Genomic DNA, 72,089 nt, shown 5'->3' with positions numbered 1-72,089 from the left:
TGGATCTGAACAAGTAGACCCACTCCTAACTCTCTATAAAAGGATCAAGTCACATTCACCCAAGGTAAGTTCTACTATTCACAGTTTTCCATCCTTGTGTTTTAGAGAGAAAACTAACTTTACCGTCGGAGGGTCCTTGGCCGGGTTACACCGATCACCCTTAAAAATCCTTTCTTTCTTTTCAGGTCATTAAGTCATCACTGTAGTCCAAAGCGTTTTAGCCTATTGATTTTCAAGCATCATTAGTTGACGCCATTTGTGGGAAAAGAGTGAGGTAGCAAGCAAAGTTCCAAAGTGCTAACCACCTAGCTTTCCAAGATAAAAAGGTTGCATGGCTCGGACTAGGTCAATGGCCACCAGTCCAGAATACTAGGAGAGTGGAAATGCCCCTTGTCACCCAAACCATGCACCAGTACCACCACTACCACTGACCATCCAGCAACAGTTGCAATTCATGGCGGCTGCAACGGCGGACTTGACACAACAAAACCAAGAGTTAACTAGGGGAGTTAACAGACACTGTCAACAGCAGTGCGGCAAGGAGCACATGCAAAATTCAAAGAATGAAGGGGCCGAGAACGGTGCTAAGGGAGGAGATCAGTCCAGAGGTACCATCACTTGTAGGGTACCGCAATTGGAGAGAGATGGTCATATGAAAAGAACTATGGAAGAGATGAAGGACTCTATGAGAAGGGCAAATCAAGTGGATGACCTTGTCCACAGGACCAACTCTCCCTTCATCGCGTCCATCACAAGTCACCCCCTGCTCTCCAAATTCAAAATGCCTACCATGGACTCATATGATGGAACGCGGGATCCTTGTGATCATATTGCCCATTCAAGATGATCATGCATCTCTAAGATGTTCCAGACGAAATCATGTGCAAAGCCCTGTTTGCCACATTCAAGACAATCGTGCATCTCTATGTTTACTGAACATAGAGTGTGCGTACTTTCATTAGTCACTGTAATAGGGAAGCCCTGTTGGTGGATGAGATGGATAACAAGATCCTCTTGGCAGCCTTCTACAATGGGGTTAATTCAAATTTTTTCATCCATAAGTTGTATGACCAAGAGTTGCAGATTATGGCTGAGTTGATACATTCAGCCTAAAGTTTCATGAACACAGAAGATGCAATTATTGCTAAGAAAAAGAAGAAGGTTGAACGAGTGGAAAATGGTTATGTACACCATCCAGAGCAGGGCCCTCGTCCAAAGAAGGCCAAGACATAGGAGATAAGGGTTTGAGATGGCAGGAAGGCAGGGTCATCCTCATGACAGTACTCCAACTACACTCCCCTAAATACCCCACTTGACCAAGTACTAGTGTAGATTAAAGATGACCCATCCTTAAAATGGCCTGAGAATATGAAATGAGATCCTAGCAAGAGAAACAAAAGCAAATATTTTCGTTTCCACTGAGATCACGGACAAGTGTTATGACTTGAAACAGCAAATTAAAGTTTTCATTACGCAAGGAAAGTTGAAAAATTTCCATGGACAAAACCATAAGGACGAAAGGCATCCAATGAAAGGCAAAGCAAAAAAACCAATGTGTCAACTGCTTGGAGAAATAAGGGTCATTGTAGGGGGCATATCAACTGGAAGCTCATCCAAAGCCAAAAAGACCTACTTGCGTGTAGTCTAGAAGGTTCAACTAACTGAACGACCACCAAGGACGATCAGAGAAGACGTGCCTGCCATTATTTTCACGGACGAAGATGCAAGACGACTACATCATCGTCATGATGAGGCAATTGTCATCACTTTGGCAATTGCAAATTATACAACTAGAAGGGTGTTAATAGACAATGGGAGTTTAGCAGACATCCTCTACTATCCAGCCTTCCAGCAAATGAGAATTAACAAGGAGTTATTTCATCCAGTGAGTGTGTCGTTGATTGGATTCAAAGGAATGAAGGTTCTACCAGTAAGCACTATCTCCTTGCTAGTGGTGGTTGGCTCTTACCTAGGGCAAATCAATAAGGAAGTAAACTTTCTTGTTGTGGACTGTTTGTCCTCGTGTAATGCCATCATAGGACGATTGACTTTGAATAGTGGGAGGGCCACAACGTCCATCTATCATTTGTCTGTCAAATTCCCAGCGGAGTTTGGCGTTGGGGAAGTACAAGGAGACCAACTAGCCATTAGCAAGTGTTACTTGGCAATGTTGGCAATGGACGAGCAGATGTAGCTGATGAACATTGAAGAAAAAAGAACAGTGGTTGAGCCAATTAAAGTTTTGGAAGATGTTCCATTGGACAAGTCCAACCTGGAGAAGTTTACCAAGATTGGGACAAGCATGAAAGAGAAGACGAAGCAAGACCTTATCTAATTCCTCAAGAAGAGCACGAATGTTTATGCATGAAGCCACGAAGACATGCCTAGGATTAACCTTAGTGTGATTACTCATCATCTAAATGTGTCCCTATCATATAAGCTCATCCATCAGAAAAGGAGAGTGTTCACCCCAGAATGAGAAAATACTATCAAAGAAGAAGTCCAGAAGTTGGTGACATCAGAGTTCGTCTGCAAGGTCTACTACCCTGATTGGCTAGCTAATGTATTAATGGTCAAAACAGCTAATGGCAAATGGAGGATGTGTATGGACTTTACATATTTGAATAAGACATGCCCTAAGGATAGTTATCCTCTTCCACATATTGACTAACTGGAGGACTCAACAGTTGGACATCAACTGCTAAGTTTCGTGGATGTATTTTCAAGGTACAACCAGATTAAGATGGACAAGGTAGACTAGGAGAAAACATCCTTCATCATAAGCCAAGGTTTGTTTTGTTACAAAGTAATGTCATTTGGTTTGAAATGCAAGAGCTACCTATCAAAGACTAATCAGCCACATCTTTCACCCACAAATTGGGTGAAATATTGAAGTATATGTGGACGACATGCTAGTCAAAAACGCGAGGGAGACGCAACACCTGGACGACCTCTAGGAGACTTTTGACACGCTTATATGATACAAGATGAAGCTGAATCCAAGCAAATGTGCCTTTGGAGTTGCATCAGGAAAGTTCCTTGGTCTTATGGTTTCACAAAGGGAAATTGAAGCAAATCCTGATAAAATCCAAGCGATTTTGAACATGGAGCCCCAAAAAATGTCAAAGACGTCCAAAAGCCTCACTGGACGAGTAGTAGCCCTTCGTCTCAAAGGCTACTAACAAGTGCTTACCATTTTTCAGAGTGTTAAGTAGAGAATATGAATGGATGGACAAGTGCCAAAAAGCATTTGAAGACCTTAAGGCTTATCTCACTTCAACTCTATTGCTGAGCCTATCAAAACCAGGTGAAGAGTTATATCTTTACCTAGTGGTGTCCTTTTATGCGGTGAATTCAAGCTTAATTAGGGAAGAAGGAAAGGTACAGAAGCTCGTTTACTACACCAGCAAAGTTTCAAGAGAAGCTGAAGGATGGTACCTGCCAATGGAAAAGTTAGCCTTCTCATTGGTAACAGCAGCAAGAAAGCTCAGGCCTTATTTCTAGGCTCATGTCGTCAACGTCCTGATAGATCACCCACTGAAAAAGGCTATGACTAAGCTGGAAGCTGCTAGAAGATTGATCTAGTGGGCAGTAGAACTTAGTGAATTTGACATGAGATACTGGTCAAAGGAAGCAATAAAAGCCCAAGCCCTTGTAGACTTTATTATTGAATGTACTCCTACCCCTGATCAGCAGAGTGGAGACTAAGGGGCAAAGCAGTGGGTCATTCAAGTGGATGGTTTGTCTACACAGTATGCAGGAGGAGCTAAAATAGTATTTATAATTACTAGAGGGGGATCATCTAGAGTATGTCGTCCGTCTACACTAGAGGACCAACAATAAAGCTGAATATGAAGTCCTACTCTAGGGATGGAGTTAGCTAAATCACTTAGAGCAAATTTAGTTCTTGTCTAGGGAGACTTGTAGCTGGTGATAGGCCAAGTGAACGGAACGTGTGAAGCCAAGGAAGAACGAATGAAGAAGTATTTGGGTAAAGTTAAGCAGTGCATCAAAGGCTTCATAACAACTTAGTTTCAACAAATACCAAGGGAGGAAAATGTGAAAGATAATGTCCTAACCAAGGCAGCATCTACAGATGAGATAGTGGGTGATCAAATTAAAGTCTAGTACATCCGGAGTATAGATGTTCCAGAAGTGAATCAAATAGACAAATTAGCCAATTGGACCATTCCCATCATGTCTTATCTCAAAGGCGAACTCCTCCCCAGGGATAAAGAAGAAGCAAGGAAGCTTAGGGTAAGAGTAGCAAGGTTTGTCCTTATGGATGAGGTGTTATATAAAAGGGGTTTCTTTCAACCCTATTTAAGGTGTTTGACTCCGGATGAATCTCATTATGTCTTGAGAGACGTCCACGAAGGAGCTTGTGGAAACCATTCAAGGCCCAGATCCCTTGTCCATAAGATAGCCTGTGTAGGATACTACTAGCCGTCCATGCAGGTAGATGATAAAGCTTATGTTAAAGCATGTGACAAGTGTCAATGCTACAGCAATATACCTAGACGACCATCAGAATACCTCATTCCAATGGTGGCTTCTTGGCCATTTGCCCAGTGGGGACTTGACATCCTCAGTCCATTTCTCATTGGGACAAGGCAAATGAAGTTCTTGGTGGTAGGGATTGATTATTTTACTGAATGGGTGGAAGTAGAGCCATTGGCAAAGATCACTGAGCAGAACGTCAGAAGCTTCATCTGGAAGAACATTATTTGCCATTTTGGAATCCCTAGGTTGCTCGTCTCAGACAATGGATGCTAGTTTAACAACACACCCTTTAGAGAGTTCTGCGAACAGTTGGGAATCAAGAATCACTACTCCTCACCCTTCCATACATAAGCTAATGGATAAGCATAAGTTGCAAACCGATCCTTACTGAAGATCATCAAGACTTGGCTTGAGGGGGAAAAAGGGATATAGCCAGATAAATTACCCAGCATCCTTTAGGCTTATAGGATGACAATAAGGACTCCTACTGGAGAGACCCCTTTTAAACTAGCATATGGAAGTGATGTAGTGATACCTGTGAAGGTTGGTTTGAATAGCTCAGGGATGAGGAAAATGAAAAACAACTCCATCTAAACCTTGATCTCATTGATGAGGTAAGGATGGATGCGGAATACAGAGTGGCACGCTACAAGAACCTGATGACTAAGCACCACGATGCATTGGTCAAACTAAGACAATTCAACATTGGGAACTTTGTCCTAAAAAAAGGTGTCCCTAGCTACTAAGGACCTTGCTCATGGAAAATTGGGACCTAATTGGAAAGGACGATGCAGAGTTATCAATAGACAAGGGTTGTATTATTTGGAAGCTTTGGATGGACGAAGGCTAGAGCATCCGTGGAATGTGGAGCACTTGAGGAAGTACTACCAATGATGATCTATCAAGAAGGTCAGCATGGACAAGTATAGAGACTACTGGTTCTTTCCAACAGTCTATTTATGTTATTTTTCAACACTTTATGTTTTCTAGCAATATTCTATGTTTTTAGCATTTGAATTCCCAAAAAAGCACTAGCTACCAGCATGTGCTATGGATGATGTTATGAGCAAAGTCCTTTTGTATATAAAGCAATTTGAATTCCCTAAAAAGAACCAAGTACTAACATGAATGATGTCTATGGACGATGTCTCTCGATTGTCCATGGATGATGTTATGTACTAAGTTCTTTATTGTATATGGATGATGTTATGTACAAAGCTCTCTACTGTCCATGGACAATGTTATGTACAAAGTTCTCTCTTGTATATAAAGCAGTTTGGATTTTCTAACTTAAGTGTTGATGATTCTCTATGAAATTAAAGTCCATAAAAAAAAGTTAAAAATGTCTAAAATCTCTGGATGCAGAGACGTATCGTCAAGAGCCACCCTTAGATGAGGAAAAGACAAATTATCATAAAACCTTAAGGTAAAAACATAAGTGCAAAGGGAAGGAACAAACTGCCTAGTACATATGTCCAATAACAAAGGATGAAGAAAGGCATGCATGCAATATACAAAGAATTTCTATGGACGACATATGTCTGAGCCACCGAGTAATCCAAACTATGGACAAAAAGAAAAACTTAACCAATTAAAAATTCCAAAAATAAGTTTAAGATAAGGACAAGGAAAATATTTTGCCATTCCAATGTAAAGTCCTAACTATGGAAGAAAAATACTTGGGAATTAAAATTGGCAACAGAAACAAGAATGAACATTCAAATATGGATGGAAATATATTTATAAATAAACAAATGGTAGACAACCATCATCCAAAAACCCTTTAAAGTGATAAGCCTAGAAAAGGCAATTGTATGAGATCTCGTCCTCAAACATGGACAAGGTAATGTACCTAAAGAAATTCAAATGGTCCAAAACAACAGACCCCCCCCCCCCCCAAAAAAAGGGAAAATAAAGAAAGGAAGAAAATAAAGAAAAATAAATTTTGCTTGAAATTTAATTTACTAAGATAAACTATAGGGGCATTGCCTCCAGACTTTGGACCGTCCTTAGCAAGTGTGGTATAATAATAATAATAATAATAATAATAATAATAATAATAATAATAATGGAGTTAAACAAGTATAATAAAAGAAGTAAGATGAACAATAGAAAATAACGTACCCTATGGACGAAGACGACCCATCTCACCAGTATAGGGAGGGAATGGGTCCCTACCTACCTCAACAGGGTCCCCTGCCCAAAACCCTGAGATGAAGAAGAACTCTGTCTTCCATCTTCTATCAGACGAGGGAAGGGATCTAATCAACCTACAACTAGAGCCTCTGGCTAAAAACTAATCTAAAGATTGACTAATCTCGGAGGGCTTATAACAATATAGGAACTCATCCACAATACGAGGACTTATTTCGGAGATTTAAGTTTTTTCTCATCTATTCTTGAAGGAATGCCTTTGGTACAACTATACAGAACGTCTTCCTCCTCACTTGAGGACGCTTGAACATTGGTGGACAGACCAGCAAAAGACCCTAAAGCCGTCCTCCGTCTTAACTCTTCTTGGAGAACCTTTAAAGGAACCCTAGGAACCCTAGATAAGTATTGCTCGTCTAAAGAACTACTTTCGCTGCTACTACTCTCACCACTGCTACCACTACTGTTACTTTATTCATGATATTCGTCTATCTCTCTCTCATCCCTATCACTAGACAAGGACATTATTATCTCAGAAATTTTGAAAAAAACTCTAAAAAAAACCTTCAAACAAGGAAAAGAGGATACCTGGCTCTAAACGAGGATGACTAAGGACGAAAGGAAACTTCTAGACGAAGTTCTAGATAACTGATGTTAGAGAAGAAAATATGAGACATGTGAGAGAGTAGGAGAGGTATTGCCCTATTTATAGTCAGTAGGGTGGGACACTGAAACGACGCGAACCAATTAGAATGCGCCACGTGGCAATTTTTTTATGAACGAAACGACGTGACAGGTAAGCCTTCAGGATTACGCCCCATGTCAACATCTTAAACGTTTGATTTCAGATTACCTTGACATGCCACTTGGAGAACCCTTCAGCCAATGAAAAACCACCACGTGTCAAGCCGACAGTAACATGGATGACACAAGGACAAGGGGGCAACTGATGGGGGTCAAATTAAATTTAGTTCGTCCAAAGTGGTCGTCCATGACCAGACCATGTTCAGAAGGTTTCGTAAGGAAAAAAACCCAAGAGAAGCATCGCGTGCATGAATAGGATCCATCCATGGGTAACGAGACCATCCAATTTCAGGATAGTTGTCCATGACTTAAGGGCATGGACGACCAGACGACACTTAGTGAATTTTAAAAGAACCTTTAAGGATTCAATATAACCAGACCACGATTCACTATTTCTAAAACGTGGAGAGGATTCCTTGTAATCCACTCCACGTTCTCCATTTTCTTCATTAACTCCACATATCCCCCAATGATGGTAGTAGATTTGAACAAGTAGACCCACTCTTAACTCTCTATAAAAGGATCAAGTCATATTCACCCAAGGTAAGTTCTACTATTCACAGTTTCCCATTCTTGTGTTCTAGAGAGAAAACTAAATTAACTGTCGGAGGGTCCTTGACCGGGTTACATCGGTCACCCTTGACAGTCCTTTCATTCTTTTCAGGTCATTATGCCATCACCGTAGTCTAGAGCCTTTTAGCCTACTAATTTTCGAGCATCATCATATTTAATATTAGAATGATAAATATATTAATATATAGAGAGGGTGCATGTGGTGTGGTTTGTATAGTTTTCTTATTGTAAAACTATAAACTACACTGCACCATGCGGTGCAGTATGCCACTTTGCGGTTGATTTTGGTGTGGTTTTTACGGTTTTGTGAACACCCCTAGGTGAGGCTTAGGCATATTATGCATTTCACAAGGTTTGTGGCTTAGTAGGTTTGGGTAAGTGATTTTAGGAATGAGAGAGTTTTGGTGAAAACAATCGTGTTGCAAATTTTCATTTTGAGTTGGGGAAAAACAGCATCGTTTGGAGAAGTTGATTTGGCAAAAAAAAAAAAAAAAAATACTACTTAGCATGCTAGTGTGTCACTTAACAACCCAAATTAACAGAGGGTGGAGTTTTGCTAACAGAACCAAACTTCAGGGTGTAAAATTCAATTTCTCAAACTTTAGGGTGTAAAATCTAGGCAACTCTAAACTTCAAGGGTGTAATTTGTAATTTACCCTAAAATGAAATATAAAAAAAATAATAATAACAACCTACCCAAATGTACCCTATTCTCGCATAGTCTCATCTTTAATTCCTTTTACAATACTAAACTACCACCAAAATAAACTATTTCTTCTTCCCACTAGTCAATTGGTACTAAACTCCTAATAATTTAATAAACCATGATCTTTGATTTGGTTCAACAATGTCAGCTTCTGTTCAACCAGAGAAGTTTGTAGAACATGACTTGGCAATAGCGAGAAATGAAGGTGGGAATGAATGGAGAGAGAGGAAAGAAAGAAGTAATTGTGAGAATTGTATAAGGAAGTTGAGTTAGATTAATTTACTAAGTTGACCTTATTTTCAAAATACAAAATGTGTTACATATAATTTGAATTAAAAAAAAAAAAAAGTAAAAGAAAGAGGAAGCGGAATGGAAACCAATTATATAGTAGTAATAATTGATAGATTAATTGATTGAGGAGAAAACTGTTGTCTTATGATTACATTTATGGGTTCCTTACTTCTTTGACTTCAAATCTTAAAAGAGATTGCCAATATTGAAAAACAAATGGATAGAAGCAAATATATGCGAATCTCCAAATATCGTGGCCAACAGTGCATGCAATAAAGTGGGGGGACTTCATCTGTAATTTTGAATCATCAAGACTATTGTGCACTTCTAGTCTGTTGATGTTAGCACCATCATTATACAATATACTAACCCTGAGATTATTCGTTCAATAAAAAAAAACTGTAGGATTTTTCATCAAAGAAGAGAAGTGAGGATAAGGATAGTGGCCACTAAATGAGAAAAATAATGAATAAAAATTGTGAAATAGGGGAGAAAAGAATGAAGGAAGAAGGAGAAGTTTTTGTCAAATGACTTAGGGCCCGTTTGGTAATGTTGTTTTAGTAACGTTGTTTAAGTTTTTTGGAAATACATGTAGGTGAAAAAGTGCTATGAAAGTATGTGTTGTGTTGTTTAAACAACGAAAACTTTTGTTTAAATACTCCTAATCTCATGAAATTTTTTTTTGTATGAAAAGATTGCAAATGCGTAATATTAGTAGACAAACGTGTAAATCTCAAATTGTAATAATTGGAAAATTATAACAGAAAACCCAAAAAAAAGAGCCTCATGCACACGCAGAGCGCATGTAATAATGAGGCTAGTATAGATTATAAGGATGTTCTTGCAACTCTTAATTTAATTTATCATTGATCAAAGTTAGAAATATATTTATGACCAAAAATTACATGGTTACATAAAAATGCCTGCTAGCATAAATTGCGCAAGCAAATCTTCCAATCAATTATCAATAAAAACAGTTTATTTTGCTAACACTACAGTAACTCTATTCAATTGGGATGGGAGAAAGCATAGCAGACACAAAATGTCCACGAATCTATAATTTGGGATTACAAAATGTCCACGTTTTGTTTTTTATCTTTCAAATTAGAATCACACTTATACACAGCATAAACAAAAAGTATTACCCATATTGCACTTTTATCTTTTTCTTTTTGGATCTTTTATTTATGAAGTATGTATTGAGTTATAAAGTATTCAATTTGAATAATTACTTGAATTTGTAGTATTCACTACAAAAAAAAAAAAGCTGCTTATAGCAGTGTTTTTTTTAGTGGCATTTTTAGAAAATGCCACTATAGATACCCTATAGTGGCATTTTCTAAAAACATTGCTATAGGCATATCTATAGCAGTATTCAAGGGGCTTTATAGTGGCGTTTTAAAACACTGGGCCTATAACAGCATTTCCAAGGGCCTATAATGGCATTAGTAAAATGCTATTATAGGTCCTTTAAAAAAACTATACCCAAAAAAAAAAAAAATTTAAAAAGACTTATAGCAACGTTTCATTTATATGCCACTATAGGTCCTTTTTAAAAATAAAATAAAAAAACCTACAATTTTTTTTAAAGTTCCCATATATATATAAGGGACCTATAGTGGTGTTTCTAAAACACTGTTGTAGCCAAACCCCAAAGAAGGGCCTATAATGGCGTTTGTAAAACGCTGCTATAGCCCAATCCCAAAAAGAAATTGAAGGACCTCTAGCAGCATTTAATAAACGTCACTATAGACCCTTTGTCTTACAAGGGCCTATAGTGGTGTTTGTGAAATGCTACTATAGCCCAACCCCCCCCCCCCCCAAAATGAGGGACTTATAGCAGCATTTCATAAATGCCACTATAGGTCCTTTAAAAAAAAAACCAACCGAATTTTTTTAAATTTCCCTTGTATATATATATATATAGATGAGAGACCTATAGCAGTGTTTAACAAACGCCACTATAGGTCCTTTGTTTTACGCCTATAGTGGCGTTCGTTAAGTGTTGCTATAGCCCAATCCCAAAAGATAAAAAATTAAGAGTCTATAGCAGCGTTTAATAAACGCCACTATAGGGCCTTTGTCTTACAAGGGATGTAGTGGTGTTAGTGAAATGCTGCTATAGCTCTACACAAAAACCTATAGTAGCGTTTTAAAAACACCACCATAGGTCAAAGCAGGAAAAAAAAAAGTGATAGTCATCATAAACACACGCAAAGTCCCAAAAAAAAAAGTGATGTTAAAAGAATGACTTGACAAGTCATTCATAACCACACTCAAAGTCCAAAAATAGAAGAGTAAATGTGTGGTCTTCTTCTTCTTTCTTTCTTTTTTCCCTTAAATCTATAGCCACACATTGCCACCTACCCCAAATCAAATTCAAAATTTCAAACTCTTTTTACTCAGTTCAAAGTTTCAAACTCCTTTTATCCCAATGTTTTCATTCTAAGTTTCAAACTGTTGGAATGCTCTCTCTCGGTCTCGCCTCTCTATCAGTTTCTTGTTATTCTTTCTTTCTTTGCTTCTTCGATTTCATTTTGTTCTTCATTTTTTTTCATCTTGTGTTTTAAATAGAGATGAAGGTAGTGGACTTTTTTTTTTTTTTTTTTCTAGAAAGGCAGTGGCTCAAGGTCTCAGGCATCAAACACAGGGAGAAAAAAAGCCAAAAATTTATACTGGTATTAATAACAATGTGTGGAATTTCATTGTTTTTTATTGTTTAGGCATGTATCTCTATGTATTGGTATGTGAAACCCTTTCATTTCTTAATTCTTTTAATGTGTTTTACTGTTTGTTTCTGTTGATTCTATCATCTGAGTATCTGGTTCTTTGTAATTGTTGATTTAACTTATATTTTGTCCATGTTTCTCTTAATTGCTTATTATGGGTGTGGGATTTTGAAGGTTTTTTTTTTTCCTTTTACTATTTTTAAATACTTGTGCTTTTGTTTTCCTTGACTAGACTATGCGTTGGATTTGGGTTGGTTTCGCTGAAGATATGTTTGTGTTCTTGTATTTTGGAGCTGTGTTTGTATTGTGGGCATGTTGTGTTTTATTTTGAATTTTTTGGACTTGTGTTTGTATTTTGATTTTTTTTTTCTATTTTTAATCTTTCAAATTAAAAAAAAAAAATTGATTACCAAAAATTGGCTATAGTGGTGTTTTGAAACGTTTGTTTGTTTGTTTGTTTTTTTTTTTTTTTTTTAAGTGTAAGGGTCTATAGCAGCGTTTTAAAATGCCACTATAGGTCATATCCTATAGTGACATTTCAAAATGCTGTTATAGCCTAATTAAAACTGGCCAATAGCAGCATTTTACAAACGCCACAATAGATCTATAGTCGCAGTACAATAGTGGATTTTTTGACCTATAATGGCATTTCACAAATGCCACTATAGGTCCAGTTTTTTGTAGTGATTATTTTAAATTATTATAAATGAATGCTGAAAAAAAAAAAATTTAACTCATGATCTTTTTTTTCCCAATGACAAATTTCAAGCCCCGCCACTGCTTTTCCAATACGAGTCTTCTAGGTTTTAGATGATTTGTCTTTTCTTCAATTTCTATAGGATTTGGGTTTTTTTTTTTTTTTGTTTCATTATAATTTCAATGATGAGTAAGTCTCCTTATTACTTGGTCTAAATTGTTTCATCTTTTGCTGTGAGGAATGCTAAATACTTTCTTTTCTTATTTCATGGAAGAAGATCAGATGGTTTGCAAAAGCCATTTGTTTAATTTTGTTAGTAATTGACATTTAACACAATTAACTAATACTATTATTTTCAATTACCAGTGCTTGCAAACATCTCCATCGATCAAATTCAACATGGATGTTGAAGTTCATGATGAGCATAATGACCTAAGAGAGCATTCAAAATCATACCGCTAAGACTTCCTTCAATCAGAAACAATCTCAATTCAACCTTTTTCTTTATTATATTTTTAACACATAGATATAATAAGTTATTCTTCTTTTTAAAATAATCATAACATAAATTATTCTTAATTTGATAAAGATATATAAATAAAAGAATGTAATATTTTATTTGTTATTTGATTATATTTTTATGCATTCAATGATCATTTGTCTAAATTTCTATAATACTTAATTAAATTTTTATGCATTCAATGATCGTTTGTCTAAATTTTTTATTATACCTAAGAAGTTTTTGATTATTGGATACTAACAATAGAAAATGGGGTATTTGTACTCTGAATGTTTACGTTAAACAAGTAAAGTTACAAGACTTCTATCTATTTATTTTAGGGGAAATTACTAATTATACTCCACCCAAACTTGAAAGATGGAGAAAATAAATACAAAAAGTAAAAAGGGGATGAGGGGTCAGATTGAGTTCTAATCTAATTGGTCCCTTCATATTATTCTTATCATTTTGGTCAAAAATTTTTGTCTATTTTAGTACTTGATGATACCATGATACGTTAGTTGTTATACATGGCATATCTCTGTTCGTATTTATTTTCTCTCTTTTTCTTCTTGCTGTGTTTCCTTACCCCCTTATAAGTTAGTTATAAGTTATATAATTAACTCCTCTGCATCTCTCTCATGATCATTCACCAAAGACCTTCATTATTTCAAATAGCATGTCTATTTATATATGGCTTCTTTCATTATCTCTCTCTCTTTGTTAAGAATCGGCGTTTTTTATTGGGAAATTGGTTATGTTTGCTTGTGGGTGTAAAGTCAGTTTTTAATGAAATTGTTGAAGAGATATACAGTTTGTTACCCCGATAATGATTCAGAATTGGTGGTCTTTGATGTCTCATGAATTGGCAATTTTCTTAGAATTGTTTCTGTTTTTGATTCTGCAAAATTCAGTTTTCCATGTTGCTGCCTTTTCCAAGTATCTCATTCATAGCACACATATATTATATCAAATCTAGTCTGACAATGTTTTGTTTGCTAGACAATTCAGGGTGGGATTGGGAATAAATGTCTCTTCTGCTTTTGGCCTATTGGCTACTACCGTTGCCGAGGAATAGAAAAGGTTGCACAAGCAATAAGTCTTAAGTATGGGTGCAAAGAAGTGGTTACTTACAGAAGGACAAGTGACCATATGAAAACATGCATATGTGCACCTTGTTCATGCCCCAATTCGCATTGCAAATTGAAAGCTTTGTCCAAGCAGTTATATCTTCAGTTCAGTAACATTATGCAATACGCTTTATATATAGATGTATCCAACTTCTCTGATTCCATAAATGTTAATGACAAATTTATTTTCATCCAAGAACACAATGACTATGTTCTATATTCTCTTAATAATAGTGTTGACCTTCGCATGAATGAAGTGACAATAAATTGTGTTGGGCCTAGCTCTACTATATATAGTAGGGTTTCCTATGGTCTTGCGGCAAAAACTCAAGGAAGCTCTCTTCGGTTAGAATCTTTCACTACGAACAGTCAACATCAAGTTGATAGTCCTCCTCCATCTGAATTTCTTCTAATTCCATCTGATGTTGGGTTCTTTAGTTGCAAAAGGAATGTTATTTAGTTACTTCACTCTTTAACAAATTATTGATATTTTTGGTGTGTGTTCCACACTTTTTTAAGTCATTGAGTAGTTCTCAATATCTTCTCTTTTTCTTTAAAAAAATGTCAAATACAGAATACCTCTACAAATGTTTTGGCAATCATCTTCTGACTTTCCATTATACTTTTTATTAGAAAATTGTTTGGTATGTAGGGAAATGGTATGTTTTATCCTTTTTACATGTCTTCCGAAAGAGTTTGATTATGTATTCATCAAATTGATAAATTAACCAAAATCCAGGAGTTGATTAGGACCTCCATCTCAATGGAAAAATACAATAAAACAACTTGTAAGTAATGCATCTGTAATTGGTTGCCTCAGTGCAATTATATAATCCAATTTATCGAATATTGTAACTTTTAATTGCATAAAAATTTGGCAAAGTGATAGGTGTGCCAAGAGCAAAAAAGTCCATTATTCATCTGTTCAAGAATTGTTTTGTAGCTATGTGCAATATAGTTTGGCTGCCCTTGGGGTTTTAGAGTAGATCGTCTGCATGCCACCATCCCTATTTAGTCGATTAAGTTGTGTATTGCCCACCCACTAACCTTGATGATAGACAGCTAGAGTCTCAAAAGATTAGTTCTACCTTTTTGCAGCAGTTGTTTTGCTTTATCTAGGAAAAAAGGAATTAAACTGATCTATAATGAACAAGAGGTGATTCTCGAAGCATTACCTAGGCAAGTCTATGTCAAATTCCAGGGACATTAGGTTGCTAGGGAGCATATGAATAATGAGAAAGCATCCTGGCAATTGCAAAATGGAGTCAGCTGCATTAGGGTTTTTGGAAGTTTAATTATGACACAGCAATAGACAAGCATGAACCTTTTGAGTTTTAGGTAACTAATGAGTCTGATCATTGTGAAGCATAATACGGCTTGAGCAGAATTCAAAAACTCTAATTTGACATCTCCTTGCTCTTGTAAATGTTTTATTTTTATAGCATGTTTTGTGAACTTGATTCTCATTTATGTCATGGAATGAGACAGGAACATGGTTGGGTTTCTTCTTCCAATTTGTTGATCCAATTGATTTGTTACTTAGTTTTAAGTCTCCTGTTGATATTGCATCTCTTAAAATTTGATTTTTTAGTCTCCATGTCTCAATGGTCACAGGTTTAAGGTAAAGCAATATCTCTTTAAGATATTGATTTATTCTTAAACTTACTTAGTCTTTAGAGTTGAGGTAACTGTGCACCTGTTGCACAGTAGTAGGAGTGATTTTTGTGATGTTTGTTCACTTTGCTATATATTGGAGTATTAATATAGTGATAAGTTTGGATGGCTGCCTTGGTGTGCTTTCTAGCTATTTCTTTTCTCTGTTTCATTTTTTCTTTTTGGTTATACTTTTCAATTATATTGCAGCATAATTGTTTATTTTTATTTAAATATATTTTTTATCAAAGTTCTTTTCTGCTCACTCAGTAAGTTATTCTTAAAAGGCTTTTGTGATTTTGAGCACATTTGCATGATGTGTCTCATGTAGTTGCTCAAGATGATAACAGCCATAACCCATAACTTTTTCTACATGGTCAAAACTTTTTGGTTGGTAGGATGCAAAGTTCTTTCAGTGTCCTCTATCAAATACTTTTTTTTTTTTGGGAATCTGTAGCCACTACAGTTTCTTCCACCAAGTGCCCATCTCCATATGCCTTTTGGTCTTAGTGTTAGTCATGATCAATAGGGGGCATTGAAGACCAATGCGTTGTTGGCACATTTATTAATTGCATTATTTCAGCTCATTTCGCAGGTTACTTATAGTCGGTCACTTATTACAAGACTACAAAAATTTATACTTTTCCACCTTTTATGTGAAGCAACAGCCTATTCAATGCTGTTTAAAAATGGCTTTAGAATTTCTATAGCCGAATATCTAAGACCGCAATCTTTTCAAAATGATAAGATATTACTAGTGCAATCCAAAATACAGTAATAATCTTTTCATTATTTTTTTTTTGGGTACAAATTTCACCAAAATGCAAAAAAAAAATAAAAATAAAAATAATAATAATAATAATATATAAAAAAGAAGAAAATAAAAAAAAAATCATCTATTAAGAAACATAAAACTAACTGGAACATATCAGGGTGTGTTGAGTGTTATGTGTTTGTGGGTGAAATAATTTTTTCGTATAAACACTCATCACACCCTTAGATATATTTGTAATTGAAAAATGTAATAATTAAACCCAAATTATAATGAATGAAAATTATTTACATTTATAAAAAATAAAATAAAATAAAAAGAGCCTTTGAGCACACACGCATATACTCAAAGGTTAGTATTCTGTAATTATCATCCGCTTTGGCAATTTTGTTAATGTTATCATCAATGTTTCAATGATTGGAAGATGATGCTATAATTTAGTATTAACCTCTAGGGAAATAAAAAGATCCTTTGAGCAAATCTTATATATTTACATACAGTAAAAATGCATAGAAATTGTAACTATAAAACTATTTAAAAATTGCATGTGAAAATACTTATGGAAGCTATTATGAAGAAGTCGATGGATGAATGTAGAAACATGAAATATTTACATTAGGTAAAATTGTAAAATAATTCACTACATTAAAAAAGTGGAATATGTCATCTTATTAAAATTATGTATGCTATTGTGAAGAAGTTGGTGGAGTAATGTTTTGTGTTCCCCATTATAATTGTATTCTAGTAGTATTTGCCATGAACCTATGAGCAGAAATACAAAATGTGTTACTTTAGTGTTATTAAAAGACACTATAAAATGTACAAAACATAATGAAATGAAAGATAAGTTTTTGATGGATGCTTTGATGTTATTCATAGAAAGGACATTGCTGAGACATTTAATTCGGATTAACTCATGCACGAGCCCACACATTAAAAAATAACCATAAACATAAACCTCAATATTATTGAAGTTCACAATGTGATATTAACCTTAAAAATATATGTTTCTCAAAAAAAAAAAAAAAAAAAAACATAAAAAACATAAAAATATATGTTTATGTTAAATATTTGGACTTTTTAGGAAAAAACAAAATATTATTTTATTTTACAAAACGCCTTTGAATGTGAACGAAAGCAATTTGATATATCACTTTACATAAAATTTGCCAAAAAAATTTGTTTTAAATAGTATAAATGAAATTAATTATAAGTGCACTTTATGGATTTCGGAAGGATTGAAATTTTTGTTCATATTTATATGATATATAGAAATGCCTTCAACTAGTAAATGAGAAGAAATAAAGTTTTTCTCATAACAAAAAATTCAATTAATAGAGGAAAATGGATTATTTTGATTTTTTTAAGTATTGCAGTAATAGAACAACGTTTAATATTGTTCCCGTATTATGTGGGAACTTTGCCGACTCCACAGTAATGGTATATTACAACCTGGTACTTACCCTATATATTGCCTTTATCTGTTTAATCAAACTCCTTATAACAATCTTTACCGACAAATTTTTTTATCCCTTACTCAAGTATATTTTTTAAAAATTTAACAAATAAATGACATCTGAAAATTAAATATGCGCATGTTGCAGTTGTCATCTCCAATGTTATGTTACTTAATGTTATTGTCTATGTAAAGGTTTTTGAATTCCAAAAAAGGGGTTTACCACATGCACACATGCTTATAATTCTCGATGAAGAGGATAAATTGCATACTCCAGAGGACTACGATCGGGTTGTTAAAGCAGAAATACTGTGTAAAGAAGAACAACTTCAGTTATCTAAAGCGATATTGAAGCATATGATACATGGTCCTTGTAGAATATAAAATCAAAGATCACCATGTATGAAATATAAAATCAAAGATCATCATGTATGAAAAATGGGCAATGTAAAAAACGATGCCCAAAGCCTTTCTCGCTAGAAACCTACCAAGGCAATGACTCATATCCTGTTTACAAATGATTTGATACTAATAATCCCGTGCCGTTGAATGATCATTGTAGGATTATGGTAGATAACAATTGGATTGTTCCATATAATCCTTGGTTACTATTGAAATATAATTGCCATATTAATGTTGAAATATGTTGCAGTATCAAGAGTATAAAATACTTATATAAATATGTGTATAAAGGCCCAGATCGTGTCTCTATGTAAGTTAGACCAGGCCCAAATTATGATGAGGTCCAACAGTACATTGATGCAAGATGGGTATGTGCTCCAGAGGCATGTTGGAAGATATTTGCTTTTCCTATGTATCGAATGTACCCTGCAACAATTTTTTTTTAATTTTCTTCTATAATTAATTAATTCTCATTTATTTTTTATAACCTTAATTTGGTAGGTGCTAGTATATAAATGTGTGTACGTGCACAGGCACATTCACGACAATAGAAAAAATCATAAACATAAACATAAACATAAACATTATATGTGTGTATAATATTTGAATAATACTTTATGAAGTAAACTATGATATTTATCCAGAAAAAGAGCAACTTCATGTTAAAAATCGGGCTTCTAAGAAAGGACAAAAATATTAGTAAATTAAAAAAAAAAGGGTTTTTTAGTGTATGTTTAGATAGTGCTGAAAAGCACTTTTCAGCTGCGTCCCATGTTTTTCAGTGGGTCTCATGCACTGTTTACGGAACCCGCAAGTACCTTTTTCCTTTAAAACAACTTCAAAACTGGGTCCCACAGCACTATTCACACATTTAAAAATTATTTTGCTACAATGTTTTCAGTTTTCAGCAATAAGCGGTATCTAAACACACCCTTAATGTGAATGAAAACAATTTGAAATTTATTTTTTAAAAATAGTATACATGAACTTAATTATTAGTGCACTCTATGAATTTTGGAAGCATGAATATTTTATATCATATTTCTATGATATATAGAAAAATCTTCAAAATATGTTATAATAAAATTTAAGATTCCCATGGAATTTAATTAATAAATGTTATGAAAAAAAAAAAATCAATGTTTAGATTGATTATGATTTAAGAGTAAATTTAGAAATATGGACGCAGTGGCATCTATGTATACTTGGCTATAGAGATACAAAGACAAGGAGGCATAGAAGGATTGGTTTGTCTCTCTAAGAATTATCATTTATAATTATAAAATAATATAAACAATTACAATGGTGAATAAAAACTTTCACCAACACCCCTGTTTAACAAAAATTGTTAATTTATGTTCAACAAAAATTGTTATTTAGTAAAATTCATCAAACATAATTTCGCCCATAGGCCTTTTAGCCTATAGGTTTGGCTCTTCTCCTCTTTTTTCTTCCTTTGAGGTTGAGGCACTAGTGTCTTCCTTCATTGCCTCCTTTATTTCTCCAAGAGGTTGTGAGGAATTGCCTTCTTTTCCTTTTAAAGAATTATCTTTTGACTTAAATGTCCATCATTTAAATTAGACAAAATCATATTTGAGGATTTAAAATCTAAAACCTCAATATTAAGAACTACGAATTGGCTTGATTCCTATCGAGGGTACGTAGACTTCCTAAATAAATTATTAGGTGCAGCCACAAATAAATAAAAACACATATCCACTCAAACATGAAAACAAATAAAGTTATGTACAAAGGCAGCGTGGTTGGAATCAAAGGGTATTTCCTTGACATAAGGGATTGTAATTGAGAGATACATTATCTTGAATGAGCACTACTCACATTAATAAAACCTATACGCCAAATGGTCTACCCTTTTCCTTATTTTTCTCTTTACAATACCCTTTTCTTTCTTTTGTTTATCCTGTCAACAATTTACTTTAGTAATTAACCAAAAAGAACAACATACGGATCTAAATACAAAAAATAACACAAATAGATGTGATAGGTAAAAGTAATAAATAAATATTGTATATATATAAGAAGAAATCTGTAAATAATTAAAAACTCATAGACCAAATGCGTGAAGGGTAAATGATTCAAGTCAAGTCTTGTGTTTGACACAATCTCCTTAAAGCAGATTTCGCCTCTCACACAATCTGTGGTGCTTTAAGACTCACGAACGTCTGCCTCCCAAGATAAAATGATCTACAGCACGAAGAAGAAGCACACAAGGTTCATGCTCTGTGAACTACTCTATGCACACAAAACAATTCTCTCAAGAAGAGTTTTTCCACACAAAAAAAAAAAATTGTATTTTATTGATGAGGGACTACGCAAATATTCATTATTGAACACACATTGTTTCAAAAAATAATTGCTATATACGGACATACTAACTCAAAAAAAAATATATATATATTATTATTAATTGAATAAGTTGGCATAGTCCACACATGACTAAAGCCCAACTCAATATCTAACCCAAAACTTATATTCTCTATGTTTTCCTATGTGGAACTCAAGTTTTCTCACCACTTCAAAATCTTTTTTTTTTTTTTTGAGAAATAATTACAACATGCTGCTAACCCCGCAGCTCGAACCCTTTTCCCCTAGACCCCTAAGCACTTTGTATATGGAGAGGTGCCAAGCACTTTGTACACATTAGAAGTCAATTTCTTATTTATTCCATAATATTTTTCTAACACTTTTATAGGTAATGGCACACTAGTTTTATAGTTAGTCTTTGTTTTACTAGTTTTTGGACTCACGTGATTTTTTTTTTTAAATGTGTCAACCCTAAATTCTAGGTGAGATACATTTGTTTTGATGTGTATTTTTTTAGTTTCTCAAACATGAAAATAAATAAACTCATGTACAAAAGCGACATGGTTGGAATCAAATGGTCTTCCCTTGAAACAAGGAATTGTAATTAAGAGATACATTATCTTGAATGAGCACTACTCACGTCAATAAAACCTATACGCCGAAAGGCCTATGGGTGAAAGTTTGATGAATTTATTTAACAACTCCTAATATTTTAGGAGATTTACTTTTTAGGAACTCTCTCTTTATCATATCAAGTCATTGTTCCCCTAATATATATGTTTGTTTTACTGTGTGGACTCTCTTTGAAAATTCTACTTGGGGAATTCAACCTTAATTCTGGAAGACACTGATTATTATCTACTAGACTTTTTATTTTTGAGTTTAGTGTCATAATTTTCCATTCATTATTTTCTTTTATATAACTCAATACGAAATCCACATTAACCATTGATTGAAAAAAAATAACACTATTCCACATTTTCACCAAAATCGTAAAGGTGTGTGATTGAGTTCTTGAAAAAAAAAAATGAATACACCAAACCAAATCTACATGTACCTAAATATAAACACAATCACATTGATGGTTATGATTCATCTTCTACATTTGACTCTAGAATCATCAGTGTAGAAGAAAAAAGTACACTTAAAAACAAAATCAACTAATAAAATGAAATATTATCAAAACACACAACAACAAATAAAGAAAGGCAAAAAAGAAAAAGAAGATAACAACCTGTTCATAAAAATTAATTAAAAAAAAAAAACAAAAACAAAACCATTATTATTAACACAATAATTATGAAACGCTTTTGTGATTTTGAGCACATTTGTACGATGTGTGCTCAAGATGATAATAGCCATAACACATAACTTTTTCTAAATGGTCAGAACTTTTGGTTGGTTAGATGCAAAGTTCTTTTATTGTTCTCTATCAATCAAGATTAGCTATTAGTGTAATAAAAAAACAAATGGGCTTTGTCCCACATCGGGTGCGTGAGTCTGTGTATATTTATCACTAGCTCTGTATAACTAACTATCAAATGCAGTTTTGGTTGTGGCATATTAATGTAATAAAAGTAAAGATTAGCTATTAGAGTATGCAACACCTGTAGCCAAAGTAACTTCTTCATCCTCTTCTTGAAGCAAATATTTTAATTTTGTTCGGAATCTGTAGCCACTACAACCCATCTTCATGTGTCTTGAACTCTCCACTATATTATTGTTCCATCCCATAGACTGTGAAGCACTACCGTGACTATAGAGCCACCGTATTGGAGTCCGACGCAGCATGCGGAAGGTGACACTGCTGCCCGCGCTTCAGTGCCACATTGCTTTTTTTTTCGTTTCTCGCTACGCGCTAACTCGAGCTGATTCGCGCCAATTCGTACCAAAACGGGTCTTATCGGCCAAAACTACCGAAATAGACCGATTCAAGCCAAAACAGACCGATTCAGGCTATACTGGCGCCGATATGGCCGATTCAGGCCGAAATTCAAATTAAACGTTAAAAAAAAGGGTGTGAAACGCACCGTTTCAACTCAAGCTTTAAATGAAAAACCTTAAAATCTCTACCCTTTTGTTTTTCAATCTTTGCTCTCCGTCTCCTTCTCGGCTCTGTGCTCTCCACCTCCCCTCTCTGCTCTCCGTCTCCCCTCTCTCTCACAAACCCATACTCACTCCCTAAGACAATTTCAAAGTCTCACTCACAACCTCTCCCTAAGACACAATCACTATCTCTCAGTCTTAAATCTCCAGATTCTCCCCTATCTCCATCACTCAGTTTCAAGTTTCAACTCTCAAGCTCACCGACCCAACTCTCAACTCAAGTATCAAAGCTTTCATTCTCAGTTTCTCACCCTCCATTATACTCTCACATGCTCTATTACTCATTGTGATTTGATTTTTTTAATTTTTTTTAAAATTTATTTATATAAGCTGCCTGTAATGTTGTGGGTTGTGACTTGGGTTTGATTGTTTATTTAGTTATTATATATTTGTCAAATAATTTATAGGTTAAATTGAAATTATTTAATTTGCAATGGATGAAGTCACTAGCACAAAAACTTCACCTTCATTAGATGAAGAAGTGCCAAATGTTAATGCTCCTCTTTGGCAATATGTGACTAAAATTAAATTGGAAAAACCACTTGGTTTTACTTCTAAATCAGGTGAAAAAACACATTTTAAGTGCAACTATTGTGGTAGAATTTTTTTGGGATCCTATTATATGGTTAAGGCTTATTTATTAAAAATTATTAATAAATGTATTAGAGCATGCGATAAAGTGACACCGAGGCATAGATTGGAAATGCAGAGAATGCATGATCAGGTTGAGATTAATAAGTTAGAGAGAGAACATAGAAGTCAAATTCCCTTACCCCCACCTCTCCCAGGCCGTGGGCTTATTCCCTCATCCCGGAGACAAGAAGGGAGTGGTAGTATAGATCCGGTTGATAGTAAAAGGAGGAAGGTGACTGCGAATTCTCCTTTGGAGAGAGCATTCTAGATTAATGACAGACACGAATTGGATAGTAGAATTGCTAAGATGTTTTATACCAGTGGGCTTCCATTTCTCTTTGCAAGGAACCCAAATTATCGTAGTTCATATGCATATGCTGCTACCCATAACATTCCGGGTTATGTTCCTCCTAGATTCAATGCCTTGAGAACAACACTTTTGTAAAAAGAAAGAGCTAATGTTGAAAGACTTTTGAAACCAATTAAGGACTCTTGGCTTGCAAATGGTGTAAGTATAGTTTCTAATGGATGGTCGAATCCACAAAAGAGGCCTCTTATTAATATTATGGCTGCATCAGATAGGGTCCAGTGTTTATAAAGACAATTGATGGGTCAAGTGAGTTTAAAGACAAACATTTTATTTTTGGGGTGTTGAAGGATGCTATTAAAGAGATTGAACATGAAAAAGTTGTCTAAGTTATCACTTATAATGCTAGTGTGATGAAGTCTGTTGGAGCTCTTAATGAAGGTGAGTATCCCAAAATATTTTGAACACCATGTGTTGTCCACGCTCTCAATCTAGCTTTGAAGAATATTTGTGCAGCAAAAAACACTAAAAAGAATGAAGTTACATATTAGGAGTGTAGTTAGATTACACGTATTGCTGATGATGCATCCTTCATACGTGTTTTATCATGAACCATTCAATGAGGTTGGCAATGTTTAATGAATTTTGTCCATTAAAACTTCTTCAATTTGCTGATACTAGATTTGCTTCGGTTATTGTAATGCTGAAAAGGTTGAAGTTGATAAAAAGATGTCTTCAAGCCATGGTTATTAATGACTAATGGGCTTCTTATAGGGAGGATGATGTTGGAAAAGCTCAAAATGTGAAAGATATGATTCCAAGTGATCGTTGGCGGGATGTTGTTGATTATATCCTTGAATTCACAGCACCTATTTATGATATGCTACGAGTAGCTGACATAGATAGGCATTGTTTTCATCTTGTGTATGAAATGTGGGATTCAATGATAGAGAAGGTAAAGGCAGCAATATATCCGCATGAAGGCTTGGAAGATGATGAGTATAGCTCATTTTTTTAATGTGGTGTATGATATACTCATTGATCGATGGACTAAAAATTGTACACCACTACATTGCTTGGCTCATTCCTTAAATCCTAAGTAAGTAACTTTATTTTCTATTTTCCTTAGTTCCCCCTTCTAGTAAAACACATGTTTCATCATCTATATTTGGTTTTTTTAATCTTTAACTAGGTATTACTCCATTGAATGGCTTTAGGAGAATCCAAAGCATATTGCTCCACATCAGGATCATGAAATTTTTATGGAAATAAGCAAGTTTTTGGAGTGATACTTTGAAGATGAGAGTGAATTAAGGGTGGTGAAAATTGAGTTTGCTGCATTTTCAGGAGGGAGGTTTCCTTCACTAGATGCCTTGACAGATAGGTGGGCCTTACAACCTTTGGTCTAGTGGCAATACCATGGCTCCTCATTTCCAAATCTTCAAACCCTTGCCATTAAACTTCTTGGACAACCTTGTTCATCATCATGTGCTGAGAGGAATTGGAGCACATACAAATTCATTCATTCCTTCAAAAGAAACAAAATGGCTCCTGCACATGCTGAGGATTTGGTATATGTGCATTCTAATCTTCGACTCTTGTCAAGGCGCAATGAGGAGTACGTAAATGCAACAACAAAGATGTGGGATATAGCAGGAGACTCTTGAAATGACAGTGACATACATGGAGGAGATGGAATTCTTGAGAATGCTACCCTTGCACTTGATGAGCCAGAGTTGGAGGTTATGATTATTGGGAATGCTAGCACTAGTGTTACTACTAATGAAAGTGAAGTTCGAAGTGAAGCTATTGATCTTGATGATGATGATGATGATGATGATGAGGGTTGTATTTAATTGTCTTGTTGATTATCTTTTATTTTGTTTTAGTTTCAAACTTGTTGGTTGTATTCTAATTTCCAAACATTATGGAATGTTTTTGTTTCAAACTTGTGGGTTGTATCTAATTTATGAACATCATATTTTAGTTATTATCTATGTAAGGTTGAAATTTATCAACCATTTTGTTAGCTTTATTCCATGCCAATTTGCTTGTAATTCAGTACTTAGAAACCCTGTATTTAGGTGGGATTCATGTAAGAGTAGTGTGTGAGAGAGTGTGAAGAAATGCTCAAGACTGTGCAGTGAGGTAGGGACTCGCAGCTGGATCTCGCGGGTGGCTCGCGACTTGGAAGCCGCCAGATGATGCACACGAGTAAAGCATGCAAAGAAGATGAACAGTCACGCCAGCTGGAGCACTATAGGACAAAAAGTCCAGTCTGGCCATTATGTTTGCTCGAGGCTTGAACTAGTGACTCAGTCAAGTCGCGAGGCCAAGTCGCCAGCCAGCTCTGTTTGGAAAAACCTGACTCTTCACATTCCATTCTCACTCCAGTATAAATACCCCTTATACCCACGAAATGTAGAGAGCTTCCAGAGAGAATTTTGAGAGAGAAACTCTAGAAAAAAATAAGATTGACTCATCCACAATCTTCACATAAAGACTCTTCAAATTCCTCTACTCTCTTCCTCTCCATTGTTACATCCTTGAAAGGTACATTACCAAAACTTTTTCTCACCATACCCATATCTGTGAGGAGGTTGTTTGGTGCTTTTGGAAGCAGTTAAGAAGGGACCAATTTCACATTGATTGATGCTATGGACTACAGCGGAATCCGGTAAGCTAAAGAAGAAATAGGTTCAACGCAACCTCGTTGGAGTAGGAGCTTGGAGGGCCTAGGTACACTGGGTAGATTAGGCTTGGAGGGTCTACTATTGTCCATGTATCCCAACTACATTCTTTAGTGGATTATTGACTGCTTGGAGGGTGGCGAAGAGGTTTTATGCCGAGGGCTTCGGTTTCCTCTTTGATAACATATCGCTGTGTTGTCCTTGTGTTTGCATCTCTCTTCCCTTAATCTTTGTCATTTAATTTCTGCTGTGGATGTGATTTTATTTGGTTTAGATTATGTTATCAATTCTGTTTTAGCTTATTTACATTTTCCGCACGTACATTGTTTGTTTATAAGTTTGAATTGGTAATTTGTAATTTGGAGGTCTAAACGTTCAAGGTGTTTTACACACTTTTTGAACTTTCAATCTACTATTGTTCTTAAATTTGGTATATGTTTATATAACATGAAAAAGTATGCTTAGCAATATATAGAATATATAAATAAAAATATTTTTAATAATTTTTTAATTGCCGCACCCGCACTTTCAAAAATTGTTAAGTCCTGCACCTGCACCCATACCCGCACCCACACTGGAATCCGAAAACGCACCCTGTGCTTCATAGCCCATAAATACTGCAACATAATAAGTACTCTTTATAGTGAATCTCCCGCATAGGAGAATATTTCGAATCATTCAACATCCCAAGGCAAAAATAGTGTCTACAATTTGTCCATTCTCCATCTTCGGGTCAATTAAAGAAGTAATTTTTGTAGCATGTGCCATGTTTACAACAATTGTATACTTGACGTGCAATATCACATCAAGCACATAGGCTTGGTTTATAGTAGCTTTTTTGGCATTTTACATATGAGAAATTACATACATATCTCATGGACTTATGGTCTTAGTTTTAATCATTGTCTATAGGGTGCATTGAACACCAATGCATTGTTGGCACGTTTATTGCAGCTCATTTGGCACGTTACTTGTAGTTGGTTACAAGACTACAAAAATTTATACTTTTCCGCCTTATATGTGAAGCAACAGCCTACTGAATGCTATTTAAAAATGGCTCTAGAATTTCTATAGTTGAATTTTTGTCAAAACTTCTTAAAACTAATTCTTTATGTGTGTGTATATATATATATATGTGTATATGTGTGTGTGTGTAAACCTTATTAATTAAGGAATAGAAATAACATCATAGACAAAAGCTTGTTCAAGAAAACAAGGATTTTCTTCAATCCAAACAAAAAAATCATCAATACTAAAAGCATGTTTTGCTAAGAAATGAGCAAGCCTATTGCATTGTCCACAGCCATGGAAGAACTCAACACGTGGTACCACATGCAAGGATGAAACTATGCCATATAAGATAGGAGCCACCATGATGGGTGAAGGGCTGCGCTCCACCAAAGAATTAGAGATAATCAAACAATCGCCCTCTAGAAAAAACTCATGTATACCCATATCTTTGGCAAACTGCACCCCAGCCTCCTATGCTTTCATCTGCGAAGACTATAACATATCAACTAAAATGATTTGACTTGATCAAGGAAGTGAAGATTTCTAGTTGATATGTTTTGAAAGTTAAGACATATTGAGCTGGATTGCTGTAAGATTTATTATTCTCCTAATGACAGTCAAATAAATAATAAATCTCACGACTTTTATTTACATAAACTCTTAATCCTGAGAGAATAACAGACCTAATCATGAGGTGTAGGTTGCTTTGATATATTAAGAGTAAGATCTAAAGTCACAATCAAAACCTCAGTATGTTGAGCAACCACATTTAGTGTTGATGGAACATATATTTTCAAAATGAAATTCTTAATCTCTTAACAAAGATATAAAATACTCTCTTAAGATAAATTTAATGGGTATGATTATTCAGAGTATTAGGCCTAACCACTTTAGTAAGGAGTTACTAAATTATATATTTATGAAATTGGATTTCATAAATATGTGATGAATAACTTAAAGGATTAAATCGGGTACTAAAGGATTAAAATGTAGTAATCTTCAAATTGGCAGTCAACATTTATGACTTTGTATTACTACGAATATTTTATGAAGGCGTTGCATCTACAATAAAGTCTTGAGATATAATTTATAAATAAGGCCTAGGGTGCAATTATATTTATATAGTGGTATTAAATATAATTAATGGTAATTTTGGACTTGTCAAGAGTTGATAGAAAAGCCCAAAACCCTTTGGAGCTAGAATCTTATTGGTCCCCTTTTTGGTCCCACTCCAAGCCACATACTTTAGCCCAATTGGAATGACCCAAAAGGCTAGCCCGATTAGATAATCAGTTAGAGATAAAGGGAGAAACATACAGAATTTTAACAGAGACATTTTTAATTGTGAAATAGTGTGTATATGTGAGAATAAGCCACTCTCTTATTCTCCCTTGAATTGATTGAGAGACCACACTTCTTGGGCGTTAGTGGAATTGGAGTGAAGATTAAAAGTGTTTTCAAGTAATTTTAATCGTTGGTTTTGAATTTCACCGCATCAAGGTATGCTCTTTTGTTCTTAAATTCTGAAATTTACATAATACATATTATCAATTGTGAATAAAGCAAATCCGTTAATTTTCTGCTGCGTATGTTTTGTATGAGATACAAACCATGTTTTTTTCAACACTATAGTGTGTATATTTGATTTTTATCCTTGCATTCTTCTCTTATTGTACTCTAACTTCTATTCAGGGCCAACCCTAGACTTAGGCAAGAACTAAAATGGGGCCCTTTTATATTTATGCATTAATTAAATTAATATTTATTAAAGATTTTTATATTATAATATATTTCATTTAGAATCTATTTTTCTTGCCTTTTAAGATGCAAATTGACAAATTAAAATTTTGTATTCAAGTTCTTCTAACATCTTATTTTCAATCGATAGTATAGCTAATTCACTTAATCTTTCTTGAGATATTGTCGATCTTAGATATAATTTTATTAATATTAATTTTGAAAAAAAAAATCTGTAGAAACAACTGTAGCAAGTATTGTTAGTAAAAGAGCCCAAAATCATAATGCTAAACCAAGCTGAATACTAGGTCACTTATCCTAAGACTAGATGCTCCTTGTAATCTATCCTCGCCTTTTTATAGACTAACGTTTAGCTTGCCTCAATAGATTGTCATTTTGGCTGGATATTTTGCATATTTTGTTGAAAATATTTTGATTTCACATCCAAGTTCTATTGAAAATTTGCCTATTATGGTTAGCACTCAGCACATTGACCAAAAACTGCAGCTGTTGATGTAATTGCAATTGATAGAGCACTAGCATGATGCTCTTCTAAAAAAAATTTAGCATTGGACATATCAAAAAGTTACTTCATTTATTTTAACACATTATTTTACCATAGACCCTATATCACATCTTCTATTTTAAGATTATAACACATTAAAATAATTCAAAACAAACCTCATTTATATTAAAAAATAACAAAACAAATATATTTTATCATGTGGCCCCATCTGAGAGAGAGAGAGAGAGAGAGAGAGAGAGAGAGAGAGAGAGAGAGTGTGTGTGTGTGTGTGTGTGTGTTGGAGAGTAAATTAATATATATATATAAAAGCAGAGACCTCATGCGAGAAAGCATGAGGTTCTGCCAAGTGGCGCTATCTATAGCTCTTTTATTTAAGGACAAAGTTTAACTACAAAATTGGTTGTAGCCTTAGGCTACAAACTTATTCAATAAAATATATATTACAACATATTTTGAAAATCTAACCGTTGAATTGCATGTTCTTTACGCTCTTAATATACATGTTAAATTTTGTGTCAATCGGATATTATTTACTATATGATCAACAAGCTTATATTTTGTGCATAATTTTAAATTACAAAAACTTGCAATTTAAAAAATCTATTGATGACATAACTATTGATCTCTAATTTTCTTGAATTTTGCAAGTATGGAGGATATAAGAGGAAGATGTAATCCAATGGTGGATTTGTCAAAATTTACCTTCAATAAAAAGATATTAAGTAGGTTTGTAACCGAAGGCTACAACTAATTTTGTATCTAAACTTTGTCCTTTATTTAATCCATCCATCTTTTTTTTTTTTGGTTTTTTTTTTCGTTTCTTTTTTCTTTTTTTTTCAAGTTTTTACACCTCATCTGTTATTACTCCTCCTCACTCCTCACTCCTCTGACGTTTAAACTTTCAAGTAAACCATTAATTCAGCCCTGCGTCTAACCCTTCATTTGCCTACCCCCTTGCAATTATCCAAGTCACATTTTAGGCTTTACCATACTTCCAGCCCTGAGTCTTAACAAAAATCTCAACAATTTCTATCATTTTTTCATCTCTCTTGCCTCTCCTCTTCACTCTGCAACATCACCACCATATCTTCATCACCATCGCCAAACAAATCTACAACTTCACCATCATCCCTTGAGCTAAACTGAAAAAATTTCACAGCAGAAATTGAAAACCCAAAACCCACCATTTAGCCAAACTGAAACCCTAAACCACCTACCACCGCCACCAAACAGCCCAAATCTCCACCATTGTCACCCACTCTGCCGCCGATCTGCAACTCAAACCTAGACCCGCAACACCACCACCCAAAGCCGATGCTTTAACCTGAGGAGGTGGACGGTGATCTAAAAAAGGGTGGGGATCTCTATGTTTTGTGGTTCAAAAGGTAAAGTTTATGGCCAAGAAAGAAGTATTAAATCTTTGTTTTGGAAAATTTTCTTTCATTACCTTCTCGCATGTTTATGCTCTATAATTTTTTGGGATTTCAATTTGGCTAATATGGTGGGTTTGTGAAATCTTTTCAATTATTCTTCTCAATAAGATGATAAGGCATTTACTGAAATCTATGTTAGCAATGTGCAGTTCTTCATTGTTGATTTTTTTTTTTTTTTTTTTTAAAAACCTGGTGCTTCTTCCTCTATGGTGTCAGTGGTGATACTGGGGAGAGAAGAAGAAGAAGAAGGTCATGTTGGAACTTTAAAACTGGAAAGAAAATGAAATAATAATAAAAATAATGAGAAAAACTGTGGTTGACGTTCCTTTTTTAGAAGGCTTTTAGATACATTAGTTGCACGTGTTACTCATCTCCCATTATAGACTTACAGTGAGCCTCTCATCACATTTGAATATGGCAAATGTGAGTTCCTCCTAAGTTCTAAGATTAAGATCTTAACATGACATGTATGTACAAACATTCTGCAGACTTTAGTATTCTGTACACCATGTACTAAATAGACAAGAAACAAGAAAAAAGAATTGTACTATTTTAGGGATCTAACCAATCCTTATATGTAGATTCAAAAGTCACAACACTTTGTATTCAATTTTTTATGAATGTTGTGCTCCACTTTAAAATCCTAGCAGTGACTTGCTTTAATGGCCCAATTCATTTGGATGTGGTGGTGATTTGTTTGTTGTGAAAGTTTCGGAGTTATGTGGTTGAGAAAGAGAGGAATTAAGAGATTCAAGGTATAACTTTTTACAATCACTTCTCTTCCTTTCTTTTTTACATTTCTCCTTTTTTAATTTTCTTTTTTTCTAAAATCTTTGGCTTCATGTTTTTATAACTCAAAATCTTGATGGATTGTGCTTCAAATGGGTACTCTTAAGGCAAATCTCTAGACTTTGTGAAGTTTAAACATGATGAGTAAAGGTTTTAAATTTTATTCTTTTCCCCCTTTTGAAATTTTATTCTAGAAAAGTGATTGCATTCTTGGGTAAATAAGAGGGAACACGAATACAATGCTTTAACAAAAATTAACTAAATTGATTTATTATAAAAAAAAAATTTGTATAAATCAATAGAGGGTTAGGTTTTAATTATGTTGTTATCAATCTAACTTTAGAGTTTTCAATTTCAATGTGTTGGGTGTTTTGTTGGAGTTACAGACCAATAAAAAAAAAAAAAAAAAAGAGTTTTACAAAATCCCATGATAAAGGCAATCGCAAAGGATCCAATCATATCCAATGGCTCAGTATCCAATCATATCCAATGGTTTTCTCTCCATAATTTACACCTTTACCAAAATCGCAGTTGTATCATCAGAATTGGAATGTTCCTTTGAGGCCAGTTTTATTTTACCCCGTTGTTTCCTTTGGGGTGTTATTTTTAATGTTTTCTAACTAGAAGAAACTTTTCTTTTTTAATTAATAATAATTTATAATTTTAAGGCATGCAAAATTAATGAAGTTTTCTATGTATGATGAAGGATTGAAGATTTGAAAGCTTTAAGGGATCATCCAAATTTATATTTTGTAATTACTTTTTAACCATTGTGGTTTGTGACTTTCAAATGACTGCATATTGCAAATGGTCATGTGATATTAGTTTGGGATACTTACAAAAAATAAGAGTGTTTTCAAATGTAAACTTGGCAAATTTGGCACTAACTGCACTCACTAGAATTTTTAGTTTTAATTTTGAGCTTTAATAGGATTTGATTAAACATTGACATTGAAATAGGAGTGTTTTTTTAAATTTTAAATTTATTTTTTATTTCTCATTATTTCAATTTAATAATTATAACAGATATATGTATGCAATTTATAATTGTTACTTTTTATAATGAACTCATTACTAATAAAATTTTATAACAATTATGCTATAATACATGTATAACATTCTCCAAAATCATCTTACATAAAAAAATTATAACATTATCCGTGCATCGCACGGGTAATTTACTAGTTGAATAAAAAAATAAGAGAGGGAAAGAGAGATGTGGGGGTGTGATGTGGGAGAGAGAAAATTGAATTAAAAATATCAAAATATGTTTAGCACATATAACAATTTCTGCATGACCATTCCAAACATAGCATTGTACTGTTCATCAATGCTAAATTTTTTAGTATTTAAAATATTCGTTGTAAGAGGTTTTTAGATGTTTAGTGCAAGGAAGTTGATTCTGTACCGTACCGGCCGGTACGGTCGAAATTTACCGTACCGGTGCTTAGGCCGGAACAGAAACACGGTTGTTTCGTTCCGCTCCAAATACCGGGTCATACTGGGATGTACCTGCCGTTCCGAGAAAAATACCGGATATCAGCCAATAAAGTGTAAAAACAAGAAAAAAAAAAAAAAAAAAAAGATACCCAGATCCTTATTGTCGCTTCTACTTTTCTAGTAGCGACACCACTTCGCCCACCATCATCCATCTCCTTTTTGTCTTTGGTTCTTCTTGTTCTTCATCTTTCATACAGAGTTGCTCCACTTCTTACTGACTAATGTTTCTCTGAAACTTGCTTTGCCATTTGCTTTTACATTTCATCAAAGGAGAAACATTTTTTTGGTTAAGAGGAAATAGATAACAGCAACTAAGGAGACAAAATGGCTAAATTCGCAGCTCAAAGCCTACAATAGGTAACCCCATTAACATCAGAACATAACAACTCCTTAACAAAATTAGGGGCTGAATCAAAGACACAAAAATCTTCCTCCATTGTACTGCCATTCCTTGCAAGCACATCAGCACTACGGTTTGCTTCCCGAAACACATGGCTCACCCTGGCATGAGGAATCTGGCTTAGCAGCAACTTGCAATCCACCAGGAGAGTTGTAAAAGCTACATTAGTTTGAGAGGAAGAGTTGATCAAGTCCACAACAACTTTTGCATCCAATTCAATTTCCAGGTTTTGGATGCCAAGATGGATAGCAAGAAGCAGCCTGTCCCTAAGAGCCCAACACTCTGCTAACATGCTAGTACCAGTTCCTAAGGACCTTGAGAAACTAGTAACCCAACTACCAGCACTATCTCTAATGAGCCCTCCACCCCCAGCCCTCCCCGGGTTCCCCATTAAAGCCCTATCTGTATTTAGCTTGAACCATCCAATAGGTGGCTTGATCCACCTAACATTCACAACCACTCTACTCCGCTGCATTTTCATTTTCCCCACACAATAGAAATATTCCAACGCCTGATTTAAGCATTGTTTCTGTAGGTTGGGGTTAAGGGCAACATTATCAAAAACCACCCGGTTCCTATGCTTCTAGAGACACCATAAGGCAAAAGGAAAGATATAAGACCAAGGAATTTGAGAATGGTGATTAACCTTACTAGTACAGTTAACCTTAAGCCAGTCCAACAGATCATTATTAAAAGAACCAATCATAGCTGCCGGGGCACGGATTTTATGCCAGAAATCACTAGCAAACACATACTCCCTCAATAAGTGATTGACTGACTCAGGATGATTCTTGCACAGAGGGCATCTTCTATCACAATCAATCCCTCTTGAAGCTAGCACGTCCCTCACAGGCACGCTGTTATGCAGAGTAAGCCACAAAAAATTAACAATCTTCGGAAGCATATCCAACTTCCAAATCCATTGCCCACGAAAAGAAGCAATCTGCTCCTGAGCAAGGTTAGCAAGGTCATAAGCTGACTTTGTGGAGAAGTTACCATCCTTCGAGAACTTCCAGATTATTATATCTTCAGCATTCCCAACTTGCTGACAAGGGATGGCTCGGATCTTGTCTCTGATAGCTTGAGGAAGAACAAAGGAGATAGCTTCCCAATTCCACCCTTGTCCTCCCATGTACATAAAATCAGCAACCACCATATCACTCTCCAGCAGTGTTAGTGGGCCTTGCACCAGCTCCCTTAAGGATTGTCCCTTAATCCAACAGTCAGTCCAAATTCTAATTCTCTCACCATTGCCTACACCCCAACAAATACCTTCTTCAAAGGCTTGAAAGCCCAATTTCACTGCTGCCCAATTAGGAGATGTAGGCAACTTATATGGATCTCTCGACCTTCTCCTATCTACTGAACAATACTTTCCCAAAATCACCTTAGACCATAAAGCCTCCTTTTCTTGGTTCAATCTCCAGTTCAGTTTAGCTAAAAGGGCAATATTCCTTGCCCTTGCTGCTTGGATTCCCAACCCACCATTCCCCTTATCTGTGATAATCTTGCTCCAACCTACCAAATGAAGCTTCCCTTTTTCACTGGTGCTGCCCCAGAGAAAATCCCTATTAATTTTATCCAGTTTATCACATAAGTGGACCGGAAGAGCCCTTCCCTGCATCACATGATTTGGAATCGTAGCCATTACTGATCTTACCAGAACAGCTCTGCCAGCAGAGGACAAGAACTGGGTTTTCCACCCAGCCAGCTTGTTCATCACTCTCTCAACAATGAAGTTTAGCTGATTTTGTGGTGCTCCTCTATGCTTAATTGGAAATCTAAGATAATTGCCAAAAGTGTGGAGGTGTGCCTGACACTACCCACGTGAACTTGGATAGTTTAAGTTTCAAATAGATTTTTATATTTTTTTTTAATATTAAAAGGACACAAGTTTCAAAGACATTTGAAAATTCAAATTTGTATTACTTTTGTTAAGGATACAACAGATTTGTCATCTACCATTACAAACTTATTATTACTAGTATTATTAATATAATTATCACCATGTAATCTATTAAGTATTATCTATGTATTTTCTTTTATTTAATAGTAATGAGCTGACACTTTAATCAGAAGGTTCAAAATTAAAGCATATATGTAAATTATCATTTTAAATATTTGCAACAAATTATATAGATTTTGAATAATGAAAAAAAAAAAATATATATATATATATATAAATTAGCAGTAAACTCGAAATGTTTCGGTACACCGGTATTAATCGGTACCGAAATATTTCGTTTTTTGTACAAAACCGAAACAGCCTCTAGTACGGTATTGATTCCCTTGATTTGGTGTGCCAAATATCAAATTTTTGGCATTTGGCACACATCATACTAATACTCTTAGAGCATTAGCATCCAAAATTCTTGATATAATTATTATAGAATTTGGGTTAAAATCCTGGCAGCAGAAACTATTTTTGTTGTATTTAGGCTCACTTTTTTTAGATAATATGCATATTTGGATTATATTATTTTACAAAGAAACTATTTTTGTCGTATTTTCAATGAGCTTATTGGGCCCACTCTTTTTAGATAATATGCATATTTTGGACTATATTATTTTACAAATCAATCCTTATTAGGAAAGAAAATTAGGGTATAATTTGTAATCCATTTAAAGTATGAGAATTGTTATGTTTACAACATTTTCATAACACTTTTATAACAAATTATAGATAGTAAATTTATATTATCTTATTGGTTATAATTTGAATTCACTACTTAAATTATTTTTTTGTCTACTTATAACAAACAGTAACAACATGCCACTTAAAATTTATTGTAAAAATATTATTAATATTGCATTTCTCTTTAAAATGTAGGGTTTAAAATGACAATTTTCAGGTCGTTTTTCAGCTTGTTGGTAAATCCACAATAGCACATTGGCAATTCTTGATGAGATTATAGAATCTGAGTTCAAATCCCGGCATCGAAAAAAACATTTTTGTTGTATTTTTTTTTCGTGGGTCTATTGGCCTTCTCGTCTTGGAACCCAATCAATATGAGTAGCCCACTTAATTTTTTTTTTTTTTAATTGTTGCATAAATAAAAGAACCTGCTTTCTTCTTTTTGTAATTTTTTTTTAGTGGGTTTATTGGGTCTTCTCGTCTTAGAAAACCCAATACGAGTAGACCAAAATTTTTTTTTTTTTTAAAATAATAATTTTTTTGCATAAATAAAGGAACCATAGGTGAGAGCAGACGCCAAAATGTTAAGCACATTACATGTCTGCACACTCAAAACACACAGAGACACAACTTTTTTTTTTTTTTTTTTTTTGCCAATTAGGTAGAGGAGAGCTCATTGACCACATGCGAAATATATTAATTTTAATAATCCTCATAGAACCAAAAGTGTTGTAGTTCAAGTTATAGTTGTGTTCTCTTTTGAGAAACTAGCAAATATGGATTTTGTCCAATGATATTTGTAACATTAATTGCTGTCTTTCTTATTTTAAAAGAAATTAATGGAATTGCATTAATTAACCTTGATTGAATATTTTAAAATAAAATAATAGAAAATAATGGAAGATAAGTAATCTTATTTAACAATAATATAGAGAGAAATTAATAAAATCATTTTATGATAATATTACCATTAGATCCTTAATTTAAAATAAAGAGTTATATATTTAGAAATTTTAGTAAAAAATTTATTAAATCTAATTATATTCTTTCCAATTCCTCCAAATTTTTGGAAGAATGAAAATTTGAGGTTTTGAGAAATATAGAAAAATGAGTATTCTTCTCTAACCATTTCATTCCCTTCCACTTAAACTCTCAAATAATGAAATGAATTTCTCATTATCTCCATTAAAACTCCCAAACAAGAGAAGGAAAAAATATACTAAAATTGTTATTTTTTCATTCATTTCCCTCCTTCCAAACGAGGGCTAACATATGACATATAATAACTTGATTACATATAAGACGTTATTATATTACATATAAGACCTTATTATAGGTTGATTGTAAAAATTTTGAAGAATAGCCACTCGAACAATGCTTTGGTTTTGTAGTTAGATGATGTAAAATAGCAAATTGGAAGTTTTATAACTCCCAATACAAATGCTCATAGTGATTAATTGAGAGAGAGTTGTTATACACTGAGCCCTCGTCTTGAAGATTTCTTGTGGGGGGTGGGGATTTACATCTGATAAGCATATTCAGGCATTAAAATCTAATAGTAACATTGAAGATAACTCAAACTAGGGCGTGAGTGAGAACATTGCCCAAACTTAAATTTCCAAACCATTACGTAGATAGGATTGAAAAATAACTAAACAGTGAATAAAAAATTTTCCCCTATTAAGAATGGAATAAATTGAGACAACAATTTTTTTTTAAAATGGAAGAATAGAACCAAACAATATAACAACTCCTATTTTTGACCTCCGCGAGATGTCAATTGGACTTCCAGGTCCTCCAAACTATCCAACATGTCCACAAAACAATAGCTGACAAGGTCGGCAGTGAAAATAAGGCCAAAAACTCTCTTTGAAACTAAAATTATACCAAACCTTGAAAAGTCCCAACAAATGATGCAAGTCTGGATCAAAAGTTCCTATCTTGATGAGCAGATGAGATTGGACCTTAACATTTCATATAATTGCTCCATAATACCACAGACATATTTAACTATTATAGCCGGTTATTAAATCATATAAAAATAAAAATAAAAACCAAGTGCAGAGTAACACAAATGAAACCAAAGGCATCATATTAAACACACTGAGAAAAACCTTTTCTTTTTTTTGGCAAAAGAGAAAAACCCTTCATCTATGTGAGGCATAAGTTGCAGAAACAAATATGTTTGAGCTACCAAAAGGAGCAACCATGTAGAATCGGATTGAAGGTAAACATAGCAGTAGCATTTGATTTATAATAGATCAAGACCATGTTTTATAGTCCATAATTCAGCCATCATGCTAGTAGATATTCCTAGATGAATAGAATATCTTAAAATTCATTGCCCATTTTTCCCAACTGTTTTTAGTCTTTAGTTTCTGTTTGGCTCCAAATTAAAAAGTCAACTTATTTTACTATTCAGTTTATTTTTACTACTATTCATAGGCCTCACCGCACTTTTTGGTACTATTCATAAATCTCACTATACTGTTTCAGCTAACTTTTACCTTTATCTACGGTACTTTCAGAAAAAAGTTTCAGTCTCTCTCTAATGGATTTTCTTTAGTAGCCTTATAAGTTAGCCTAAGCAGCCAAAATGTCTACAAATGCCTATTGTTGAAAATGAAGATGGGTTTTTCACCTAAATGGAAGTGTACTGTTTTCGGCCAGGCAATTGGACCGTGCTTTTGGCGATTAAATAAGGCCCTTTAGGAATGTCTTAGACCCGAATTGTTTTAAACATGGGAAGCTTAAGCTTAGGGCCGGAATAATAATAAGGCCCTTTGCCATAGCAACAAAAGAGGCCCATTGTGTCCAAATTTTGATTGAGCCTGCTAGACAGTCTACAAATGTTTTCCCTTGATTACATTTTTTTTTTTTTTGAGATAAAGATAGAAGTACATATTATTAAAAGAAGGAAAAACGTATTACAGAGCTATTATCTTTTGCCCTTGTGATCCCATACAACCACAGCCCAATTCTATAATATCTCCCTAACCCCACGTGATGGACAACAAAAAAAACTAAAGGTAACCCGTAGCTACATTTCTATAGAAAATACAGTGGCTCCTCTGTTGCCGCTCAGGTGGTGGTTTGAGAAGCTACAAGACGCTGATAGTCCTCCAATAATCCAGTGGCATGATCCATGATTAACCTTGGCTGCATCTGAACCTTCTCAAAGTAGTATTTATTCCGAGCATTCAAGATTGCCCATGACGTCGTGGCCCACTGTTCAAGCTCCTTCGTCGTTAGCTTGTCCTTCAGCGTTTGAAATAAATGGAAAAAATCCTGCACCTGGTTGCTACATTTCTGCACCCTTCCTTTCGATATTGCCCACACATTTCGTGCCATAGGACATTCCCATAGCAAGTGAGAGTTTGTTTCAGGCTGTTGACAACAGATGTCGCATCTCGAGTCCACCTTCACCCTTCTGTTCTGCAGATTTTCCTTAGTGGGTAGAATGTTTGAACACGCTCTCCAGATAAAATTCCTGACCTTCGGTGGTAACTTTAGAGCCCAAATTGCGTTCCACACCTTACCATCCCTTGATTACATTCAGTGGCGGAGCCAGAGGGGGCGAGGGGGGCACCTGCCCCCCTGACTCCACCTCAAATTTCCTTCTATATGCAATTGTAATATTAAGAGACTGACCATCTGACATAGGAAAAAGAAAGGAAAAAATGACTACCAATCACTTGAAACTTAGTGATTCTGACACAAAAAAAAGAAGGTAAAAAAAAAAAAAAAAGTTTTCTCAAACATCAAATCATATCCCATTTTCACCTATTTTATTGTTCTTGTAAGATTTTGTCTTGTCCCACGTTTGACACCTATTTCACAATTTTTTTTCTTTTTTAATTTCCATCATTATTTTTACTATTAATAAGTATTTTATTTTTAAATAATGCTAGAGATATTGCAAATTTTACTATTTATATCTTACAAATTGGCGTGTCACCAATCACAAAAAATAATCACAAACATATATTCATTATATTGTTTAAATAACACTAATTACATTTTTACTACATCAGTCTGTAAACTTTTTGTTGTAGATTTTATAGTAACTATGAATTTGTTATTTTTGTTTATTTATTTTAATGATATGAAATATATTTATTTTCTTATAATTTTTTTTATTTATTTTGTTATTATTATCGATCAATATTTGTTAGATTTATTTCACTTTAAATGTTGTCTTTTAATTTTGCCCCCTCTGAACCAAAATCCTGGCTCCGTCACTGATTACATTTGAACCCCCGAATCCATGACTTTTTTTTTATTTTTTTTTGAGAGAGAAAATTTCAATTTATGATGTCATAATGGCTATTTATTATCATATTGAGACACCAATAGGTTTCACGAACTTAACTTTAAGTTTAACTTCAACCCCAGGACTTTGGGCTATATATCAACCTGCAATTGCCAACCAAAAGAATCGATAACATACCCAAACCCAAACCCAAACCCAATCTGAAATCCATATCAATTCAATCAAAGAATTACCCAATCTTAAATTATATTTAACAGCCCTAAAAAAAATTAATAAAAAGAAGAGCAATGAGAGAGCAAACCCATAAATAAATAATTCTACCCAAAAAAAAACCTATAGATCAAAGGAAACGTACCACTTGGAGTGTGCGAGTAGGAAGATGATTAACACACAATCGAAAGGATTAATGATTATAAGGGGCGTTATTGCCATAATTGAAGGATATAACAATAGATAAAGAGTAATGCAACAGATAAACTATTTTACAACATTTTTACAAACTAATATTGTGGCTGTGGCCAACTTCTTATTGGTTCTCATCTAGACCTATTATTATTATCACTTTTTCATTCACTAATAATTGTTCACCTCATCAGCAATTTGTAAATTATTTTATAAAATAGTTTGTATTTCTAGCATTACTCATAAATAAATAGGATCATGTTTGTTAAGGAATTAAGAACATTCTAAGAATCATTAATTATTGACATATTGTAAACAACTAATTGAAAAAATTGTCATGGAAAAATTAAGTTGTGCCATGTGGCATCATTTATCCAAATCATTCTCAATTAATACAATCATCTTAACTCATGTCTATCAAAGGATGCCTCAAACTTAACAAATGGCAAAATCTCAGCATTTTCTTCTGTAACTATATATATTTACTAAGCGATTATCAAAAAAAAAAAAAATATATATATATATATATACACACACACACTAAGCAAAATATGTTCATCAATATATAGTGCTAAGCAATAACACGTGCAATGTACGAGATACTTGATTAGCAAAATATTAATTTCATTTGTTCGAATTTGGTAGGACATTTAGGAGTTTTAAATCTCTTTATTTTTTTAATTTGTAATTGGAATAAAAACAGCATAAACAATTACTATTTCAAATAGATCTATTCCATGATATTTCACTAATTCACTTTGAAGATTGAACTCTAAAGATCAATATCATCTCTATAATAATAGCACTTTTTAATGATTTAACTCTGATCAATATCATATCCATAATAATAACACCCACAGCTTAATTTAAGAAAGAATATTGTTGTTTTAGAGTATAGGAATTTGCAAGATACAATGAAAAAAGAAAAAAAGAAAACGAAATCTAGGAATATGAAATCTTCAACAACACATTTATATTGATTTATAACTTTAAAAAACTGTAAAAGTCACCTTCCAAGTCAATGCTACAATATGAAAGCAACGTGTAATGTACTCGTCTTGCATCAACAAAACAAATACTTTTACTATCATCCCTGTTATTTCAAGAATAATAGATTTGATAGAAAGCCCCCAAAAAAAAGTGTTTTGTTTAGTAAAAAAAAGACAATTAAAAGAAGGAAAAATAGAATAACATGATTAGCACTAATTCTAGGTACATTTTCATCACATAAAACGCATTTCTATTCTTTGGAATACAATTTGACTAAGCCAAATCATATTTCAAATGAAAACTTTCCAAATGTTTCATTATGCTAATATATGTACAGTTATCAATAAATAAAAAATAATAATCTGCCAAACGTAAAATATATAATTATTATCCATTCCAATAGCATCTTTTAGAGCCCCATAGAATTAAGTCTCTACCTTAAACTAATAAAATTTGGGCTCCCTTATGAGCTACCAATTTAAAATGACAAAATACCAAGTCTCCTATTACAGGGCATTGAGCTAGCTAGATCTTCCATGGATGCATCCATGATATGAGAAAGGGACTTCATTAACATGATAATAAGTTCCATACCAATAAATACAGAAATGTACAAATAAATAAAAATAAAAAAGAAAGATAGAAAGAAAACTCCGTGTAAAGATCTAGATGCATGGTAGTTAGCTTAACCCTAATTTAGTACCAAGGGTGACAACATCAGTCAAGTTAACATGTCGAACCATTGTACAAGTTAGCAACATTCAAAATGAAATGGGTTCATTTCTATCAATTGATAGTTCTGAAACAAACTCACCCTAGATATTTGAAAATTAATAAAATTAATATGATAAACATAAATTGATTATCCGTCTATCTACTAAACAGGATGTATTGAACTCATAGTTCATTAAACACTTTTTATGAATGTCAACTAAGTATCATAAGTAAATTTCTCCAACTAATGACAACAGATATATAAAGCCTGTGATAGATAGACCGTATCCATTTAGCCTTGAATAATGTCTGCAGTTCTTTGATTCGGTCATATAGGCAGTCTGGGTGCAGATGACAAATCATTGATCATAAGGAAAATCAGATGAGTGCAGCAACTTGCACGGGTGAGCCATTGAAGGGATATCTTGTTGAAGTTCTTTTAGGCCTTCAGCAAAGTGGCTATGAGTTCCCATCAGAACTGACAACATCAAGCCTATCATCTTGGTTAGTTTTCTACTATGAATCCTAGTATCCTACTCATTCATAAAACAATTCTAGTTGTGGTCGGTGACTTTTTAATTTTTATTGTTCTTATCATTTTTTTTTTCTTCCCCTAGGAACATTCTATGAATCATTTCCAAGTCATATTTAATGCCGGAACTGATACTTCATCAACCTCCATAGAGTGGGCTACGTCAGAACTCAGAAATGATGAAATAAAAGAAATCTAAGGGAAGAATATTCAAATCAAAGAAACTCTAATGTTACACCCTCCTCTTCCTTTGATACTTCCAATAGAATGCAGAGAGCCATGTGAAATTAATGGATATGAGATACACCTAAAAACCGAAGTCACTGTAAATGCAAAATTGATGAAGAGATCCTGCATGTTGGCATGATGCTATATTGCTGTGAGTTTTATTTTAGAAAGTTTTGTCTGCAGCTCAATTGAATTCGATGGGACTCACTTTGAATTTATCCCTTTTGGGGCAGGAAGGAGGATGTGCCAAGGAGTAACATTTGGACTAACCAATATTGAACTTCTTCTTGCTCAACTACTATACCATTTTGATTGGGAGCTTCCAGGCAGAATGACACCCAAAGACCAGATATGACTGACGACTTTGGTTAGGTTGTCCAAAGGAAAAAAAGCTTGAATTTGGCAGCTGAGTCTTATAAGTTATAATCCTTCACTCACTGACTAAATATAATAGGAGATCTTAGAATAATGGAGATTCGAAATCAGAAAATCCTTTCAGATGGTCCTGAAATTTTTCTTGACTATGTCAATCAATGTACAAATAGTGTTAGATTACTTCATGAAGTAATTTCATGAATTAACATATTTTAATCGCTGGCAATCCACTAGTCTCTCTTCTTTTTCATGTAATCAAGCATTGTAAAATTGAAATCTAACACTAACAGCTGAACCAGTTTTTTAATATGATATCTTCATATGCTTGGTAATTCACAAAGACAACCTTTGTTTTAGTTCCCATAAAGAAATCTAACATTTCAGTCAGGCCGCAAAGTTTCATTTTTGATTTATTCAATCAGATGCTTTATGGAAACTTACTATTCACTCAACATCAGATCAAGTCTGTGTAGTCCTACTTATTCAGAACTCCTTCAGATCCTTTCTTCAACTTGAGGAATTTTACACTAAGGCAAGTTTTCATTTCCTTTGTGTGCGATGAAAGACAAAAAGGCATGAAAAAATTGTGCCTCATACCAAACAATATTACACATCATCTGAGTTTTGAATGTACCATATTTAACATGTGGTAGCAAGAACATAGTCTACATTTTGTGCTTATCTGCTCATGCATCTCAAGCCTCTACTATTATATTTGAGCATATTCCCAGCTTAGCTGTAATTATCAATTATTTTTGCATTCCCTCAGCCATGGGACTTTTATTTATTGAATCTTGCACTTTATATATATATATAGGCACTTATACACAATGAAAATGAAAGCTACTGGCTGATTTGAATGAGAGATTTGAATATAGGTTTCCTGTTATGTTGATGGACACAAGGTCTTGATTATATATGATATCCCACGTCTAAATTAGCATGTACATAATTGAGACAAGTACTGAATTTATGTAATGTACTATGCACGAATCAGAGCAAAGTGAAAATTCGAGCAGTCTAGTAGTTCAAGCACAGAAGAGAATGAAAATCTGGTGTAGTAATGTAAAACCTTAATTACATTCAATTGCATAAATTCTGGTAAAAAAAAATGCATAGGTTTGCAACCAAAGCCCATTGCTGCAGTGCATTTTTCTATCGTATAAGAATAAGCATATTACTATGAATCAACAACATCAAGGCTGCTATTTTGGTTTGTATCGTACTATAAATCCTACTCATTCAAAGAACAATATATTCTAGTTGTGGCCAGTGACATTTTGTTATTATCATTTTTTTTTTTTCCTTTTCTTAAGAACAATCTATGAATCTTTCTAGGTTATATTTGCTGCTGGAATTGATACTTTATCAACCACAGTAGAGTGGGCTATGTCAGAAATGATGAGACAACCTAAAGTGCTGGAGAAGGCACAAGCAGAGATTAGACAAGCCTTTAGGGGAAAGAAAAAAATCCATGAGAAAGATATTCAGAATCTGAGTTACTTGAAGTCAGTAATCAAAGAAACTCTAAGGTTACAGTTATACCCTCCTCTTCCTTTGATACTCCTAAGAGAATGCAGAGAGTCATGTGAAATTGATGGATATGAGATACGCCTCAAAACCAGAAGTTATTTTTAATGCATGGGCAATTGGAATAGATTCTGCATGTTGGCACTATGCTTAGAGTTTTATACCAGAGAGGTTTGCCTGTAGTTCAATTGAATTCAATGGGAATCACCTTGAATACATCCCTTTTGGGGCAGGAAGAAGGATATGTCCAGGAGTAGCATTTGGTCTAGCCAATATTGAACATCCTCTCGCTCAACTACCATACCATTTTGATTGGGAGCTTCCAGGGAGAACGAGACCAGAAGACCTGGATATGACTGAAAAGTTTGGTTTCAGTTGTCTGAAGGTAAAAAAGCTCGTATTTGGTTGCTAAGTCTTATACTCCTTCGCTCAACGACCAAATATAATAGAATATCTCAGAATAATGGAGATTCAAAATCAGAAATCCTTTCAGATGGTCCCGGAATTCTCACTTGATTATTTCAATCATTGTACTAATAGTGTTAGTCTACTTCGTGAAGTATTTTCTTGAATAATCATATTTTCATTGCTGGACAATCAACAAGTTAAGATCCTTTTTTCTTTCATGTAATTAAGCATTGTGAAAATGAAATCTACCAGTGGAACCAGTGTTTTAATATAATATCTTCATATGCTTGGTAATTTACAAAGACAGTCGAAGAATGTTATTATTTTATTTAGCTCATTGGAACTGACTGTGGGGCATTAGCTTAAGTTTAATTCCCAGCACCCAATCTACCATGAGGGTCGTGCCATGTAGCACCAAATTACAATTTTATTTTACTCAATCAGCTGCTTTAAGGAAACTTACTATGCACTCAATATCAGGTCAAGTCCGTGTAGTTCCACTTATTTAGGACTCCTTCAGATCCCTTTCTATGGTTGAGGATTTTTATACTAAGGCAAAGTTTCATTTCTTTTGTGTGATATGCAAAGGATGGGCATGAAAATTTGTGCCTCAAACCAAACATCATCTGGCTTCAGAATATGCCATATTTAACAGGTGGGCCTCTGACTTAGCAAGAACATAGTCTACATTTGTGCTTTATCTGCTCAAGCATCTCTACTATGATTTTTTAGCATATTCTCAGCTTAGCTATAATTATTTATAATTTTTCATTTCCTGAATCATGTGACTTTTACTCATAGAACTTGCACTTCATAATATAGCACATATACGCAATGAAAATAAAAGCTACTGGCTGGTTTGAAACCTGAAGAATGGAACATGAATGAGAGCTTTGGATAACCATGTACCAACAAATCTTTTAGTCTCTACATTTTCTTCACCGACTAAGCACTTTTGAATGATAAGCGTTAAAACATAATCATTAATCTTTCAAACTTGTTGCATCTGCATAGGTTACTTCCCATTATGTTGACGGACACAAGGTCTTTATTACATATGATAACCCGAGTCTAAATAGGCACCAAATTGAGACAAGTACTGCAATTATGTGACATACCATGCAAATATCAGAGCAAAGTGAAAATTTGGGCAGTCTAGTACCACAACCAGAGGATAATGGAAATCTGGTGTAGTATGTAAAACCTTACATTCAATTGCAGAGGTTTGCCACCAAAGTCCATTGCTGCAGTGCATGCTTCCATCACATAAGAACAAACAGATTAATTTTCTCTAACTTATTTGCCTATTTGCTTAAAGTGAGATAGAAATAAGCTAAGTGTATGCAATCTCCATAATCACTATTTCTTCTGAAGAAGCTGCAGTGCCTTCAAAACGGGGCATAAAACAGTAGCCATTTAATTTGAAAAGGCACCCAAGAAGGAAGAATTGAACTCAGAATCAAATTAAGAAAAAGAAGAGGAAATAAAAGCTACAAAAATTAAGAATCAACCATATTTTCAAGTACAGTAGCCTCACACAAACTGGGTATAATATAGGAACAACTGAGTTTTATTGCTCACAAACACTATAAGGCACGGGCCAAGGAAAAGATAACTTCATACTAGCTAAATCACAAAGAACATTTAACTACTTCAACAAACATTTTAACTACTCGGCACAAATTTTAATCTTCTTAGTACTCATCACCTTCGTCATCCTCACCCTCATCTGCCTCAGCACCAACCTCCTCATAATCCTTCTCCAAGGCAGCAAGGTCCTCACGAGCTTCAGAGAATTCTCCTTCCTCCATTCCCTCACCAACATACCAATGCACAAAGGCACGCTTGGCATACATGAGATCAAACTTGTGGTCAATGCGGGAGAACACCTCAGCCACACTGGTAGAGTTTGAGATCATGCAAACAGCTCTCTGCACCTTGGCCAGGTCTCCTCCTGGAACAACAGTGGGAGGCTGGTAGTTGATACCACACTTGAATCCAGTGGGGCACCAGTCAACAAACTGAATGGTGCGCTTGGTCTTGATTGTAGCAACAGCAGCATTGACATCCTTAGGCACAACATCACCACGGTACATCAAGCAGCATGCCATGTACTTTCCATGACGAGGATCACATTTTGCCATCATAGATGAGGGCTCAAAAGCACTGTTGGTAATTTCAGCTACTGAAAGTTGTTCATGATATGCTTTCTCAGCAGAGATGACTGGTGCATAAGAGGAAAGCATAAAGTGGATTCTGGGGTAGGGAACCAAGTTGGTTTGGAATTCAGTCACATCCACATTTAGTGCACCATCAAATCTAAGAGAGGCCGTCAAGGATGAAATCACCTGAATTTCATGAAAAACATATTACATAAGAAATAGATCACAGGGATACAAGCAACAATATATTCAAAAAATATAAACATACATCTATTAAAACATATCAAGTAAACAATTCTTAAAATCATCTAAGCATGATGAGTTAATTGACAGCAAATATTATCCTTGATAAAATCTTTCCTCCAATGAAACGCATGACATTAATTTCCCAATTGCTCCTGACCAGAGGCAACACATTTGACAAAGACCAAATATTTGTGATGATGATTCTAACATAAGACCCTGCAACTATTCACCTGGGAGACAAGTCGATTGAGGTTGGTGTAGGTGGGTCGCTCAATGTCAAGGGAGCGCCTGCAAATATCATAAATGGCCTCATTGTCCAAAAGTATAGCCACATCAGTGTGTTCCAGGAGGGAGTGGGTGGAGAGGACACTGTTGTAGGGCTCAACAACAGATGTGGAGACCTGTGGAGAAGGGTAAACTGTGAAACCCAGCTTTGATTTCTTCCCATAATCAACAGACAAACGCTCTAAGAGAAGGGAGCCAAGCCCAGAACCAGTGCCTCCACCAACAGCATTAAAAACCAGAAATCCTTGGAGGCCAGTGCAGTTGTCGGCAAGCTTTCTGATACGGTCCAGGCACAGATCAACAATCTCCTTGCCAACTGGAACAGGAAAGTTTTGTTTTAGATTCTGTAATTAAAATGACACAAAAAAAAAGAAAAACATTGACAAGTGTGAAATGCTTACTAGTATAGTGGCCACGGGCAAAGTTGTTAGCAGCATCTTCCTTGCCACTGATAAGCTGTTCCGGGTGGAAGAGCTGGCGGTAATTTCCAGTCCTCACTTCATCAATGACAGTGGGCTCGAGATCAACAAAGACAGCACGAGGGACGTGCTTCCCAGCACCAGTTTCACTAAAAAAGGTGTTGAAGGCATCATCACCTCCACCAATAGTCTTGTCATTTGGCATTTGGCCATCAGGCTGCACAAATATCAACCATATCAAAAACTTGAACAAGAACTATTAAACACTAAAAAAACAATGTTCAGCCAGCAAAATTTTCATGGTTTTATACAAAACCACCAATAATTTTATGGTCTACATTGAGTCATCATGCATATACATAAGCCTAACATTCCATATACATATTTCCATTCAATTACTGAAAACTACCATGAATAACTACAGACTGCAAAAATAATAGTTAAACTAAGACAAGGTAAAAATACAAAATATAGAAATTAGTGCATACATATGACAGAAACACAAAATTCAGACATTAAACAACCATAATACAAACAAGTGCATATGCATATACAAGAAAGAGCCCACAGAATTTTCAGAAAAATCTAAGAAATGCTAGTCATGTATGAGACAGTTCATCAATCACTATCCTAACTAAATGCAAACTTCCAATTGCTATTTTTTACAAAGGTGAAAAAGTACATCAAGCGATATATTTCAAGCAAGTATCTTCTTTCTTTTTCTTTTTTTAATTTAATTACAAATTTGTTCCTCTAACTATAGGGTTAAGTTCTGCTTGGTCCATCAACAATTAATTGTGTCAATTTAGTCCCTCTACTTTCAATATCAAGTCAATTTTCATCATTGAATCTCCTATGCGTTTACATTTTAAGAAACTGATTAATGTGGCAAATAGAACACAGGTTAAAAGGTTATTATGGAAAGTGTAAAAACATTGCCCAAATCGTGTGAAAAATTCAGAGATAATTTAGCAAAAGAAATTACAAAAGCTCCAAATCCAACCCGATCTAGTAAACACATTTTGCAAAAAATCAAAGGTGAAAAGCTTTACAATCAATTAAGCAGTCACATTATCAACACAGACAACAAATGTACAAGATTACAAACGAAACCAATTGCAAGCAATTTGAAAGACTTCATTTGTCTCAACAAAAACAATCAATATGTTATTACTATTATTTTTCTGGGTCAGATCAGATCCAAATGGTAAAAATCTCAGAACAAAGATATAAATGCCAGATCAGATCAGATCAGATCAAATGCCAAAACACATAGATCTAAACATTTGCAACCAAACAAAAAAAAAAATTATAAACAGTGGAGGGTAAGGCTGTAAATTGGTTAAATGACATAATACTTCACAAGTCAAATAATGTCGTGAATTCAAGACCCATTAGGTAGGTGCGTGTGGTGCTTTACTTTAAACTTCTTAGTACAATGATATAAATGCTAGATCAGATCAGATGACAAAACACATAGATCTAAACATTTTGCAACCAAAAAGTGGAGATTAATGTAGTAAATTAGTTAAATGACAAGACATTTGCAAATGTACTCGATTAATGAGGTCGTGGATTCAAGACCCATTGGGTGGTTGCGCGTGTGCGTGTGCGTGCGCGTGCGCATAAACATTAAAAAAAACAAAAAAGGGTATAAAAGAAAGAGAAAGAGGAGTGACCTGGATGCCATGTTCAAGGCAATAGAGTTCCCAGCAGGCATTGCCGACTTGAATACCGGCTTGACCAATGTGGATTGAAATGCACTCTCTCATTTTCGTTTCAAAAGAATAAAAACTGTGTAATTGTGTAAATAGTAAAGTAAAGTAAGGTAATGCAAATGCAAATGCAAAGTGCAGGCAAAGCGTTTATCAAGACGCAGGCCTGTTAAAGGAAAGGTGCTGAAAACAAAAGAGATGGTTTGGTTCAGCCTTTTTTTTGTGTCCTATATATATGGGCAACTCACAAAACAAAAAAGGGAACCGACAAAATCTATGTATGAGTTGGCCATGTTTGATTGGACAGTGTTTTTTTACATTTTTGAATTACTCAGATGTTGCCGCCGATGGGCAAGGGCCAATGAAGGGTTACCCTGCTTTTTCGCGGTAACCCTGCCTTTTGGTTTTTGCCGTTTTTACTTTTACCTCACCGTCTGTTCTGTGGTGAGATTTTTTAATTTTTTTGGGTTAAATAATTTAGAGGTAAAAGTTTAAAATATTTTTAATAAATAAAATAAAATTGAAAGGTTAAAAAATTTGCTGATCCAATAATTGATTAAAAGTGAAAACTTTCAATATGATCCAATGATTGAGTTTAATTTACTATTGCGTGATTGCTGTTACATTGGATTTTTTTTTTTTTTTGGATGAAGTTACATTGGATTTGGATCGAAATAAATTTTTCATTTTTTGAAGTATGGTTAGAATAACGACAAATTGTTATTGTGGTAGCTCAAACCCCTTCTCTTGTTCCTCCCCAGCTCATAAGTACTTTGTATTTAGGAGAGTGACAACCACGTCAAGAGTGCGGATGATAAATAATCTTATTTCTTGAACTAATGAATTTACAAACTTTTTTTTTTATATTACAACTCATTTTTTTTATAAAAAAATATTTATAATCAAATTTAGTCATGAATAATAATAATAATAATAATATAATTCTCTATTTAACAAATAATAGTAATTTTCTTGAATCGTTTTTAGTATTTATAAATAGATGAATAGTAGGACTTTTCCTCCTCACGCATCACACAATCCTCTCTCTCTCTCTCTCTCTCTCTCTCTCTCTCTCTCTCTCTCTCTCTCTCTCCATTCTCAAAATTTAGGTTTTAGAAAAAAATATTATTATGTTTTCCTAAGATGCAGACCCCAACCTTTTACATCTTTTTATTGAATGGAAAATTTGAAAATCTAATTGTTAAATTGTATGTTTTTTATGTTCTTAATACACATGTCAAATTTTGTTCAAATCTTATATTATTTATTATTTAATCAATAAACTTATTTTTATGCATAATTTTAGACAGCAAAAACTTAAAATTTAAATATTTAAATAATGGCATAGCTATTAATTCTTTATTTCTTAAAATTTTTCTAGTATAAAAGATATAATAATAAGATGCAAAGCAACAATTAGAATTTCAAAATTTACTTCCAATAGTTTGAAAATAAATATTTTCATTTATAAAATTAATATAAATAAATGTCATGTGCACAAAATTACTTCCAATAATTAATATAAACATTCTCCAAGCTTTAACTACTCAGTATTTTGCTAAGAGCACTCTCATCAGGCATGCCAAATGTGTCAAATGTCAAAATATGGCACATTTGGCACACCAAACTTCAAAATATGAGCTTCATGAGATGTTCTAAATGCCAAAAATTTTAACACATATGCACAATACCGTCTCAAAGATAAGACGGTACGGAGATATATGTCAAACACTGTTTGGCTTATTAAATTCGTTTTTTCTTTCTCTCTCTCTCGTCTGCAACACAGCTCTCTCTCTCTCTCTCTCTCTCTCTCTCTCTCTCTCTCTCTCGTCTGCAACACATCTCTCTCTCTCTCTCTGTGTGGCCACGCCAATGATCTCTTTTTTCTCATCGCCGTCTCGCCACGCCGATCTCACCATCGCCAATCTCACCATCGTCGATTTCGCCACGCCGATCTCACCATCGTCGATTTTGCCATCGTCGATCTCGCCATTGATCACTGACCCACTTTGCGACGAGAGGAACTCCAGTGTGAAGGACACGATGGCTAGAAGTGAAAACTTCCCTCAGCGACAGCAACGGAGGCGTGGGTTTGTGCCGGTGGTGGATGTGGGTTTGTTTGGTTTGATGGATGTGGGTTTGTGTCAATCTCTCTAGTTGTGTTTTTTTTTTTTTTTTAAGGTGGCGTTGGTGGATGTGGGTTTGTGCCGGTGGTGGCTGTGGCCGTTGTTGCGGCAGTGGTGGTGGTGTTGTTGTTGTTGTTGTTGATGATAATGATGATGATGATGATGGTGATAACAAGAGGAGTTAATATATTAGTTTAATGTGTAGTAAATATTATTTTAATGTATAGAATTAAAAGATGAAATATCTGATAAATGAGAATTTTGTAAAATGATGTGGTAAAATAATAAAGTAAGTGTTTGATGTGTTAAAATGACATTTTTTTTTAAACATCTAATAAAAATGCTCTAATAACCCCAAAATTTTGTAGACAAGCAAACAAACCCATGCCTATTCTTTTGCTTGTCTTTTGAGCAGGGACAGACCCAAGGCCCCCCTAGGTCCAATTTTTTTTTTTATATTATATATATATATATAGTTAGTTATAATATATTTTATTTATGCAAATGACTCCTTTCAAAACTTTAGACGCTCTTTCTCCTCAAAAAGCCTAATTAGTTTTACCTAACTAGCAACTATTCAACTCAAAAACTTAACAAAAATAATAAAAACATTCACAATAGTGATTGTATTTTAGTAAAAATAAATTATTTTTCTACCAAAGAACCAAAAAATTATATGTTATTAGAGAAGCTAAAACTAAATTTTTTGCAACTAAAGTAAAATACAATATTTTATTAAGACTATATCTCTTCATTCAATTAAAAAAACTCAAATTCTCTTGCTTCCTTTATTATTTTAATGAGTTATTTATATTATTTTAAATGAAGTGATTAAAAAAATAAAATATTTGATATTGGGTGTATTGTAAAATGATGTGATAAAACCTAAAATTTTTAGTATTACCACTGTGAATGCTTTAATCTTTTTATAAAAATTTAAAAAAAAATCATAGCCAGCCTAGTATTAAAAAAAAAAAACATTATTTTGTTTTTTTTTTTGTCTGTGTTGGTAAATGATTGCATCTTAATGTATTTAGAAACAACGAATTTGTGTATTTATAATTTTTTGATGCTATATGGATGCCTATTTGGAGTTTTTTTTTTCTTTATACTAGGGCCCCCGGTAGCTTAAAATTCTAGGTCCATCCCTGCTTTTGAGATGGTAATCATAATACTTATCATTCCACATTATTAGCAAAAAAATTCTTAATGGTATCTTACACTTTATGCATGAGCAATGTGAAACACATTGCTCATGATAACGAACACATTGCTCATGATAACGAATCCTCCTTTAGTAATTTACAGTACGATTTTCTTTCACAAAGCGAAATCCGGGTGTTTCTTTAACATAAGGATAAGCACATATTGACATCAGCAATATAGAAGTACTAGCATATTCTCCCTTTTTCTTTTTCTTTTTCTTTTTCGCACATGATTTGTTTGTTCCAAAATGTCTACTTGTTGAAGTTAGTTCTTACGAAGATAATCCTAATGTTCCAAGTTTTATTAGCAGCAGAAGAAGTGGATCGACTTATTAATTTTAAAAAATAATAATAATGATCCAAGTCAATGTCTATACTATATAGAAAACACCCCAATATACTCATTTTAAATGAATAAAATCCAGTGCTTCATCGTCGCTACACTTTACAAGGTTCCAAATATTTGGGCACTATCATGAGATTCAGTAGTTGTTCCAAGGTTTTTTTTTCCCCTTATAATTCAATAATTGGCAAAGGCATGATTTGAACTTTGGATATTTATGGAATTTGCTACTTCAATAATGGTAAGCCACCAAGTTTTATTTGATTTGCGGTTTGGCTCCAGATGATTTTTAGCCTTTCAATAGGCTTACAACATTTGGGGTCCCTTTGGTAAAAGAGTTTAGGTATTAGTTTTGAAAACGGTTGTTTAAAAAATATTGTAAAACACATATTTAAAATATTATATTGCAAAAAAAAAAAAATGTTTGGTACCATGTTTTTAATAGCATATTTTCAAAAGTTAAAAATACAATTGAGTATTTGGTATGAGTATGTGTTTTAAAGAAAAAAATGTATATTTTATGTGTTGTCAACATCATATGAGTCCAGAATTTTCAAAATAATTACAATAACGTCACTCAAAATGTTACTTGAAAACTAAAGACTCCTCTTAAGGTTAAAATACAATGTTTAAACACTCTAAATTGAGAACTGTAACTCAAACACTCTTTACTAAACTCTCCTACCAAATTTTTTTTTTTTTTTTGTGAGCCACAATTTTTAGTGTTTAAACATTAAAAACTATTGTTTGAATTCTCTAAACAAACAAGCCATTGGCGATTGAGGTGAAGAAAACAAATTTCTCTTAGGTACCTCGCTTGTGAGAGAAATAGAGAAGAGAGAGTGCAAGGATTTTGCTTTGGGGGCTATGGCTCTCTCTCTCAACAAGTTGGGATGGAGAAGAAACACTCTCTTAGATCTCAAAACTGATCTATATGTTTTTCTCACATCCTCTACATGTATAAGGTGTGTTTCTTGGCTTATAAGGATATGTTCGAAAGTAGATCAGAATCCTTTCTGAAATTCTGTCCTTCAGCAAATTGGGACCTCTATAGTCACAAGCTACCTAGCCATGTAGTCATGTAGAAGTGCACCATGTACACCTGTTACACCTATTAAGTAAAAGTAATCCTAAAATAAGGTCTGTGAGATTATACTATTTATAAGTCTATTTTTGAGAATTGAGGACCATGTTGGGATTTAGGTTTGACTATAACTCCTAGAGCTTGCTATTGCATATTACTTGGAGATTTGTAGAATTCGGACGTCCCATTTTCAAAGTGTGCTTGATAATGCTCTTTAATAACTAATAAGATGCGCATTTGTTGTTTTTAGTACCTTTAAATGCTTTATTTTTTATTTTTGGTTCCCATGTGTAGCTGGGCTGCTGGGTGAACTTAGCTATCATCTACCTGTAAGTTGTTTTTTTATTGTTGATTGTCAAATGTGGTTTTGGAGTAATTTTATATTATTTTAATAGAATGAACATTAGATAAAAGTGATTATGTAAAATAGATTGAGCTTTTGGTGCTATAAAAATAGGAAAATTCTCCAAAAGCTAGAGGATGGGAATGCTCTTATAATGTTAGAAAATTTTCCCCCTTACAATCAATCAATACTAGTAAATAAGTAGTTCAATATGCTGGAGATTCCTTGAGTAGTCAATCAACGTTTGTTGCTCAATCATCGTCGGCTAGCGTGCCCAGTCAGTGTAGCTTCGTTTGAGAAATATTAGAAGAGAGCGGCCATGGCTGTAGAGAGTGTGAGAATTCAAATTTGGACTTGCCGAGGTACTCTTTCTTCTTCCATGTGTATGTATTAATTTTTGTATTAATCTCAAACTAAAGTAGTTGGTGCATATTCGTTTCTCCACTTCTATTCTGTTACAATTTTGTGGTTCCAAATTAGCAGATATAAATTAAAACAAAAAACAAAGGCAACTAGTTTGAGTAGGTCACTCTATTTCTTAGGTCTATTTTTTATATATTTATTTTAAGATTTCGATTATGACTGTTCATTTTTAATTTGAATTACAGAAGGGAGATTACATTTTTTTTTCAATACCATATCAATGCAAACTAAACCAACAATAGCCCCTCGAGTCAAGAAATGATCTCATCATAAGGTATATATAGTCGTATGAAATTACTAATTCAATCCCCTAATTTCATATTTAAATCTTGTCTTTCCACTCCTTCTTTCCCTATCCCCTGCGTCTTCTAGCTATATTATCTCAAAAAAATTGTATCGTAAAGATCCTTCTAATAGGCTATATATGATTTGTGGGAATGGACTTACTTAAGGTGTGCATGTATGAGAGAGTTTATCAAGTATGTATGTAATGAACTTATTAATTTAAATATTATTTCTCTTGTGCTATATCTGACCTTTCCCCCCTCATGTTACGTTATATCTAATTTACCCTATTTTGTTTTGTTTTCCCCAAAATTATGGTGGTGAGGGAGATTTAATTGAGATGGATGTGATTGTGCGAGCAAAATAAGTTCACCCGGGTAAATATTGGGTACTCTCAGAGTACCATAAATGCGTACTCCCTTCTCGCACATAACTGTGAGTCCCACTAATTAAATTGATAGTGGAATCCACAATTCATGTAGAAGAGAAGAGTACGCATTTATGGTATTCCTAGAGTATATAATAATTTTCCAATTCACCCAATAAGAATTTGGAGCATAGAAATGAATACACTGAAACAGTGATGCATGTGTTGTGGGAATGTCCAAATCTACAATGGGTAATGGTAAGAGGAAGGCTACAGACATGCACTGCAGCCTTTCCATTATCAAGAGACTTTCCATTTTAGATTGATTGCCAAAAAGAAAAATAATGCCTATTTTATATTTTGTGTCAAGTAGTATTAATTTTATTTTAAAACTAGCCTTCTCATGTTGTGTGTGCTAAAATGGTCTCTCTCTTTTTTTCTAAAGGAAAACTTTCTATTCATTATAATTTGAGGTTGATGCATTTTTTAATCACAAAAATACCTAAGAGAGTGAAACGATTTATTCAACGTTCATTGCAAAAAATAAACATGAGCATCTTATCCAAAAAAAAAAAAAGGAAAAAAATATGAACCTTCACAAAAATTGAACCAACCAGATTTCTTTAAATGACGAAGGAATGAGGATTGACTGGCTATACACGGCATAACATATAGACTAATTAATAAGGACAAAAGCTATTCTTCTTATGCTTCTTATGGATATGGAATGGCTATATGCTTCTTTACCTCTAGAGCTTTGATTTTTTTTTTCCCCTTTCTTTTTGTTTTGGCTACCTTTTTTTTTTTTTTTAATAAAAGTTTTGGCTACCTTTTGATTTTGATAGTCACTTTGCTTAAGCAGTTTAGTTGTAGGACCATGTTTCCAAAAAGAATAATGGTGATGCTAGGTTATTGGTGAAAATTTTAGGTTCTTCCCCCCTCCTCCCTCGCCTCTCCAATAAAAAGATTAAAAAAAGAAGGATTCCTAAAAAGAAAGTGAAGATTTCTAATGATAGAGATTTATGTAATAGCCATCAATTGAGGCTACTACACGTACACGATTTCTAATGATAGAGATTTATGTAATTTATTTTCCATTTAGTAATTGAATGTTTCATATCAAATATATGAGATTGGAATCCTAATATGCAACATTCATTTAGAAATAAATTACAATATTTAGTTTTCATGTTAAACTATAATGAAATGATGATTGTTATAAATAAACAAATATTAAATAATAATTCATACTCGATAGATTTTCAGTGCACGGGTTAGTAACTAGTATGTTCAAGCGTTAAGTTTCAAAGTTGTATAAAAAACACGATAGTCCAAGGCAATTGCACTAGAGAGAGGAGGCTACCAAATTTGGGTTAGTCTTCTCAATGCATGCTCTGTTCCTGCCATTCCATACAAACGTCCATGATTATTTCATGTAAAATAGTTCTGAGTCTCGTAAGAGGCAATTGAATCTTTCATAAATTTTCTTACACTTATGCAGATTTTTCCAAAAGTTACAAGGAATAATATTTGATATGTACAAAGTACCCTTTGAATCAACCTACTCCCTCCCTACATAAAATATTCCTGAATGGTGTTTGTTACAGGTTAAATTAGAACTCTTCTTCCTGCCAAGTTCAGACGTCTCTATACACACTTTTTATTTTTATTTTTCTAATTCAATTCAAATCAACTATGATGTAGCACAGAAGAGAAGATCAAAGAGTTGCGATAGGATTTACAATCCTAGTAGTAATAGACAACCAAAAAAATAAAAACACTAGTCCAACTCGACAAAGAGATTGTAAACCGACTTATCTCTGAACCGACTTCTCTTTCTATATATTAGCACGTACAAACCTGAAACCCATCATAAAGAAAAATAGTGTTCTGTTATTAGTAGGACGATCAATCTCTTGTGTGTAAAAGAAGCAATACAAAAGCACAAAAACACCGAGGCTCTAGCAGCATCCATGGCCAAGAAGAAAGCACCCATGGAGATTAGCGTTAAGATGGACAAGAAAATCTGGCACACATACGTAGTTAACATTGGTGAAGAATTCGTGATAAACACCACATGGGTTGTTCAGGATGAGGAACATCTCAGTTTCTGTATAGGCGAGATACGAGAAATATATGGCAAGAAAAAGAATCTTGTTGTTGGCCTGTGTGCTGATACCAGCCACCGCTATGGAGGAGGTCTCTACAACTACAACAGGAAGGCGAAAGATGATCCATTTCAATTGTTGCAGCTATGCGTTGGGAGTCACTGCATTCTTTATAATCTTGATGATGTTAATTATTCCAGACGCAGTTTCATGACCAATATCAAGCACAAAGTTCTGAAGGGCTTTCTTTATGATAAATACACCACTGTGGTTGGTGTTGGGATCAAAGAGGTGGCAGAGAAGCTCGAAAGAGAGACGGGTGTGATCATAAAGAATCCGGTGGAGCTTCGAAAATTGGCTGAAGCGGAAAAGAGTTTGAAGGGAAAGAATGTCACTGGGTCCAAATTAGCAGATTTAGCCAAACTGGTATTGGGTGAACACATGCAGTTTGTAAAGCCGAAGAAGACGACATGGTGGAGCGATGAAGATGATGCGTATTGGGATCCTCTGCTTTCAAAGGATCTAATTATGTATGCTACTGTTGAAGCTTTCCTTGCCTATGAGATTGGATCCAAGTTGTTGAGATGTTCCTATAGGTAGCGGCGGTCTTTTAATTAGTTCAGGATTCTAGTAGTAATGCATGTAATGCGATGAGCATGTAAGGAGTTAAGAGACATTGAAGGTTTTGTGTCCTCTTTTATGAGATTTTATCATTTGTGAGATTTCATCATTTGTATTGCTAAAAATATATGTTCTGTTTTGTTATGAACCCATAATACTTATCACATCCCAAATTATAATGGATATGCAAATTAACTTTTTATCAAAAAAATAGATGAGCTTTGGAGCAAGCGCATCTACCAAAAGTGTCCATAGTTAATACCATCATACATATCAGTATTCATTTAATTAAAGAAAAACTATTCACATCAGCAGCTAGTTTTGCAATATGTGGTTAGCAAGCCGCCCAAATAGTAAGATTTTTGGGATTTTTGAGCGGCTCCCACACCCAAAAGAACAAAAAAAAAATCCTTTTCTACAGTACTTCCAATAAATAAACAAACAGCAAAATGCATCTAAAGGCATTCTAAATCGCTCATACTATTACATTGTCATTCACTAATCTTTTCAATCAAATGTAACAAAAAGATAACGGAGGGGGAAGTAATTCAAAACTTCAGCAAAAAGTTTTTTCAGTCATCACATATTTACATATTCCCATTCTCCTCTATTGATGATTCCGAAGCAGAATCATCTATTGTGGAATTTGAGATTGTCTCTGATTGGCTTCCACTTTCACTATCTGAAGTTCCAGATGGCCTTTCTTCCACTGGTTGTTTTAAGAACCAATACATAATACTTGCCGTTAATGTAAGGATCATCTTTTGATTCACCTGAAAAAAGCTCCACCATGTTATTATTATTATTATCATTACATATTTACCTAAAACTAGGAGGTGCCAACTGAGTTGTCATTAGCATTAAGTTAAATCACAAAACTAGGATAAAATGAGAGAAAGAAAAGCCAAGTTGCACATCAAAGACTTTATGACTGCTTAGTGTTTTCACAGTTTTTGGACTTAAAAAAGCCTGCCAACCCCTCAATGGAGTGAGTGAATGGGGGAATACATAACCCTGGTTTAAACCTCAGAAACTATTACTTCCCTCAAGTGGGAAGGTAACTGTGATAACATCCCACAAATGAATCAAAGAGTGGATAGCTGTAAAACACCTCCCGTGAAATATCAACTGTTAAGAGGGTGATGATAAATATCTGTCTGGTGTTCCATGTGACAGTATGTGTGTTTGTGTGAAATCAGCATTGATAAAGTAGATACAAATGCACACTGAGCTGCCATATGTAACAGCATGCCCCAATTTGATTGCTTGGTAAAACATAAGGGTGTGGTTCTATTTCCATGATATATCCAACCCCAGAGTCCAGAAAAGAAGAATCCAATCTGAGGCCTATCCTGCCGAACTTCTATTATATATATGATGATGATGATGATGATGATGATGATGCCTATTAGGCTGTAATGACATGTCTAATACATGCATACGAAGTACATGAACAAAATAAACTCATGTACATGATTCCAAAAGTACCTCAGTTATGTCTTCAGGAAGCAAAAATATCGAACATCCAAGCTTCCTTGCAATACTAATGATGTATGTGGCGTTCATCTTTTTCTCTTCATCTGCATGTAAGCCCATTGTTTGGAAAGAAATGATTAGTAAAAAATATGAGACATTCAGCCAAAAAAAAAAAAGTTAGCAGTAAGACACAAAATTCAAATTTGCATCATCCCAAGCAGGTAATAAGGTATATATTGAAGATGCATAGTGAGGAAGGTAATGAGACCATGGAGAAATCTCCGTGGTCTGATTATATAACAATTTCTTGTTTTTTAATAAGAGCTATAGCTCAAGTATATGGATGATAATATAACATCACAAACCATCATCCTCATCTGTATGCTTTCAAATATTATATAAACAAAAATGAGACAAAGAAGCAGGTTGAAGAAAAACTCATTAGTAGGAACTCAAATGGCAAACTCTTAGTTCTGAACGGCACTTTCAATCATGGCAAGACATGCCTCTCAAACTATCAAGCAATGAACGCTTAACACCATGAACCATAAATTGTTGCATATTCACACAAATTTTGATAATATATAAAAATGTATGAAGCAGATTGAATAATGTATTTAAATTCTTGAATAATAAAATTTTTGCATTATATCCCCAATTTTTGTACCCACTAAAAAGAACACATGAAATATGGATTATGACAGCGATAATATTATTAAAGAAAAACCTAGAATAATGATAATTAACGTTTGATTAAATTCGGAATACTATTGTCTTCATTTCATTTATACCTGAAACAATTATAATGCACATTGTTCTTTAAGAAAATTTCTGCGTGAGCCTGTGGGTGTGACCATAGAAACCCTCATCTTAAAACAGTATATGGTGACTCAATTCAGCAAGTCTTCACCTTCATAGTGTGCTAGTATACCTTAAATCACCGTACAACTTGTATATCAATAATTTAAGATAACTAGATAGTTGATTTAGGATCGTAAAAGAGACGGGAAGAATCTGAAATTGAATTTGTCCCCAGGTTGGGAACAGTTGCATGAATAACGCATGTGAACAGTACATATAATTAATATTGTGGACAAGATAATCAGCCCCCCTAAATGCAAACTCCAATACTTCAACAGAAAAGATCAAATTTCCATGTAACAATGAAAAAATTGTACATAACCACACAGTTCAAGTAAAAGACTAAAAAGAAATTTTGATCATGTAAATTAAAAGGCAGAACTACCTGTTATGCCTTTCGTAACAAGACTCCAATTTACAGCTCGAGGCTGCACAGAGCTAAGCAGCTCAAGGAAAAAAATTCCATCTGACAAGCGTTTATCCTAAAAAATTTGAAATAGTAACAATCAACAAATTAGATTGCTGCCATTCACAAAATAAAAATGTAGTCACTGTCCAATGCTAAAAGAAACCTTAAACCATAACATGAAAAGTTCATTTAAAAGCAATCTTCTGGATAATAATAGGAAAGGATATAAAGTACAGGCCAAGATGGCAAAGTGGCAAACAAATGTCAGTAGAAATGTAAAAATGATACATTATGAATGAGAACATAGTCTAGGAATTCTACACATCGAAATCAGCCAATACCATTTTTTCATATCTTTCATGAAGATTGTTGTTGAATCTATGGCTGATGGAACTCCTTTCAACATTTGATAGGAAAAAAAAATCTCATTTGTAGAACAGTTAATACTGTAATCAAGACCACACAATCTTACCATATTCCAAGTAATCCACAGGAAGTTGGGACCACGAATTTTTAAGTCATCACAATACACATTATAAAACCAGTAATTGCTATCAAACTTCTTACAAGTGGAAGCTTCAGAGAAATTAAAATTTATCATGTCTATTAGAATACCATTTATGAGCCCTGAACTTATCAACACTCAAAAGGCAAAAGGCAATTAATATAGCAAACAATTACATGTAAGGAAAAGAGTTGCACATATGGTTACCTTAAAACTATCCATGCGACTCTGGCTTCCTGAGTTGCTCACTTTGGAGTTAGCCCACTCTAGAATATCAACATCTGTGATTTCCTTCCCATGAGAATGAAATCTCAGGTTCTTTAAAAGTTGGAGGATGTTGCATCGCATTAATTGCCACAAATAGGCTGAAGTGAAATTAACATTCTTTAATTCAGATGACAATTAATCTCCTAAAATCTGATAAAAAATAATACTACTATTAAAAAAAAGTGGTGTCTGTTTTAATCCTGAAAAGTCCTACCAAATGGAAGATAAGAATGATACAGAAAATTCATCACAACAAGTCAAGAAGTTTTAACACCAACATCTAGATTACTGCTAATGAACGTGGCAGACAGCATACCTAATATCAACTTTTTATTTCCCTGCACAATATCATTTCCAGCAACATTAACCAGGGAAAACTTCAATTGTTTCCCAATTTTCACCACCTGGTTACAGTTCTCTACTTTTCTGAAAGGCATTTTTATTGGAGGCTTATTTGCAATCTTCCAATTGACAATCCCTGGCGACACCTTGTCTAGAGTCTCCAAAAGTACCCACCTGCAAATAGCAGCTAACTTCAACTCAAAGAGAAGATACTATAGCAATCACATTTAAATTTGTAAGAACTTCAATATTATTTCCTTCCATTACAAAATTTTCTCAATATCAAAATTCTCTGAAATTTTTCTTCAAAATATTTTCAAAGATTTAACATGATGTTGAATTTTGGAAATATAATGGTATTTTATCAGTAAAATACTGATGTGCAAACACTAGTGTACGTGATTGGAAGCATGAATACATTGAATAAAATTTAGCTTACTTGCATTCAAATGGTTAGGATAAAGAACAATGATAAGAATTTATGATTACAATAGTAAAATTTGAAAATATACTCTACCCATTTCTTAGGTCTTCAAAGACATTGTTGATATATGTTGAATTTCCAAGACTATTCATCCAAAGGCGAAATGCTCTCTCTTCTCTGGACACTAGGGCGTCATCTGGCAAAGTTTCAAGGAAAGATATTTGTTTTGTTTGGGTCGAGAGCCCATTCCTACAGGAAAATATTAACGATGAGTTTCACATCTCACAGTTCCTTACAAACAAGATAAAAAAGATACACAAAATCATCACATTTTATTGACAGACAAAACTGGAAGAAGCAAAAAGAATCATAACAACTAAATGATATAGGGGTAATGTTCACTACCCATTTGGATGGATAAGTTTACTCCAGTGAATTCACACAACTAGAGCATGCATGGTAGATGTTCTGGAAGCAACCATATGCTGAATGCTCTACACTACGAGGTTTAATGTGCTCATATTGCTGGGACTACCAAAATTAACCATTAAAAGTGCAATACATTGCTCAAGAAGGGGTCCATCTCACCTATGCTGAAAAATATGTGCAACAAATGCAAGGTTCAGATTTGGGGAACCTTCCACAATATCTTTTGCAGTCAAGTATCTCTTACAGCCCATCCTATCTGCATGTTCCAGAACTAACTTTGCTCTTTCCAAAGGATTTTTTGCAGCCAATGTAGATTGATGACTGTGCTCTGGTGCAAGTACATTTAAGAGGTGGGCATAAGCTTCTCCATCCTGCAAGTTAAGCATCTTTTACTGTCAAATACCAGTTATATACCAACAACAAATACTAAAACCTTAGCTGTAAATTTTATTGTGGCATTACAGAGTCAAATCATTAGTTTTCTTTTTGTTGGTTTCTGTTAAGGAAGGAAAATATCTACCAATTCAATTCTCATGAGTAAATGGAAGCATATAATTTAATAGGGAAATTCACAATATTTGAACGTGAATCTGAAAATAACAGCAACAGCTAGTGGCAATGATCTTTGAACCAAATGCTTTCACCTCCCATAAACAAGGGGTGGAGGGTTTATTAGAATTACGGTTAAATGATTGAATTAACCATTTTCTAACAGATTAAGCTTTTGAGACTACCAGCAATTTATCATAGTATCAAAGCAAGTGTTCATGAATTCAAACCTTGTCTCCACTCTACCTGCCATTTAACAGTTAAAAACTCAAAATTCCTAATCAGGGTTAGGTCACAGACAACAAGAACAACAAGAACAACAAAAGTATGAAGAAGAAGAAACAGCAACAGCTAATACCTTACTATTCTGTTTGTTTTAAAATACAAAATGAAAGAAAGAATGAAATGATGTTCTGTATGACTCATGTTATTTAGTTTGTAATCTATTACATGAGACCATAATGATTCAACATAAATAAATACCTTCAACCAAATGGTCTCAAAATTTAAAGTTGTATAACTTCCTCATTTTCATTCTTATAGGAATCTTGGATTTCTTCAATTACAGTTAAAATGACAAGATATTATTAATTTGATTTACAGTCATAGAAGATATATAAAAATGCCTAAAAGAGCTCAATTCTCAACTTCGAGCTACATATACGCCATTTACAAGAAATATTAACCAAAATTTTATCAGAGACCAATACTTGACAAACATGACTAAAATAACTATTTAGCTGTAAAAGAGAAACAAATAAAAAACAGTCTGTTTAAACTCCTGCTTTAGCTCATCTACCTTTATGTCAGACGAGAAGTTTGTGACAATCTTCTTGTATCCAGCTTTCTTCAATTGAAAATTCATCCACCTCAATAAGATCTTCTCTGGTGGTAGACTCATCAACTCTTCCACATCCTGTTGGTTTTAAATATAAAAAGATAATCAATTAGGAATTTATTGATGTAAAGCCCTGTTCAATAATTGTAATACAGCCAGAACTTCTAATGAAAGAACACATTTACCTTACTATCATCTACCAACTCCACCAACTGAGGTGTCTTCTTTAGGTTGAGGTCTGCTAGTAATTGTATCTATTATTGAAGAACCATTGGAGAGTCAATTTTATTTTAAACACAACTAGTATGAATGCTAAAGACTAAACATGTTTTATCAATTCAATGGATGCATAACCTTAAAGGCTTTCACTAGATGCCCATAGTTTACTTTATGTCCATAAAACATTACGAATTTGAAATTCATCATTTGTAAAGTTAAAATTAAGTGCATAACCATGAGATTCTTACCTTAATGATCTGAGAGATCACTCCAAGCACAAGATGACGCTGAAAACAATACAAAGAGGAAATTATTCATACTGACAAGCAGAGTATTTAAAATTATGGATTACTTTTTCTTTTTATTAAAAAAAAACATGTTATAAGTGATTGAAACTCAGTATAATTCATCCAGCAGAAGGAATACATAGAATAAAAGATGCAAAAGCTGGCAAAGAATTTAAAATATTTAATAAACCAATTTAGATAGGATTGGTTTCTGGTTTAAACTGCTGGATTAGGAGGGTAGGTTCTTATTAATAGATGATAAATGGGGTAGATTTTTCTCAAGGTCTTCAGTTAGTCCAGTTAGGATAGTTTCAAAATTACCAAACAAACCCATTGAATAGTATGACTACAGATATCATGCACACTTTAAATTTGTCATCCAACCAAAACCATTTATCCACATAAATCCAAATGTTCCCATCTCCCAATCATTTAGGGAGGAAACAAATCATATTCCGATGACAAGGAATGGAACCAACGATTAAAAGAAGGATAGAGAGAAATGCCTAAAATATATACTTGCATATGTATTTCACATGCAAAGATAAGTATTTAAAACAGGACTGGAATATAAGATATCTTGAAAAGCCTTGCAATTAGGACTAAATAAAATCCCGAATACTTTGAACTGGAATAGCACCAATAAAGCAGGTTTGTAAGAGAACTTTGCAGCGTATACTATGGTCAAAATAGCCCTGCATTTGAACAAAAAGGCTGCTTGAATTCCCCTCTTTGGTTAAGTTGTAATGGATGAGCTTTACCCTGTCCCTTGTAGGCCTCTAAGTTCAAAGACTACATGCTGGTTTACAAGACTCACTAGACAAGAAAATCAAATGTAGTATGAGCTTTCAATGTTGGCACCAAATCAATATTAACTATTTTAAGCACCAGGACATACTCTTAATTTAAGGTAACTAAAGGTTTCTAAATTTAAATATTGTAGCATGGCAACTAAGATGACCAGCTGATATAGTAAAGGATCAGAACACATTTCATGTTTGCATACCCTTCCTTCAATAAAGTCCTGAGTCCCTATATTGACAACGGTACATCCGATGGCCTTAGCAGAGTTGAGGCAGAGTGTATGATTCTCATTCCTTTCCCATGGATTGAGCACTCTCTTCGTGTTAACAGCACGGTCATCAATAGTTCCCGGAACTGCCACATTAATTAACTTACTGCATCAAAGAAAAATAATGCTTTTCTGAATATGAATTTCAAAAAGACTAATCGTAAAAACTTAATGAAAGAACAAGAGGATCAACAAGTTATCACCAGAGAAGAACTCCATCTTTTGCAATCTCGAAGAGATCATTAGTTGAAGGATCAATAGGAAGGTATTGCTTTAAAAACTGATCTTCTGCAAGGTAATTATTGATGTGCGCAACATAAGAGGCCTTCTCGGATTGGCTAATTGTGTGAAGCAATGTTGTGGTGGCAGCCTTTAGGAATGCAGATGAGTTCTTAGTATTACTTCCAGTTCTAGCACTAGCATGGGCTTGGAGTTTCAAATATACCTGCCATCAATTTTGAAATTACATTATGCTTTTGTAAGTCATAAATTCTTCATCTTCAAATTTAAAGCCATCAAAGTACAGTTCAATCCCAAATACTAATAATCTCACTCTGTCTAATAACAAAGAAGAACTTATTAAACTCCAAAAAAAAAAAAACCTATGGTTGATTCTTATCATTTTTTATTCCTTTTTAACTTATGCAAAATTGAAAAGTTAAAATATATCTGCCAACAATTTGAAGTTGCAAAGAAAAACTCATTAAAATCCCCCCCCAAAAAAAAAAACTTATCCTTGATTCATTTGCTTTTTTATTTTTTAATTCCTGAAAATTTTGAAAAAAGTTCCATAGAAAAAACGAATCAGACGATAGAAAAAGTGGAAGTAAAATCTTGATTTTCTTTATTTATTTTTTAAAATTTAACTTAACTCTGTTGGCAACCAAACAGAGCACAAATCAAAAAGCTAACGAGATTCAAATTATCTTAGGCTTTCTAACAACCAAAACAGAGAATTCATCAACTTTAACATAAGATTCTTTTAAACAAACAAACAAAAAAATTATAAAAATTTCAAAAATCATAAAACAAAAATATAAGATCTTCAATATTTGTGTGTCCAAGGTTACTAGTAACTAACTGACTTAGTTACCACAGCATGAAAAACGCTAATCACATCTGTACTATATTCAGAAGAAGAAGAAAAAAAAAGACTAGTTTAAAGACTCAAATCCAATCCACACAATTCGGGGGTTTGACAAGACACTGACTCTAAGAAAAAGCTCGAAGTCGACATCGTCGTGGTCATGATGATCAGGATAGAAATCATGGATGAACGAAGCTCTCTCTTCTTCAGTGAGATTCTCTCCAACCACTTTCAAACGAGACATCTTCGACGCCAGCTCTCCCAGTGTCACTCTCCCACTCTCTCTCCTCATGCTCATAAACTGCATCATCACCACAACACACAATAAAAACAAACACACACAAATTCATGAAACTCGTAGTTCAACTGGCACTTCGTGGTGTTTTTAACGAAGATGTACAGATTCAAATATAATGATGAAAAAAAGAAAAAAAAGAAAAAAGACCCATATACGTACGTGAGTTTTTAAGCTGCGGAGTTCAACTTGAGTGAACTGGTTCTGAAGCCATGGATCTGAAACCAGAATGCCTACATAACCAGACATTTCTCTCTGTTTTTTTTGGTTTGAATGAGAATTCGATCCTTCTTTGGTTTGGTTTAAACTTTAAAGTAGTTGAGTTGGGTAGTACGAAGGAAGTGAGAGAAGAAGGCACACCAGTTGGGACGGTGTAGAGCTGTCAGAGTCCAAAGTTGTTTTCCGTGTGTTTTTTGGAGAGAGAGAGAGAGAGAGAGTGAATTCAAATTATGGCAACCATGTCCCTCTTTTTTATCTTTCTCTCTCTAGAACACATCTCTCTCTCTTTGTGTTGTGTTGTGTTGTGTTGATTCTTCTATCTATTAAACACTTGAAGGATGGGGGCCATGCTGTCAGTTTATTTTTTGAATTTCATCATTTGGACTAATTTGTCCCTAATCTCTCTGATTTGCCACACCAATTGTCATCATTTGCACTTGAGCAACTACCCCTTTTTTTATTATAAACTTTTTAAGTACTATTATTATTATTGTTTGTGTCCATTAAGCAAATGATGATGTAAAATCTTTTTACTCGACCTAAAAGGGATTGACTTAAATAGTAATAGTAATAATAGAAGGGTTAGTTGCATCTATTCATTTATCTATGGGGTACACCTCTAAATTATTAAATTTCATAATTAACGATATAAATTTTAGAATATTCTTAAATGTCTACCTAACATCTTAAAAGGTTTTTGTAATAAAATAAACGCAATACACATTTCTTTACAATTGATTTTTATTATCCATTTCAAGATTTTTATTTCTCAATAGTCCTTGAACCAAGGATTATTCCATAGTGTCTAACTCTAGAGACTACTCAAATTATTCAATGAGTTTGGTAAGAAAAAGTAAGAGAATTGAAAAGGAAAAGAATAAAAAAAATGTTAGTTTTCACACGTGTGTTTAAGTGAGAGGATGAAAAATTGAAATAATAGAGAACATAATTCAATAAATTTACTATTATACCCTATTAGATCAAGAGAGGGTAAAAAACATTTTAATTAAAAGGGGCAAAATAGTTAGTGTCATATGCATTTTCTCCAACATTTTTCCTCCGAATTTAGAAATGTGGTTTTTGGTGAGCTCAAGTGAAAACTCAATCTCATTTCCATCCTCCCTCATTTCCACCACGCCAAATATTGGAAAATTCTAATATTTCCATCTTTCATTTTCATCACGCTCTTCCACCCAACCAAACTGACTCTTAACTCTAAACAAATAAGCTAGTTTTAGCACCAAAAAAATTTTCTTAATTGCTTAAAGCCATTGTTTTTAACATATAAAGCTATTAGAAAATAGAGTAGGTTGAATGAGCAGCTAGAGTTGTTCTTAAATAAAATGAAGGGAAGCATGATATTATAGACTAATTGTATGTTTTAAAAAGAGGTGAATTTTGTAGGGTGTTTCAGTAATTGGAAGAAAAGAAGGATGATTTGGCCATCCTCCAACTTGGTGTGGCCCAGTGAATGAAAGTAAGGTTGCTTTTAAAAAGTAGAGATGATAACAAAACGGTCGACTCTTGAGTCTTGCGTCTTGACGTTTCCTAAAACTTTTGAATGAACAATTTAAACTACCGATTTGAACTCTGAACAGTGGCAACTGGCAACCACTGATAATATTTTATTTTTAGCCTTTGATTACTAGCTGCCCTTCTTCGATTACAGTTAAGAGCAATTGGAGCAGTGGAGCTAAATAGCTATTTTAGCTCTATTCAAACACAAAAAATCCTCCTGTAGCAGTAGAAATAAAGCAAAAAAATTTAGCTAAAGTGCTACCGTGCTCATGTATCAATACATGAGCACTGTAGCTGAGAGTTATAAAAAAAATATTTTTTATTCACCTTTCCAATTAAATTGTGGTTGAATATTTTTTGGGTAGTGAGATATATTATTTTATTGTAATAGATATATTATTTTATTATGATGTTTATATTATTTTATTGTGTTGAAAGCTAAAATAGCTCTACTGCTGCAGCATGTTTTGTAAAATGAGTAGGTAAATAGATAAAGTAACTTTTTGTGGAGCTAAATTGCTAAAATTTTAGTTCCACTGCTGTGGATGCTCTAAGGGATAAGGTTCTTAAATTCTATGTTTATACATCATCCAGGTACTGTCAAGACTACCGTAGTTGTAATCTAATTGTGTAATATATTATAAACCCGGTTTAAAATATTATTCTTACTATTTTCATGTGTGTTCTAATAAGTATTACTGTTTACTCAAAAAAAGTAATGTCGATTGTTTTAAAAAAAAAAAAACTATTGTCATGCCAAAAGCCATGTAACTCAACTAAAACCTAACAATATATTTTCCTCAAAAAGATAAAAGAGCCTTATAGCATATCCAATTAAGACATTTAAGATTCAAATTTCATTTTTCCCAACTATTAAATTATCAAAGAAAAATCCTATAACCCTTTGCATAATGGACATAGATTCAAATCTTTTTTTTTTTTGAATCAAATTCAAATTTAGGTGTATAACTATAGATTAGTACCATGACCTGAAGGTAAAAAGCAACCGTATAAATTTTAAATCCTATTGTAATTATTAAAAATCACTCCTTATGAATATATGGAATTGTGGTTAATATTTAAGATATTTTCAAAAAAAAAATGGTTAATATTTAAGAATTGTGTGATACGTTATTTTAAAAACTTTAGAAGATTTGAAGAGTAATGCTATGTCTATTATATTTTCACAACAAATTTTAAGTGTTAAATTGTTATTGGTTTTAAACTAAGTCTATCATTGACATTATTTATTTATCCATCAATAATAACTTTATTTGTGAAAATGTTATAAACATTATATTTCTCAACGTTAGAAAGGGTTCGAGCTACAGGGTTAGCAGCATGTTGTAATTATTTCTCAAAAAAAAAAAAAAACTAATTCCAGAGAATTATGCCACAATCCAAATGATTAATAGTAATTTATTGAAAGAACAGAGGAATCCCAAGTAAACAGAGTTGGGAACACATCACATGTGAAATGAATAAAAACATACCCGAACTGTAGCAACTTTTTTATTTTATATATATAAAAATAAAAAGGTTTGGGATTAAGATCTTTACCTGCCTATCTTCCCATAGCTCTACTTCACTAAATCCATCAACGAACTTCTTGGGATCATTCAAAAACATTAGACACGATTAAGACTATAC

General features: G+C 33.9%; 3 protein-coding genes and 1 pseudogene across 3 annotated transcripts; 2 read left to right on the top strand and 2 right to left on the bottom strand.

Moving 5' to 3' along the window:
- The first annotated feature begins 44,065 nt into the window (after window positions 1-44,065).
- LOC142620739 (desmethyl-deoxy-podophyllotoxin synthase-like) lies at window positions 44,066-55,667 on the top strand (annotated as a pseudogene).
- On the bottom strand, window positions 47,352-50,985 carry LOC142620923 (tubulin alpha chain-like). The gene is made up of 4 exons (XM_075794233.1): window positions 50,702-50,985; window positions 49,005-49,239; window positions 48,549-48,919; window positions 47,352-48,258 (listed from the first exon to the last, which is right to left on the bottom strand). The coding sequence occupies exons 1-4, from the start codon at window positions 50,792-50,794 to the stop codon at window positions 47,605-47,607; spliced, it is 1,353 nt and encodes a 450-aa protein (XP_075650348.1). The 5' UTR covers window positions 50,795-50,985; the 3' UTR covers window positions 47,352-47,604.
- A 3,219-nt stretch (window positions 55,668-58,886) lies between the features above and the next one.
- On the top strand, window positions 58,887-59,621 carry LOC142620738 (uncharacterized). Its single transcript, XM_075794061.1, has one exon. The coding sequence runs from the start codon at window positions 58,887-58,889 to the stop codon at window positions 59,619-59,621; it is 735 nt and encodes a 244-aa protein (XP_075650176.1).
- Window positions 59,622-59,894: 273 nt separating this feature from the next.
- LOC142618262 (fimbrin-2) lies at window positions 59,895-69,235 on the bottom strand. Its single transcript, XM_075791170.1, has 14 exons — window positions 68,865-69,235; window positions 68,532-68,708; window positions 67,524-67,765; window positions 67,255-67,426; window positions 66,210-66,248; window positions 65,928-65,996; window positions 65,704-65,820; window positions 64,515-64,726; window positions 64,020-64,175; window positions 63,477-63,676; window positions 63,101-63,258; window positions 62,365-62,461; window positions 61,131-61,222; window positions 59,895-60,415 (listed from the first exon to the last, which is right to left on the bottom strand). The coding sequence occupies exons 1-14, from the start codon at window positions 68,949-68,951 to the stop codon at window positions 60,230-60,232; spliced, it is 2,004 nt and encodes a 667-aa protein (XP_075647285.1). The 5' UTR covers window positions 68,952-69,235; the 3' UTR covers window positions 59,895-60,229.
- Between the last annotated feature and the right edge of the window lie 2,854 nt (window positions 69,236-72,089).

The sequence above is a fragment of the Castanea sativa genome, chromosome 12 (genome assembly GCF_040712315.1).
Source record: "Castanea sativa cultivar Marrone di Chiusa Pesio chromosome 12, ASM4071231v1".
NCBI classification, from domain to species: domain Eukaryota; kingdom Viridiplantae; phylum Streptophyta; class Magnoliopsida; order Fagales; family Fagaceae; genus Castanea; species Castanea sativa.
This window is presented reverse-complemented; position numbering and strand designations above follow the sequence as displayed.

What these genes read in the sequence shown, in the direction of transcription:
- LOC142620923 (XM_075794233.1), bottom strand. Translation starts at nt 50,794, where the DNA reads ATGAGAGAGTGCATTTCAATCCACATTGGTCAAGCCGGTATTCAAGTC. An exon ending in TGCCCGTGGCCACTATACTA is followed by an intron (nt 48,920 to 49,004) that starts GTAAGCATTTCA and finishes TTCCTGTTCCAG; the next exon opens with TTGGCAAGGAGATTGTTGAT. An exon ending in TCAATCGACTTGTCTCCCAG is followed by an intron (nt 48,259 to 48,548) that starts GTGAATAGTTGC and finishes CATGAAATTCAG; the next exon opens with GTGATTTCATCCTTGACGGC.
- LOC142620738 (XM_075794061.1), top strand. Translation starts at nt 58,887, where the DNA reads ATGGCCAAGAAGAAAGCACCCATGGAGATTAGCGTTAAGATGGACAAG.
- LOC142618262 (XM_075791170.1), bottom strand. Translation starts at nt 68,951, where the DNA reads ATGTCTGGTTATGTAGGCATTCTGGTTTCAGATCCATGGCTTCAGAAC. An exon ending in ACTTCGAGCTTTTTCTTAGA is followed by an intron (nt 67,766 to 68,531) that starts GTCAGTGTCTTG and finishes AATTGATGGCAG; the next exon opens with GTATATTTGAAACTCCAAGC. An exon ending in GTCGCATGGATAGTTTTAAG is followed by an intron (nt 62,462 to 63,100) that starts GTAACCATATGT and finishes CAAATTTTTTAG; the next exon opens with GATAAACGCTTGTCAGATGG.